This window comes from Mobula hypostoma, chromosome 7 (assembly GCF_963921235.1).
Source record: "Mobula hypostoma chromosome 7, sMobHyp1.1, whole genome shotgun sequence".
Lineage (NCBI taxonomy): Eukaryota > Metazoa > Chordata > Chondrichthyes > Myliobatiformes > Myliobatidae > Mobula > Mobula hypostoma.
This window is the reverse complement of record NC_086103.1, coordinates 39,326,392-39,383,563: the sequence shown is the minus strand read 5'-3', so window position 1 is coordinate 39,383,563 and position 57,172 is coordinate 39,326,392. Positions and strand designations below refer to the sequence as shown.

At 42.6% G+C, this 57,172-nt stretch overlaps 1 long non-coding RNA gene across 2 annotated transcripts; it reads left to right on the top strand.

Annotated features, from left to right (window-relative positions):
• Positions 1-1,226: 1,226 nt before the first annotated feature.
• On the top strand, positions 1,227-53,135 carry LOC134349248 (uncharacterized). Of its 2 annotated transcripts, XR_010018618.1 has the most exons (4): positions 1,227-1,324; positions 1,423-1,485; positions 42,342-42,592; positions 52,422-53,135. It is a non-coding gene; the product is annotated as an uncharacterized LOC134349248 (long non-coding RNA). The 2 variants fall into 2 exon arrangements; XR_010018617.1 differs by lacking the exon at positions 42,342-42,592.
• The last annotated feature ends 4,037 nt before the right edge of the window (positions 53,136-57,172 follow it).

Genomic DNA, 57,172 nt, shown 5'->3' with positions numbered 1-57,172 from the left:
CAAGGTGATGTACTGCTGTCTCAAGTAGCCAGTCGATCCCTCCTCAAAGAACTGGAAACCAGCCACCTTGGTGATGAATGCAGCTTTGTGGCTGTGTGTGAAGTGAACCATCGTCCTCCTCTTTCCTGCATGAGATGACTAATTGAAAGCCAGTCAAATCTAAATTGCTGTAAGTTTTGATCTACATTCCCACTTTGAACTAAACTGCAACTGGCTAAGCTCATTTCACACAAAGTAATTAATATAACTACTCCTCTGAAACCTATTTCATCACTTTTAGCTGGATTCAAAATACTGTCCTGATTTGGACATTGAGAGTTCAAAGGGAAATGCAATACAAGACCATAAGATCATAAGACTTCGGAGCAGAATTAGGCCATTCAGCCCATCAAGTCTACTCCTCCATTTGATCATAGCCAATTTATTTTCCCTCTCAACCCCATTCTCCTGCCTTCTCCCCATAACCTTTGATGTCCTACCAACCTCCACTTTAAACAATGACTTGGCCTCCACAGCTGTTTGTGGCAAAGAATTCCACAGATTTGCCACTGTGTGACTAAAGAAATTCCTCCACATCTCTGTTTTAAAGTGACATCCTTCTATCATGAGGATATGCCCTCTGGTCCAAGACCCTATCACTGTTGGAATCATCCACTTCCTGCCTAGGCCTTTTGCTATTCAGTAGATTTTAATGAAAATCTCCTCATTCTTCTAAACTCCAGCAAGTACAGGCCCAGAGCCATCAATGCTCCTCATATGTTAACTCTTTCATTCCCAGAATCATTCCAGTAAACCCCCTCTGGACCCTCTCATTATCTTTTCTTCCAAATTCAAAATCAGGTCAAAACTGCTCACAGTATGGATGGCAGAAGTTGAGTGATATCCTTTCTGTGCTATTGTTATCAGGGAACTCCCAGTCAGAGTTATAAGCTGCAGATGTTTAGGTAAAACAAAACAAAATGTGTTACTAGCTAGATTTTTTCCTCAGAGTTCGACAGAAAACAATTTTGCACGACAAATGAATGAAAATGTGGTAAGTTAATGCACAACGAAGTCCGGGGAGATCCTGGGTCCTTGGTGAAGAACAGAAGCAATTGAACTTAGGTAACCGGGTGACCGTCGTATCTTATTCATTATCATTAAAAGTGTACTTAGACATCCAACCGGGTAATGCTAGAATAGTTGTCTGTGCCTTTAAGTGGAGACGGTGATGTCATTACACACACACGGGATAGTGGGGAGACTATTTTTGTTTTCTGCAGAAGAAGCTGGTGGGGCTTTGGGATTAAGTTCCTCCCAGAGATACTGGGCATGGTGAGGAAAGGTGAGTGTTAATTGACGGTATCCATGTGAATTCGTTTATGCTTGTTGGTGAATCGAGAATATCGGTAATTTGACATATTTTACATGTGGATGCTTTAGATTTTCACGAGTGAAGGCATCGGCGCTGGATAGCGTGGCTTGTGCAAAGTTCCTTACCGGCAAGTACGTCAGTCTTCCTGTAATTTAACTACCAGGCAATATCTTGTAAAAGTTGTGCCAAAGTGTACCTTTTCTGTCCGCCAGAGAAAGCAGGATCTCCCAGTGGCCACACATTTTAATTCCACATCCCATTCCCATTCTGATATGTCTATCCACGGCCTCCTCTACTGTAAAGATGAAGCTACACTCAGGTTGGAGGAACAACACCTTATATTCTATTTGGGTAGCCTCCAACCTGATGGCATGAACATTGACTTCTCTAACTTCCGCTAATGCCCCTCCTCCCCCTCGTACCCCATCCGTTATTTATTGATATACACACATTCTTTCTCTCTCCCTCCTTTTTCTCCCTCTGTCCCTCTGACTATACCCCTTGCCCATCCTCTGGGTTTTTCCCCCCTCCGCTTTTTCCTTCTCTGTGGGCCTCCTGTCCCATGATCCTCTCGTATCCCTTTTGCCAATCACCTGTCCAGTTCTTGGCTCCATCCCTCCCCCTCCTGTCTTCTCCTATCATTTTGGATCTCCCCCTCCCCCTCCAACTTTCAAACCCCTTACTCACTCTTCCTTCAGTTAGTCCTGACGAAGGGTCTCGGCCTGAAATGTCGACTGTACCTCTTCCTAGAGATGCTGCCTGGCCTGCTGCATTCACCAGCAACTTTGATGTGTGTTGCTTGTACCTTTTGTCTAACTTTATTGTATCATGACTGATTGTAACAGCGTAACGTGAATGTTTAGTCTCTGTTTGGAAGTTAAGCACATGTATACTAAAAGGGAGTAGACATCTTAGATGAGATGTATTCGCTTACATTTTTGCTGCTATGTATAAGATACAGGGTTGGTGTAATTCTAATGTTGTTTGTATTATGTTCCTTCAGAATTGCCACTACTGTATTAGTTTTGTATTAGATTTGTGAGGTTTATTTGTATACTGCATATGCAATTCGTCGATACACAACGGTGTGGGTCAAAAGTTAAACTGAGATTGTAATGGCAGGAACTGGTTGTAAATTCGTTCGTTTTGTTTTGAGACCCTCTTCCGGCATGAAAACATTTAAAACAGATAAAGGAATTAAAACCTGAAAAAGTATTTGTTGTCTTGAGTGTGTACTTTTCCCCAGGCTACACTTAAGAATAGAGGACTGTCAGAAGGGAAAACAACCAGATGGTTTACGACAAAAATTCAGCAGTGAGAGAGTCGCGATGAAGGGTCATGGCCTGTAACGTTGACTGTTTATTCCCCTCCACAGATGCTGCTGGAATTGCAGTGTTCCTTCAGCTTTCTGTGTGGCTTGCTCAGTTTCTGGGCCAATGGTGAAGCTGTTTTATCAAGCCTAATTGTGGAAAATTGCAAATTGTCCAGTGATTTCTGGTAATTTGTAATCATTGTAATTATCCTTCTTACCTCAAATTTCAGGGTTAATTACACACTACTAATAACCGCACGTTATAAACAGAAGTGATTCTGCAGATGCTGGAAATCCAGAGCAACACACAAAAAATGCTGGAGGAGCCCTGAAGGTCAAAGAGCAGGGTCAAATAAACAGTTGACCTTTGGGACCAAGACCCTTCATCAGGACTGGAAAGGAAGGGTGAAGATGCCAGAATGTGGGAGGAGGGGAAGGAGGACAAGCTAGGTGTGGTCTAAATGGAGCTTTATACAACTGCAGCTTTACCTCGCGACTCTTCAGCTCAGTCCCCCGACTAATGAAGGCCAACGCACCATATGACTTCTTAGCCCCTTGATCAACTCGTGCAGCAACATTGCTGGATTAAAATCTCAAAACTCAAAAGCACCAAAGAGCACACACGATGAGTGCATCAATTTATGAGGTATACTTCCATCTTCGAGCTTCCATCAAGGTTCACAAGGAGGATTCCAGTAATGAAGGGGTTAACCTATGAGGAGTGTTTGGCAGCTTTGGGTTTATACTCACTGGAATTGAGAATAATGCGGGGGGCGGGGGGGATCTCATTGAAACGTACCGAATGTTGAAAGGACTAATTAGGGTGGATGTGGAGAGGATGTTTCCTATGGTGGGGGTATCCAGAACTTGAGGGCACAGCCTCAAAGTTGAGGGGCAACCCTTTAGAACAGAGGTAAGGAGGAATTTTTCTAGCTAGAGAGTAGTGAATCTGTGGAATACTCTGCCCCAGACTGCGGTGGAGGGTGATGTGGTCGGCAAGTTTTTTTTTAGATTACGAGGACAGTCAGTCCTCGTTTATTGTCATTTAGAAATGCATGCATTAAAAATGATACAATGTTCCTCCAGAATGATATCACAAGAAAACACAGGACAAACCAAGACTAAAACTGACAAAACCACATAATTATAACATATAGTTACAACAGTGCAAAGCAATACCGTAATTTGATAAAGAGCAGACCATGGGCATGGTAAAAAAAAGTCTCAAAGTCCCGATAGCCTCATAATCTCACGCAGGCGGCAGAAGGGAGAAATTCTCTCTGCCATGAACCTCCAAGCGCCGCCAACTTGCCGATGCAGCACCATTGGAAGCACCCGACCGCAGCGGACTCTGAGTCCGTCCGAAAACTTTGAGCCTCCGACCAGCCCCTCCGACACAGCCTCTCTGAGCACCATCCTCTGCTGAGCGCTTCGACCCCGCCCCAGCAGCTGAAACTAGCAAAGCCGAGGACTCGGGGCCTTCTCCTCCAGAGATTCTGGACCACACAGTAGCAGCAGCAGTGAAGCAGGCATTTCAGAAGTTTCATCAGATGTTCCTCCGTGCTCTCATGTCTGTCTCCATCAAATCAGGATTGTGCACGGCACCCTACTTGACAAAGAATAGACATCACCACCGGAGTGGCCGCTGCGAGCTGATAGTTTCCTGATCGATCAGGGCATCAAAGGTAATCTTTTGTTGGATTTTCCACTCAAAGGCATTGGTGAACCCGTACCAGGCCATGAGGCAGCCAGTCAGCACACTTTCCACCACATACCTATAGAGGTATGCCAAGGTTTTCGATGACATGCTGACCTTCCACAGACACCTGAGGAAGTAGAGGTGCTGTTGTGCTTTCTTCACAATTATGTTTATATGCTGGGTCCAGGACAAGTCCTCTGAAATAGTGACACCCAGGAATTTAAAGTTACTGACCCTCTCCACCTCTGATCCTCCGATGACCACCGGCTTATGGATCCCTGGTTTCCCTCTCCTGAAGTCTACTATCAGTCCATTGGTCTTATTGACATTGAGTGAGAGGTTGTTATTACACAACATTGATCACCTCTCCCCCCCACCGGCAAAAAGAAAGCGTTGGTACCCACCACTGAACACTCAAGCGAGAGCAAAGACACAGAATTGCAGTACTCCAAAGACTACTCGTTCACCCGATATTCAACATACCACAGGCTCTGTCTCTCTCCCTAATGAGGGAAAAGGAGATATCTCCACTTCACAGCGAGAGGGGAGACATAACAAATAACTCGCTGGTTTACGATGTTAAAAGTCCGCTGTGTCTTTTTTTCCGAGCTTTGTCCCCAAAGATCTCAGGTCTCTGGGCACACAGCCTTAGATCTTCCATTTCCCACGACACACCGATCTCCTGCCTGGACACTGACCTCCGATCCCCCCGTCTCCAGAGCCACGAAATCTTGAACCTCCAAAGGCGAGCGAAGCTCTTAGGCCACGCCCTTGGCATGCCAAATAATGGCCAGCCATGAAACCCCAAGATTGGGCCCATTCCTGCAAAGAACCGTAGTCAGCGTGTAACTCCAGGTCAGGATCTTCAAAAGAACCCTGAAAGGGAAAAATAGAGATATTGTAGATGGAAATAGAACTGTTTCTGAAGATGCAAACAAGAGAGTCGCTGTTAGACGCCATTGTCTCCTCCTACGCTCCTCCCCCTCTTGAATAAATAAATAAAACTATCTATGATACCAATGTAGCATCATTAGTGGATATTCATTGTCTACCAATGAACAAATGAGTAATTAACAAATTAAGTGCACCAAGTTCCTGGGAGTTCACATCACGGGTGACCGCACTCGGTCCCCGAGTATCACCTCCCTGAACAAGAGGGCAGAGCAGTGCCTCCACTTCCTAATAAGACTGAGGCAAGCAAGGTTCCCACCTCCCAACTTAACTGTATTTTACAGGAGCACCACTGAGAGCGTCCTGACAAAGTTGCATCTCCATCTGGTATGGGAGCAGCCGAGCGCTGGACTGGAAGTCCCCACAAAGGACTGAGAGAACAGTCGAGAGGATCATAGGGCTCTCCCTACCATCCATCAGGGACATTTATCAGGAGTGCTGCACTTACAAGGCCCTCAGTATTATTTAGGGTCCCACCCACCCATCCAGCATCCTCTTTGACTTTCTGCCATCAGGCAGGAGACTCTGATGCATAAAAGCAGGATGGGAAACAGTTTCTTCCCTCAGGCCATTAGGCTTCTGAACTCCTGGCCGCATCGTATTCAAAGTGTCGCTGGTTAATCTGTTCCGTACTTTACAATATTTAATATTAATGCACTTTAGTTTGTTATTTATGTGTGATTCATCTGTAGATTTTATCTGTACCTTCGCAAGTTACTGTGTGCTATGTGTACTACTGTGTTTGAAGAAACATCTTGTTTCTGTATATATTATATACTTGTATATTGCTAAATGACAGTAAACATGGCTTGACTTGGCTTGATGGATGACTGGAACTTGGTGAAAGTTAGAATACAGGTAGCAGGTGAACACAAAATTAATCGGGAGAAGGGTGAACAACAGAATATTAAGCAAGTATAGGAAGAGTACTGTATATCTGCAATTTGGTTACTAATATCCTTTCAGATATTAGTTGAAGTAAAGGGACATAACTTCAGGTTGACTAGAGAAAAAATGTAGATTCGGTTCTCTTCCAATTCTTCGCTGCTGATTGCTCTTTGTTGGCCTACAATGCTTTCATCTGCTTCTCATCCACTTAAGTTCTATTATTCAGAGAGCAAAGCATGTTATATCTTGTGAGGTTCTGCAATATAATCTGATATACTGCAGGGATGTTGTCAGACCGCATTCTCCTGTGAGTCTTTTGCAGCACTCCCTTGTAGGTCACCACTGTAGACAAATTTCAACTCTGTATGACGAACACCTGCGTGAAGCTGTACAGTTCTCAGGAAACTGCCAGTCGTAATTCAGATCATTAAATCAACAAATCATGTCAGAGACCTGATGTAATCTGTAGTGCTAAATTAGTTTACTGCATGACATCCCATCCAGTAAACTCAAACTGTAAATGTCGGATAGGAAAACATAAAAACTCAAGAACGTGAGAGATAGAAGTAAGAATGGGTCCTTCAGCTCCTTAGGGCTGCTTTACCATTCATTAAGATCATACTGAATTTTTAATACATTAGCCCCATAATCATTGATTCCCTTAATATTTACAAATCTCTCAATTTCCTTTTTGAATATAGTAAAAAACCAAAGCGCCTAAAGCCCCCTGGTATCGGAAATTCCATAGATTATTGACTTCTGAGTGAAGAAATTTGTTCTCATCCTGTCCGAAATGGCCCAGCTCTAATTTTGAGTCTGCATGTCTGGTTCTAGACATACCAGTCTGGGAAATATCAATTCTAAGAGTCAAAGGTTTGTATGTTTTAATTAAGTCATCTCATACTTCTGAAGGTCAACAGAGTACAGGCCCAGTCTGCTTAATTAAAGCAGAAATTGAAATGAAGGACCGTGGGGGTAGGGACCTCTGGATTACTCACAGCGTCATGTGTTAGAGAGTTCCACGAATAGAAAGATAGGCCAGATGAATGTGTGGCTCACGAGCTGGTGCAAGGGGCAGGGATTCAGGTTCTTGGAGAAACACCAGAGATTCACAGAGCAATACACAAAATGCTGGAGGAGCTCAGCAGGTCGGGTAGCATCAATGGAAGTTAATAAGCAGTCGACGTTTCATGCCGAGACCCTTCAGTAGGGCTCATGATGAAGGGTCTCGGCCCAAAACCTTCCTGATGAAGGGTCTCAGCTCGAAATGTCGACTATTTATTGACAGGTTCTTGGGTCACTGGAACCTCTTCTAGAGCAGGGGTGACCTGTACAAGAGGGACAGGTTGCACCTTAACTGGAGGGGAACCAATATCGGGCTAGGAGGTTCGCTAGCGTTACTTGGGAGAGTTCAGATAAGAAGCCCTTGTAAATGTACGTGCTTTGTCATTAGAAACTTGTCAAGTTCCAGAAGATTGGAGGGTGGCTAAAGCTGTTTCATTGTTCAAGAAGGGTAGAAAGGGCAGGCCAGCAAACCGACTTCAGTTGTAGGGAAGTTACAGGAGGTAATTCCGAGGGACAGGGTCTGTTAGGAATAGACAGCATGGTTGTGTGCCTAGAAGGTCATATCGGATGCATATTTTGAAGTTTTTGGAAGAGATAACGAAGGGGGTAGATGAAGGTAGGGCAGTGGATGTTGTCCACGTGGACTTTAGTCTGGCCTTTGACAAGGTTCGGTCACATGAGATTCAGAGAGGGCTAGAGAGCTGGATTCAGAATTGGGTCAATGATAGGAAGTAGAGGGTGATCGTTAAATTCAGTTCTCTGACTGGAAGCCTGTGACTAGAGGGGATGGCCCAAGGGTCAGTGTTGGAACTTCTGTTATCCATTGTGTATGTACCTGATTTGGATATCAATGTACATGGCACAATTAGCTAGCTTGCTGATGGTAGGAGTCTATAAAATCATGAGGACTATGGAAAGTCTTTTCCCTAGGTTTGGGGAGTCCAAAGCTAGTCACAGGTACAAGGTAAGTCGGGGGGAGTGACATAAAAGAGACCCAAGAAGTAACTTCTTTTCACAAAGGGCAGCGACTACCTGAAATGAGCAGCTGGAGGAAGTGGTCGAGACTGGTACAATTGCCACATTTAAGAGGCTTTTGGATAGGAACACGGAGAGGAGTGGCTCGAAGGGTTATGGGCCTAACATTGGTAACTGAGACTAGCAGGGAGGGTGCTGTGGTTGGCATGAACACAATGTGCTGAAGGGCCTGTTTTCTGTGCTCTACTAATATCAACCCATATAACAAATATCCAGTTTAGCGGTCAATCCAGTAACCGATTGCCGCACACTCTCTAACACAACTGTATTCCAAATGCAGTTTCACAAATTCTCAGTGTAATTGGAAACAAGATGTCTCAGCCCTTCTACTGGAGTCCTCTAGCAATAAAGGTTAAGGTTTCATTAGCCCTCACAATTTCTAGTGGAACCTGTATGTGAACTCATGTATTTCAAAGTTCAAAGTAAAATGTAATATCAGAGTACATACAGCTCACCACATACAACCCTGAGATTCTTCTTCTGTGGGCATACTTAACAAATCTGTAGAACAGTAACTGTAAACTGTAAACAAACTGTGCAAATGTAGATATAAATAATTAGCAATAAATAACAAACATGAAATAACAACATAACAGAGTCCTTAAATGATTGTAGCTATCCCCTTCTGTCCAAGAGCCTGGTGGTTGAGGGGTAGCAACTGTTCCTGAACCTGGTGGTGCGAGTCCTGAAGCACTTGTACCTTCTTCCTGATGGCAGCAGTGAGAAGAGAGCATGGCCTGGGTGGTGAGGATTTCTGATGATGGATGCTGCTTTTCTATGGCAATGTTTCATGTAGATGCACTCAATGATTGGGAGGGTTTTAACCACGATATAGTGGGCCAATGTCCTGGGTGTGACTCTAAACTGCAACCAGTGATGAGGCTCTGACTGGGGACTTTCAGAGCTTACCCTTAGTCATTCATTGCTCCCAGGACCGCTCTGACCTGGAACGGTAGCACCTGCAAGGGTCCCTGCTCGGGATACGAGCAAAGGCCAACGGCAGACCCGACAGGTTCAGTAACTGAACTTATGACGGAGAAGGTGGATGAGCTAGGACCTCAAATGACAACGGCTATAGTACAGGCGGATGAACATTTGGGAAGAGAAATGGCGATTTCTTTTAGTTTGCCCAATGGTAGGCAATAGCAAACCACCATTGCTAGATACTAGATTTCCTAGAATCTATTTGCTAAGAAAACCATGGTCAAAATCACAAAATGTATCACACAACATCCGTGTCAAGAGGATCTTCAAGACAATTCTGAAGATGCTTCGCTCGGTAGGGTTGGTTCTGTTCAGCAGGGGATCCCTGACTGTCATCACGCTACTGCTCAAAGTTCATTGGACAGGTGCTGGAACATGTCAGAATAGAAATAAAACACTAATGTATTCTTGTGAAACATCTCATACTAATGGAGTAGGAATTCTTATGGGTGAAAACATGGCAAAAAGTGTTTTAGGACATTGGGCAATGTTAGAAAGAGTGCTCCTTGTTAGATTCAGAGGACAACCATTTGATTTAGCAATTATACAGGTATATGCACCAACAACAGATGGAACAAATGAGGATATAGATCAATTCTATGAAGAGCTTGAACAAGCAAAGAATGGATGCAAATCTCAAGATATTGTTATTGTCATGGGAGATCTAAATGCTAAAGTAGTACAAGGTGCTGATGGAAATACCATAGGAAAATTTGGACTTTGGAAAGAAATGAAAGAGGTGAGAAATGGGTAGAATGGTGCAAGATGAATAATCAGGTCATTATGAATACCTACTTTAAAAACCATCCAAGTCGCTTGTGGACCTGGAAAAGTCCAGGTGATAACACTAGAAATCAAATTGACTTTATTACTATAAACCAAAGATTTAGAAACTCAGTGACTCAATGCAAAACATATCCAGGTGCAGACTGTAATAGTGACCATAACCCAGTAATATGTCATGTAAAAGTAAAACTTAAAAAACTAAAGAAGCGAAAACCTGAACAATCCCTTGACTACTTGCAATTAATTAAAAAAGAAAACCTCAGACAAAAATTTACAATTGAAGTAAGGAATAGATTTCAAAGTCTAGAAATAGAATCTGTTGAAGATTATAGCAATCATGTAGAAATGAAATTTAACTCTCCAAAGGATGCCTTGGTAGAATCAGCAAAGTCAGTGATTCCTAAAAAAGAAAAAGGCACAAAGGATGACAGATGAAATCAAAAATCTAATGGAAGAAAGGAGATAGAAGAAAGCAAATCCTATAGAATATAAGTCCTTAGATAAAAAAGTTAAAAGCTTATGTCAAAAAGCCAAAGAAGAATAGTTAAACCAGGAATGTGAGCAAATAGAAAGAATCCCTATTACTGATCCAAAAAGGTTACATCGACAAATCAAGAATATTACTGGTAAAAAGCTCCTCTGTTCTTCAGGTGGATGTTTGAAAGCAAAGGATGGTACCATTATCATGGAAAAAGATGACATTATGAACAGATGGACTGAGCGTATTCAGGAATTATTTGAAGACGATTCAGGCGAAAAACTAGAAATTAAGAAAAACATTGAAGGTCCAAGTATTTTTAAATCTGAAGGTGAAGTTTGTAATGCAGTAAATAAGATGAAGAAAGGAAGGGCAGCAGGTCCTAATGAATTAGTGATAGAACAAATTATCGCCCTTGAAGATTATGGAATTGAAAAACTTACTGATTTAATCAATGACATTTATGAGACTTGAATAATACCAGAAGAGATGAAAAAATCAGTATTTAACACTCTTCCTAAGAAACCTGGAGCAATAGAATGTCAATTACATAGGACCATAAGTTTAATAAGTCATATCACTAAGATACTTCTAAGAATTTTGATGACAAGAGCTAAAAGTAAGATACAAGCTGAGATAGGTACAGAACAATGTGGTTTTGTGAAAGACAAAGGTACAAGAAACACAATATTGATGTTAAGGATACTATCAGAATGAGCTAGTCAAGTGCAAAAAGATTTGTTTGTTTGTTTTATCGACTAGACAAAAGCATTTGATAACGTGAAACACAATAAGTTATTTGAAATATTACAGGAAACTCTAGATCTAGATTCGAAAGACCTCTGCCTCATCAGAAATCTGTACTGGGAACAAACTGCTGCTGTAAGAATAGATGGAGAAGTGAGTCAGTTTATGAAAATCAAGAGAGGCGTTAGACACGGGTGTGTTTTCTCCCCTGATTTATTTAATGTGTACAGTGAAACAATATTACAAAAAGTAAGAGACATCTTGGGAATCAAAGTTGATGGTGAAAACATCAATAATTTCAGATATGCGGATGACACTGTGTTAATTGCAATTACGGAGGAAGAACTACAAAACTTAATTGATATAATTGTTGAAGAAAGTGCAAAAATGGGTCTATCTTTCAGTTGCAAAACGACAGAATATACGGTGATATCCAAAAAAGGAGTATCCTATCTGCAGGCTGAGAATAAGCGGGGAAAATATAAAACCAAGTACAGAAATTTTGCTACTTAGGAAGCTGGGTGGCATCAGATGGCAGGTGCAACATGGACATCAAAAGAAGAATAGGGATGGAAAAAGACACCTTTACGAGAATGAAGAGTATACTGACCAATACTAAACTAGGCATGACAACCCACTTCAGAGTACTGAAATATTATGTTTATCCAGTTATGTTATATGGATCAGAATGTTGGACAATATCTAGTAACATGAGTAAATGAATTGAAGTAGCAGAGATGTGGTTTTTGAGGAGGATGCAAAGAATATCATGGATGAAACGAATATCTAACGAGGATGTCATGAACAGAGCAAGCACAAAAAGAGAAATAATGTATGAGATCATGAAAAGGCAACGTAACTTCATTGGACATGTGATTAGGAAAGAGGGGTTAGAATGCACGGTAATTATGGGAAAGATTGAAGGGAAGAAAGCAAGAGGAAGACAAAGACAAATGATGATGGAGACAGCAGCCAGAGAACTGGAAATGAATACCAATGAATTGATCCACTTGACCCGAAACAGGAGTGTGTGGGCCATGGCAGTCAAAGCTCAAACTGGGCATGGCACCTGATGATGATGATAGTGGGCCAATTCCATCACCTTTTGCAGGATTAGCCACTCAAAAGCATTAGTGTTCCCATACCAGGCCCTCTTCACCCGGTCAGCACTTTACACCACACATCCGTAGAAGCTTGCCAAGATTTTTGATGACATGCCGAACCTTCGCAGGCTCCTGAGGAAGTAGAGGTGCTGTTGTGCTTTATTCACAATTATATTTATATGCTGGGTCCAGGACAGGTCCTCTGAGATTGTGACAGCCAAGAATTTAAAGCCACTGACACTCTTCACTCTCCACCTCTGATCCTCCAGTGATTACTGGCTCGCGGACCTCTGGTTTCCCTCCCCTGAAGTCTACAATCAGTTCCTTGGTCTTCCTGACGTCGAGTGAGAGGTTGATGTTATCACACCACTCGGCCAAGTTTTCAATCTCCCCCCTGCATGCTGATTCATCAGCCCCTTTGAAACAGCCCAAAACATCAGCAAACTTGTATCTGGTGTTGGATCTGTACTTAGCCACACAGTCATAGGTGTAACACAAGTAGAGCTGGGGGGGTGGGGGGGGGTGGGTGCTAGGTACACATCCCAGCAGTGCTCCTGTGCTGATGGAGATTTGGAAATTATATTAAAAAAACCTCTCCACTTATTTATTTATTTATTTATTAGGATGTATGTGTTGCTGGCAAAACCAGCATTTATCGACTATCCCTCACTGTCCCAGAACAACAGCCATCCAGAGGACTTCACTGAAGAGCTGACCACATTGCTGTGGGTGCAGAGTCACAGGTGGGCCTGTTTCTTGGTGGTTAAGAATGACAGGATAAGTTTCCTGAACGGTGTCTGTCTTCGTCAAAATGTGGCTCCCGAGATGTGGGGAATGGTCCATGCTATCCAGGGTCTTGCCGAGGTAGTATGATGCAGCACTGGCTAATTGATAGAAGACCTTTGCTTTGTAGACGTTGAGTTTAAGCTCTTCCTTGTGTATGTTTCAGTGAACGAGATTAAGGTTTTTGTTTGGGCTTCTGAGCCTGTGCAAATGCAAGTATTGCCTGCGTACTGCGGCTTGATTGTTGTGGTCTGAGTGCCCTGGATTCTGGAGTGCAGTTTCCATTCAGCTGATCAGTCTTCCATCAGTTCTTAAGATTAACTTCATTCTGCAGAAATCATGTTGCTGGTTGAACATAGTGACAAGTTGTATTGAGAAAATTGACGTCGATAATGCAGTCCTGTTTAACACCAGTTGAGATTGGTGCTTTTATGGACTCGATAATTAATATGAACAAAGTCACCGGAGAGATGCAGCTGGTAGATATGAAGTCGTCTTATTTGACAAAATGAGACACAGCGGGCGTCATAGTGAGACCCTTTCAGAGGAAGAGGCCTGTTTGATCCAACATTACATGACATTTTGTATGCTAAAGATCAAAGGACAATTCTATACTTACAATGTATCTGCAATGCTCTTCGAATTACATGTAATTTTCACACCTCTTTCTTCGCGCCCACACTAGACACCCAAAATGAATATCCAACAACATTATCCGGCTTTTAAATTGACTGTAGGAACCTATTGTCCAGAGCTGCATTTTAAATTTAAACTACACTCATGTTCAAGTCTAAGGATTGGTTGCTGGTTAATATTTTGCTATACACCCTAAATCCAGAATATGCTTCAGTAGCTTGTACAATTGGTATCATGGAGCAATCTTAAGATGGAGATGAACTTGAAGGGGATATTCCTCAGTCACTCTCCATTATTGGAGTCAAAGGCTTAAAGTGAGACTGAACAAGACCATGTATAGTAACTCGTACTGCTCCCTGCACTTTCCTTGGAACTGGTGTGCAGTGAAGACTATGCATCTTTGGATAGATGGGATCCTCACTTCAATTCAGGCAGCAGCTCTTCAGCAATTGGGAGGAGGTATCCAGAAAGAGACTGGCAGACAGCAAGGACACTAACCCCTCCCTTTCCAGTCCTGAAGAAGGGTCTTGGCCCAAAACATTGACTATTTCTCATTTCCATAGATACTTCCACATATATTTAAGTGAAAACACAATGTCAATGTTAGAAATAGATCATGTAGATCTAAGACAGATGAGACATTTGGCCCAGACCAGGTGACGACGTGGCAGATTTGAAAGACGTTAGTGAGTGGCATGGATTTTTATGACAACCTGAAAACGATGTGGTCATGGTTACCATCCATTTGTTGTATCCAGAGCTCCAGTGTGGCTTCCCCTCCATCAGAGACTCCCAATGCACCCTCGGGCATCGCACTGTCGAACACCTTTGCCCTTTCAGCTGTATCGGCAGGAAACTCTTGCTGGCCAGTTATTTTAATTCCTTTTCCCACTGCCACACCAACATGTCTGCCGCCTCCTCTACTGCCAAATTGATGCTAGAAGCAGATTAGAGGAGCAGCATCTCATATCCTGCCATAGTAGTCTCCAACTAGACGACATGAACATCAATTTCTCAAACTTCTGGTAAACATTCTCCTCTGTCATTCCCCTCCCCCCTTATCCCACCAATCATTATCACCCCATCGCTTCCCCATCCCTCATCTTCTCCATTTGTCCATCACTCTCACCTTCCTCCCTCTGGTTCTCCTCTCTAGTTCATGTTCCACTGCCCTCTCTTAGCAGGTTCCATCTTCTTCAGCCCTTTGCCACCTCCCAGCTTCCTACATTATTCCCACTCTCCCCTGTCTTCATCGACCTATCACTTAGATTCAACTATCACCCATTAGCTCTTATGCCACCCCCTTACCCCAGCCTGTTATACTAGCTTCTCTTCCTCTTCCTTTCCAGTCCTGATGAAGGATCTCAACCCAAGATGTGAAATGTCTACTTCCCTCCATAGATGCTGTCTGACACACTAAATTCCTCCAGCTAAATTGTGTGTGTGTGTGGTCTTTTTTGTTTTAATTCCAGATTGTTGTGAAATTAAATTCCACAGCTGTCAAAGGAAAATTTGTGCTCATTTCTCTGGTTTACTAGTCCAGTAAGTTAACCTGCTCCACCCTTTTTGTGACAGTTTTGTTCACAAAATACATCTTTTATTTACATGTAACAAACAATCTGATTCCTGACATAGGATTTTGAGTCAAAACGCCGAGAGATCCTAACTCTGCTCACTCCCCCCTTCACAGACGGTGCTCGAACTGCTGAGTCCTTCCAGCTGAGTGTTGGTTGCTCCGGAATCAGCATCTGCTGTCTTTGGTGTTTCCATTTAATTTATGTATCTTCGTATTGATTAACGAACCATTATGTGAAATGAATTAAAATAGTCACAAATCATAGAGGCAAGAAATTCTGCAGATGCTGGAAATCCAAAGCGACACACAGAAAATGCTAGAGGAATTCAGCAGGTTAGGCAGCATCTGTGGAAATGAATAAAAGGGTGGGTCCCCTCCTCCTTCCCTTTCTCCTATGGTCCATTCTCCTCTCCTCTCCAGCCCTTTACCTTTCCACCCTACCTGGCTTCACCTGTCACCTGCTAGCTATCCTCCATCCCCTTCCCACTCCACCTTTCTATTCTGGCGTCTCGCCCCTTTCTTTCCAGTGCTGAAGAAGGGTCTGGGCCCGAAATGTTTATTCATTTCCATCGACGCTGCCTGACCTGCTGAATTCCACCAGCATTTTGTGTGTGTTGTTCTCAATGTTCACAGCGCATCTGTAACATGATGCCGTTGCTAATTCACCAAAACCCTACTGATCCTGAGTTGATGTATATTTTATTCCCCATGATTCCTATTTCTAAATGGGCACTTCCTTCCTGTCCTCCCAGCTTTTTATTCTGACGTCTTTCCCCTTCCTTTCCAGTCCCGAAGAAGGTTCTTGGCCCAAACACCGACTGTTTATTCACTTCCATCGACACTTTCACATATACTTAAGTGAAACCACAGTATCAATGTTAGAAATAGATCGTGCAGGTCTAGAAGGCTTGGTTTCATAAGAAAATATCTCTGAGTTGTGACTGAAGATATAGTAAAAAAAAATTGTGAACCTTTGGTATTCTCTAACCAAGGTTTCTGTGAAGTGAATCATTAAGTATATTGAGGGCTGAGACAGATAACACCTTTTGGACATTAGTTAAGTCAACGGTTAACAGGGAACAGGGAAGTAGAATTCAAGTCGATTTGATCCACCGTGATTTAATTGAAAGGAATGGCCTACTTCAGTTCCTATTTCTTGTTAAGTATTGGTCAATAGTAATGCAGAAACTTGTTACTTGTTACATACACCTGTTAGGGTGCATTCTCCAGATACCTTATAAAGTAACCGTACCCTCCAGCCAGGAGCAGATGTCATCAGGTGGTTCCCAACCTTCATCAAGTGTTTCAACCCTTAACCCCAACACTCTCCAGTTGGTGGGCCGGCAGTGGTGGCTAAATCTCTGCCCATCTGCTCCTGGCTTCCAGCTCTCCTCTTCTCGCCTACTCCAAATCCAACAAGAAGCTCGTTCTGCCTCTTCCCCCATCCTACGAGCTGCTTGTTTTTTGCTCCTTTTGTCCAGGCCCAGATCTGACAACAACCGCTACGCTGATTTGGCTGGGAAACCTCTGCAGCCGATCTCCACAGGGAACAACCATGCCTGCCATCCCTTGTCTTTACACTCCTGCAGTAAGGGCTGGTACTTCAAGGCCTTTCTCTCGTGGGCCTCTTCCCATCCCTCCTCCCACGGCACAGTCAGCTCAATCAGAATTATATCCTTGTCTTCAGTTGACCACAGTACAATGCTGGCACGTAGGGTTGAGTGCACCACATCCGGGAACTGCAACCTCCTTCCCACACCGACCCTCATCTCCCAGGACCTGGCCGTTAGCAGCAGATTGGGCTTTGGTTGTTTGGTTACGAAAGGCCTGGCTCCCTCTCTGATGAAGGTGATGGCCTTCCTCAAATCTGTGCCAGCCGTCCTCTTCTTGCATCTCTCCCGCTCTAGTGTGTCAACAAGAGCCAGAAGCACCTTATCATGGTGCCACCTATACCGTCCTTGAGTTAGAGCTGTTTTACACCCAGACAGTATATGAGCCAGTGTCCCCTTTTGACCACAGAGCTTACAGTTCGGGTCCTCTCTCATCCCCCATGTGTACAGATGTAGTGGCAAAGGAAGGGTGTCATAAGCACTCAATCAGCAAATGCACTGATACCCTATGCATTTCCATGATTTGTCCTTGGTTCCTTTGAGGTAAACGTTTCTCGTATTTCTAGTGCTGTGAGGCTGATTTAAAAGATACATTAATGATATTACAATTTAATTTTCATAACAAGAGAAAAATAAATTTAATATTGATCTCATTATACATCCATTTTGGTTGGAATATTCCAACCCTGCCTGTTTCTTTCAGTTGGCTCCAAATATCAATGACTATCATTGATGCAAAGGCATATAAAGGATTTGAAGAGGATTTCCCAGCTTTTATTAAGCTCACAAGTTGCATTTTTGTATCGATGTGAGGAGAAGTGCATTAAGTGGTAGAGAAGTTGTTATATTTACATATACATTTGAATATTTTATACAAACAATATCCAATCATTATCACTGGTGAGAGAATCACCAATCCGAAGGAAACAAGACTACAGACAAATCCTGTACAGCAACTTCTACACTTACTAGAGCAGTCAGAGTTCTCTGTGGCAGCCAGCTTATCTCCCTTCTCCTGGTTCTGCACTGAAATTGTGCACTGAGTGTTGTTCACCTTTTCCAACGTTTCAGTGATGGTGCAAGAGGCATAGTCTTTTTCCCCGTTTATCTTGCAGTGATCTGTTATACTACCTTCAGGATCAGGAACGCTAGCTATGAAATCGGCTCTGCTGCCAGGTAAATCTGCTGAATTTGATTTGACTTGTAAGTTACAAGAAGGTATTTTCCTTTCAGTGGACAAACTCACTTCATTTGAAGGAGTAAGTTCAATATAGAAAAGTTTCGTATCCTCCACTTTCAGATTCACTTCAGATACCACTTTCACATTCTTGCAAGGTGACATGTTAATGCAATCCTTCACTTCTTAGATGCTTCTGTAGTTAATGCCTGAAGAAAGAAGAATATATATCAAAAAATTAGTTGAACTCCAACATATTTGATTGCAGCATCTGTTATGAACTGTAAAATACTTATTAGAACATAGAATATAGAAACCTACAGCACATTACAGGCCCTTCGGCCCACAATGTTGTGCCGACCATGTAACCTACTCTGGAAACTGCCTCGAATTTCCCTAGCGCATAGCCCTCTATTTTTCTAAGCTCCATGTATCTAAGAGTCTCTTAAAAGACCCTATTGTATCCACCTCTACCACTGTTGCTGGCAGTGCATTCCACACACCCACCTCTCTCTGTAAGAAGAACTTACCCCTGACATCCCCATTGTACCTACTTCCTCGCACATGAGTTAATTTTCCAATGAGAAAACTGACTTGGAATCCGTCCCTACGTACTGTCCAAATCGATTATTTCCACAGAGCAGGGTGATGTGGAATGTACATGTGCAGGGTCAGGATAATGAAATCCTTTTCTCAAAGTTAAACTGTTGAATTTGGTAGCTTTAATCATTTCTATTTCTTAATGTAATTTCATCATTCTCACAGTAAATTTAGTACTTGAAGGTCAACCTCTCACATGCTAAAAGATGAACCATATTCTGAATTCTGTTTTTCTAATTACTAACTCACCGTATGTATTTGTCTGGATGGCACACAAGCAAAAGCTTTCCATTGTATCTCGTGTACTACCAATGTGAATCAAGAACAGAGCCTGCAGGACCTCACCATTCTGCTACCAGTGGATGTTGTTCTGTATGAAATTGTAACCTTTTGATTACTCTGGGTGAATGGGCCAGTAACCCAGGTGACGTAGGGAAGAACAGAAGTTAGACACTGGGAAAATCAGTGGACCTGTTCAACTTGTGGTTATATGGATCTAGTGTTTCCGGGCGTATATGAAAAAATAAACTCCTCTCGGGCTTCAAGCAGGGTACAGGAATCGTGTTTAGTTTTATTTCAGTGGCCTCCTTCACTGGGTGGTCCCAAAAGCCATTTGGCGCAGCGCAGTAATTTTGTGCCATTAAAGTTAATCCTATGGCTGTTGTGAATGCAGTGTTCTGTTACCGCCGATTTCTCCAGGTAACCCAAACGGATACACCTCCTGTGCCCATGCATCCCATCTGGCCGATACACGCTGCTCTGTGTTCACAGGGAATCCTGTAAACACCAGCTGACCTGAGTCCCAGGGCATCATAAACCTGCGTTAGCTGTGACTTGAGGTTCCTTACACATTTGTGGATGGTATTAATCCGGTATTTCTTCAGGATCCTGGTGAATATTCCAGAAACTGTGGAAATATAGGAAAGACAGCCAGTAGCAACGGGCTCCTCCTCACTGTTGGGTTTCCTGGTTTTTCCATTGGCCTTTTAAAGAGCCCGATTGATTTCCTTCACCGTCTAGCCATTCTGTGGGAAAGTTGTGTGTAATAGTTTCACTTCCTCATGGAGACTCTCCGGGTTCCATGGTTTCTGGAAGGATCACCAGGAACCTGAAGAAATACCGGATTAATACCATCCACAAACCCGTGAGGAAATGAGTCACAGCTTATGTGGGTCAAAGGTGACCTGGGACTCAGGCCGGCTGGTGGTTACAGGATTCTCTGTGAATGTGTGTATCGGCCAGATAGGACGCACATTGGAAACCCACGTCAAGGAGCACAGGAGGTGTATCTGTTTGGGTTACCCGGAGAAATCGGTAGTAGCAAAACATTGCATTTGCTATGGTCATAGGATTGACTTCGATGGCACAAAACTACTGCACCAAGCCGATGGCTTTTGGGACCACCTGGTAAAAAAAGCCATTGAAATAAAACTAGGGACATTTTTTTAACAAAGACGAAGGTCTTGCTGTAAGTAATAACCAGAATTTGATTGTAAACAAGATGGGACAGCAGACACCTGATTGGATGGGGACAAACCAATCAGGAGGGACGGGCTACTGGGGTATAAATACCACCGGACTAGACAAACCTAGGCATCGTCCTTGATGAAGATGTCAGAGTCTGTCATTGAAATGTCGGTTAAAGTCGATACCTCTAGCCGGCTGGAAGCCCGAGATGGGTTCAGTTGTGATTATATGTTTGGAGGAATAAATCACAATCTTATTTGTGAGCTTGATATCAATTGAATTTAAACCAGAATGCCTTGACATATTGGCTTCCTCTATCCAATATTGCTCCAAAGGTGTCTGAAATGGGAGGATGAAGGAGAAGATGTGGGGAAAATATGACCCTGATTTATCGCACTATCTTTACTGAAAACTACCATGAAGTCAAAAACTGGCAATTCTTCATATCTCTCTGTTGTGTTCTTGGCTGGATCTAGATTACAATAATAATGAAGCTGAATCTGATGGATCCTAAAATGAGTCTCAGTAAGTAGCTTGTTGAGATTCAGTGTGGAGTAGGTCCTTCTGGCCCTTTGAGCCATGCTGCCCAGTGATCCCCCAATTTAACCCTAGCCTAATCACGGGACAATTTACAATGGCTAATTAACCTACTAACCAGTGCATCTTCGGACTGTGGGAGGAAACTGGAGCTCCCGGAGGAAATCGACGCGGTCACCGGAGAACGTACAAACTCCTTACAGGCAGCGGAGGGTACTAAACCGGGTCTCCTGTTCTGTAAAGTGCCGTGATAACCACTACACTGCCGTGCCACCCTAACAGATCAACAGATGTCACACAAACACAGTATAACAAGGGGTCCTTTACTTCATTCGCTCTTTAATGAGAGTGATAAATTAGAACAGCACAAGAAACTGCCATTGTTAGAAACACTGAAACAGAAACATAAAATGCTTGAAACACTTCTGAAGAGATAAACAGTTAACATTTCATGCTGATGAAGGGTCTCGGCCCAAAACGTCAGCTCTTTACTGCATTTCATAATTGCTGCCTTGCTTTCTGAGTTCCTCTAGCATTTTACGTGGTTAACATTCAGGTCATTTTTTAGCAGAAGCAAACGTACATACAGGGCAGTGCAAAAGTCATAGGCTCAGTTATACAGCTGTGGTGTCTAAGACTCTTGCACAGTTCTGTGGTAGTTTTATGTACTGCTGCTGCCATAAAAAAACAAATTTTCATGGTGTATGTGAGTGATGATAAACCTGATTCTGATATGGGTCTCTATTGTGGACTGAGAGTGGGAAGGGGGCAGGGAGAGGGGAATCATGGTTCGGAAAAGGAGAAGGGAGGGGGGAGGGGACAGGAAGCACTGGAGAGACATCCTGTAATGATCAATAAACCAATTATTTGGAACCAAATGACCATATACTGTGTGTGTGTGTATATATATATATGCCGAAGACTTTTTCACAGTACTGTACATGAAACATTTGTTTCAGGTTTTGCGGTGAGTTGAGGTCAGGCGTACTCAATTACCTTAGCCAAGTTTCCTGATGGTCACTGTGGTACCAGAAGGTGACGGCTGAAAGGTTATTTGGCCTTTACGGCAGTGATTCTGACCTGTTCCTACATGGAAACAATTCAGCAGAAGTTGTAGGACAAGAAAACTAAAGCAGGAATTCTGTTTTGCAGAAAAATAAATAATTCTTTAAAAAAAACTTTCCCGTCAAGCTTATTTTTAAAAACTCAGAGGAGTTAAGATGTAATGAATTGCTTAAGCATTGTTTCTTACCTGAATTGTATCAGCAGTTCAGAAATGTTTTCAGAAAGTGAACCTATCTGCTGCATTAAACACCTCAATGCTTACTGGGCTGTGCTGGGAGAAGTGAGAGATCATAAATGATTGAGATTCTCAACGATCTGCTGTTATGACACTTGCAAAACATTGTTTGATGACGTCTTTTCAAGCAGAATTTACATAAAGACCAAGCCTCTTCATGGTATCTGAACCATTCCTTCAACACTCTAGCTGAAGTAGTCCTTCCCACATTCCTCTTCGGTCCAGCTTGCTCCAGATAACCACCACTCCTGCAAGAAAAAAAATCCCTCCTATCTCCCTTAAAATTTGCCTCTCTCACTTCAAAAACTTGGGCTATTCTCTTTGGAGCGAAGGAGGATAAGAGGTGACCTGATAGTGGTGTACAAGATGATAAGAGGCATAGATAGAATCAACGGCCACTCTTATTTCCCTAGACAGAAATGGCTTATCTGAGGCAACAGAACTTACAAGGTGATTAGAGGGAAGTATAAAGGGTATATCAGGGCTAGGTTTCTTTACACAGAGATTGGAGAGTCTGTGGAACGTGCTGCCTGGGGTGCTGCCAGAGGGACGTTTGGGAGACATAGATATGCACAAGGATGAAGGAAAACTGGATGGTTATATGGGAGGGGAGTATTAGATTGACCTTAGAGTAAGTAAATTTGTCGGCAGAACATCAACAGCGGAAGGACCTGTACTGTGTTGTTCGATGTTCTATGTTCATCTTAACCTATTCTCTATATTTCTGGACTCTCTGCTCTGGGAAGAAACCGCTGTCTATTCAAAGTTCAAAGTAAATTTATCATCAAGGTGCCTATATGTCTCCATATACAATTGAGATTCATTTTCTTGAGGGCATACTCATTAAATTCACAATAGTACAAAAACCATAATAGAACCAATGAAAGGCCAACTGACTTGGGTATTCAACCAAAGTGCAAAAGACAACAAACTGCAAGTACACAATTAAGGAAATAATAGTGATATAAGCGATAAGCAATAAGTATTGAGAACATGAGATGAAGAGTCGATAGGTTGTGGGAACATTTCAATGATGGGGCAAGTGAAGATATTCCCTTTGGTTCAAGAACCTGATGGTTGAGGGGTAATAACTGTTTCTGAGCCTGGTAGTGTGAGTCCTGAGGGTCTTGTTCCATCTTCCTTAATACAGCAGTGAGAAGAGAGCATGTGCTGGGTAGAGGGGTCCCTGATGATAGATATTGCCTTTCTGCAACAGTATTTCATGTAGAAATGCTCAATGGTGGGGAGGCCTTTACCTGTGAAGGACTGGGCTATACCCACTACCCTTTGTAGGATTTTCTGTTCAAGGGCATTGGTGTTTCCATACCAGGCTGTGATGCAGCCAGTCAACATACTCTCCACCACACATTTATAGAAGTTTGTCAAAATTCTATCTGTCCTTAATAATTTTATATACCTCTATAAGATTACCTCTCAGCCTCTCTTGGTTTCAATGGGAATAAACTAAGTCTATCCAATCTCCCCTTATAATTCCTGTCCTCCATTCCAGGCAACACCTTGACGAATCTCTTCTGCACATTGTCTATTGATCCCACATCCTCCCAGTTGAGTGGCAAGCAGAAATGTACATAATATTCCAGATGCAGACTAACAAAATTTTGGTGTAACTACAAAATGACGTCCCAATCATTATACACACCTCTGCCTGTGAATGCAAAGCCTCTGTCACTACAATATCCACAACTTTCAGAGTGCTAAGGACTTGCAGGCCAAGGTACTTTTTTACAATAACACTCTTAAAGAACCTGCCATTTATTCTATATGTCCTACCAAAAGTCGACTCCCATTATCTCACATATGTCGGGATTAACTTGCATCTGCCTCTGCTCTGCCCAACTTTTCAGCTTATCAATGCCCTGTTGTATATTTGGGAAACCTCCTTTGCTTCCTTCAGCTTCACCAATTTTTTATAGTATCTGGAAACTTAACAGTCAGAGCACCTGCATTCGCATCCAAATTATTTACATATGTTACAAAGAACAAAGGTCCCAGCACCAATCCCTGTGATCGATAGATAGACACTTTATTGATCCTAATGGAAATTACAGTATCACAGTAGCATTACAAGTCCACTGACATACAAATTAGAAGTAGAAAGAATAAAAAATATGTTACCTCAAACAGTCTAACAGGAGAGGGTCATCACTTCCCCTGCTATAGATTGACTCATTATAGAGCCTGATGGCTGAGGGTAAGAATGACCTCATATAGCACTCTTTGGTGTAGCACAGACATCTTAGTCTATTACTAAATGTACTCCACCGTTCAGCCAAAGTGGCATGCAGAGGTGAGAAACATTGTCCAGAATTGCCAGGATTTTCCATAGAGTCCTTTGTTTTTCCACAGCCTCCAGTATGTCCAGTTTTACTCCTATAACAGAGCCAGCCTTTCCAGACATCCCACCCTGCAAAAACTCATTTCAGGGAGGTAGCACCATCAATTTGCGGGAGACTTCTGGGAGAGGTGGGATGTCTGCAATAGAGTAGCTCCTTAGCAGCTAGCCAGCTAGTTTAAATAACGTTAGCTATGCTAATGAACAAATGACACCTGTTAAACTCACCTCAACATGTCTTTTACAGTCTTAACCCACCATGGGCAATAGAAAAGTCACTGTTGCAAACAGTGCAGCGAGCAACACTGTCATTACTTTGACCCCTGTTAGGCTGGGGTACACTTTAGTGTAGTCTGGGGTGACTTACGTTTTTTTTTAGAACACTCTGCAATGGCACGCTCTCGCTTGCGCGCTCTCTCTCTCTCTCTCTGTCTCGTGGTCGCTCGCACGCTCTCAAGCGCTCTCGCTTGCCTTCTCTCTCGATCGCTCTCTCTCCCTCTCTCGCTTGCTTTCGAGCTGACCCACTCTCACTCGCTCTCTCTCTCACTCTCTCGCCCTCTGGCTCGCACGCTGGCTTGCTTTCGCTCTCGCACGCGCGCTCTCTCTCGTGGTCGCTCTCGCGCTCTCTCTTGCTTTTCTCTCGCTAGCTCCCATAAAGATTGGTTTCCGTGATATTGTATACAATTTGCGGGCAACAGGGAGCCACTATTAATATGCGGGAGACTCCAGGAAGTTCTGGGAGATGTGGGATGTCTGCCTTTCTAATCAGTTTATTAAGCCTGTTGGCATCACCCATGTTGATGCCATTGCCCCAGCACACCACCACATAGAAGATTGTACTGGTGACAACAGACTGGTGGAACATGTGAAGGAGAGGCCTGCATACTCCAAAGAACCTCAGTCTCCTCAGGAAGCAGAGGTGACTCTGGCCCTTCTTCTATACAGCCTCTGTGTACACACGAGTTAAAGTCTTCCATTCAGAATAGCATCTGTGCATCACTACTTTCTGTCTCCCACCGTCAAGTGACTTCTGGATTCATTTCGCAAGCATGCCTTGGATGCCATTTGCCATAACCTTCTAAACCAGTCTACCACACAGAACCTTGTCAGAAGTCTGACTTACATTACGCTCATCCCATTGAAAGAAACATTCTTCTGCACCGGGTCATATGGTAGAACTTCCAAATAAGACCAAGACCCATTCAGTTTGTTTTGTACCATCCAGGTCCAAACCAGGATGATATAATCATATGATGCAACCACAGGCTGTGTGTGGCTGATCATAACAATTGGCCTCCAATGAGTGATTAAACAGATCTAGACATGAACAAAGAAAAACTGCCAGTATTGGCAACCGCAGGACAAAAGTCATATCCTCTTTGAAAGCATTCTGCTGTAATCTCTAATCTTGAACGGGAGGAGAAAGAGCAGCGCGCCTGCACGTGCGCAGCCCCCCGGTGAAAAAGGATATCGTATCTGTTAAATAGAGGCCGTGGACAATTCTGATTTGATGGAGAATTGATGTGAAAGCACAGAGGAACATCTGGAGAAATTTCTGAAACACTTGTTCGCTGCTGTCGTTACTGCATGGTCGGGAATCTTTTGGAGGGTAGGCCTCAAAATCCCCGGCCTTGCCTGCTTTTGGTGACCGAGAAGGAGGTCGAATCATTTGGACAGAGATGACGCTCAGTGCTCGGTGTAGGAGAGCTGATCAGAGCTCGAAGTTTTCGGATGACTCAGAGTCAGATTGTGGTCAGCATGGCAGGGAGAGTTTTTCTTCCTTCTCCCGTCTGCGTGAGATGTGGGACTTTCGAGAAACTTTGAACTTTACTGTGCTCATGGACTTCTTCCTCAAGTTGTGAATTGTTGCACTGTTGTAACTATATGTATAATTATGTGGTTTTGTCAGTTTTTCCAGTCTTGGTCAGTCCTGTGTTTTGTGATATCACACCAGAGGAAATATTGTATCATTTCTTAATGCATGCATTACTAAATGACAATAAAAGAGGACAACGTGTCTTCATAATCTAATCTAACCTAATCTAATCTAATTTTAGACAAATCATATTCCACAGCTGAAGCGCACCTTCAATAACTCCAAAAGACTGAGGTTGGGTAAAATACTGAAAGGCTTTTATTCGCTGTACAATACGACCTCCATGCTGAGTGTCTGCCCCTGGACTGAGGGGGAGGGGCAAGGCGAAACACCTTTATACAGGACTCTGTGGGAGGAGCCACAGGGGCAGTCAGCAAAGGGGCGTGTCCAGACACTTAACCCAGTTAAAACATATATATGGTTTACCACAACAGCCCAAAAGAAAAAACTTGCACAATAATAAAACAGCATCAGCTCCAACCATAAGTCTTTTTCTATTTAACACAGTCACAAAACCATGTTTACAGATTAGTTTTAAACCCATCCATCCCCCATTAGAGAGACTTGTTCTGGAGCTGCTCCGGCCTATGGTCAGGCCACACTTAGATCCCCTCCAGTTTGCCTACCAGACCCGACTAGGAGTTGAGGATGCCATCGTCTACCTGCTGAACCGTGTCTATGCCCACCTGGACAAGCCAGCGAGCACTGTGAGGGTCATGTTTTCTGACTTCTCCAGTGCGTTCAACACCATCCGCCCTGCTCTGCTGGGGGAGAAGCTGACAGCGATGCAGGTGGATGCTTCCCTGGTATCATGGATTCTTGATTACCTGACTGGCAGACCACAGTACGTGTGCTTGCAACACTGTGTGTCCGACAGAGTGATCAGCAGCACTGGGGCTCCACAGGGGACTGTCTTGTCTCCCTTTCTCTTCACCATTTACACCTCGGACTTCAACTACTGCACAGAGTCTTGTCATCTTCAGAAGTTTTCGGATGACTCTGCCATAGTTGGATGCATCAGCAAGGGAGATGAGGCTGAGTACAGGGCTACGGTAGGAAACTTTGTCACACGGTGTGAGCAGAATTATCTGCAGCTTAATGTGAAAAAGACTAAGGAGCTGGTGGTGGACCTGAGGAGAGCTAAGGTACCGGTGACCCCTGTTTCCATCCAGGGGGTCAGTGTGGACATGCTGGAGGATTACAAATACCTGGGGATACGAATTGACAATAAACTGGACTGGTCAAAGAACACTGAGGCTGTCTACAAGAAGGGTCAGAGCCGTCTCTATTTCCTGAGGAGACTGAGGTCCTTTAACATCTGCCGGACGATGCTGAGGATGTTCTACGAGACTGTGGTGGCCAGTGCTATCATGTTTGCTGTTGTGTGCTGTGGCAGCAGGCTGAGGGTAGCAGACACCAACAGAATCAACAAACTCGTTCGTAAGGCCAGTGATGTTGTGGGGGTGGAACTGGACTCTCTCACGGTGGTGTCTGAAAAGAGGATGCTATCTAAGTTGCATGCCATCTTGGTCAATGTCTCCCATCCGCTACATAATATACTGGGTGGACACAGGAGTACATTCAGCCAGAGACTCATTCCACCGAGATGCAGCAAAGAGCATCATAGGAAGTCATTCCTGCCTGTGGCCGTCAAACTTTACAACTCCTCCCTTGGAGGGTCAGACACCCTGTGTCGACAGGCTGGTCCTGGACTTATTTCATAATTTACCGGCATAATTTACATATTACTATTTAACTATTTATGGTTTTATTACTATTTAATTTATGGTGCAATTGTAACGAAAACCAATTTCCCCCGGAATCAATAAAGTATGACTATGACTATGACTATTAAAATTATTTTGTTACTCTAATCACCTTTTGCCATTTATTCAAGCAATCATTACCAATAAGCAGAATTATTTACCGTAATGCAACCCTTCCATCACTTCAATCATTTCAGTTGATCTTTTGTATATTTTTAAAATTATAACACCATTTTTGTACAGCAGAAGGAAGAAATGTGCACAATATTCCAAGCACAAGTAAACTAATGATTTATAAAGAGATAAGACTACATTGCTGTATCAGCCTTTCCCATAACTTAAGCTTCAAAGGTTCTACTGAATATTCTATTACACCAGTATGCTCAATGTACCTAATAAACTACTCAAAATGCTGGAGGAGCTCAGCAGGCCAGGCAGCGACTATGGAAACCAGTCAGCATTTCAGGCAAGGCCCTTCTTCAGGATTGGAAAGGAAGGGAGCAAGCCAGAGTAAGAAGGTGGGGGAGAGGGGAGGGGAGGGGAGGGGAGGAAGAGGAACAAGGTGGCAGGTGACAGGTGAAACAGGTGAAGTAAAGAGCTGGGAAGTTGATTGGTGAAAGAGATACAGGGCTGGAGAAGGGGGAATCTGATAGGAGAGGACAGAAGACCATGGAAGAAAGGGAAGTGGGGAGGAGCACCACAGGGGAGTGATGGGCTGGTAAGGAGATAAGGCAGGAGAGGGAAACAGCAATGGGAAATGGTGAAAGGTGCTGGGGGCAATTACCGGAAGTTTGAGAAATTGATGTTCATGCCATCAGGTTGGAGGCTACCCAGACGGAATATAAGGTGTTGCTCCTCCAACCTGAGTGTGGCCTCATCACAGCAGTAGATGAGGCCATGGACTGACATGCTGGAATGAAAATAGGAAGTGGAATTGAAATGGGTGGCCATTGGGAATTCCCACTTCTTGTAAGTCCCCTCTCCCATTTTCTAACCCTTTCCTTTCCTTTCCAGTCCTGAAGAAGAGCCTTGGCCCAAAGCATCAATTGTTTACTTTCTTTCCACAGATGCTGCCTGGCCTGCAGAGTTTCTCCAGCATTTTGTCTGTGTTGCTTTGGATTTTCAGCATCTGCAGATTTCCTTGTGTTTGTGACACTATTCAATATATTGTTTCTTGGGTAACGATCAATTACATTCTTCCAGTCCCAGGTAACTCTATTCATTAATGATATCTAGAGAATATGCTTAATGCCCTTTATTAATTCCAGGACTTCCACGGGATATGAAATGGCTCCCTTAGATGGAGTGGTTTCAGTGGGAGTTGTAAACACGCTTCGTTCATTTGGACTCATTTTTGCTTATGGCACACAGCACACAATCTAGTTTTTAGAATGTCTTTCATTAAGGCGATTGCATTCCTAGAATCTTTATTTGTTGATAGTAAGTTACACCGATAAGTTATGAAAGCAGAATTACGTCAAGAATTAATTCTACTTTACACTTGTGGAATTTGGACACTGTTGTTAACGATACTATTTTTGGAGCTGGAACAAGTTCGGAACTATTTTAGCCACAATGGAATGTTTATATATAGCACTAAAACACTTTCAACATATTTCTCAAAAACTAGCTTCTTACCAGTTTAACAGGGTTCTGGCAGCAAAGAACGATCTGTAAACTCCTGTCAAGTTATAAGCCTGGAGGAAAGAATTGGAATGATAAGTGGTATAACAGCATTTGGCAAAACTTCTGCTTAATTAGTGTGGGGAGCTAAACCTGAAAATTTCCCTCCAAAGGAGCCAGTGATAAAGATATAAAGCAAAAGGAGAAAGGCTTCAATCATGTAAACTAAATTGAATTAATAGTGGGTAAGCCTGCTGATCAACTGTGTGTATACTTGAAGTAGATACAATCCAGAGCAAATGCACAGCTCAAAAATAAAAGTTATACATAGAAACTAAAAATAGTTTTGCATAAGTAGATCGAGAAGTGAAATTCAGTTGACTAGGGCACCCACAGAAAGCAGAAACGCAAATGAAGGAGCCAATGAGAGGTGCAAGAAAGAAATAGGAAAACAATGTTTGGAAGAGGAGCAAAACACCGGGAAGGAGTTGCACTATTGTTTGAGGGGACATGCTGGTCTTGTATGTAAGGGCTTGACCATTGATCGTGAGACTCGAGCTTGAATCTCATTGTAACAGTTAAATAGTAATAAGTAAACTGAAAATTAAAAGACAGGTTTAGTAATACTCTTAAACAAAAATTTTCCTGTCATAAACCATGTTGATTTTAATGAGTGATGTTATGTATTTCTAAGTACCATGTTACAGTGCACTTAATAATGGATTTCAGGATTTTGCCGCAACAGACGTCATGCTAAAAGGCCCATAGTTCCCTAGGTTTCCCATCTCCATATGTCCATAAGACGATAAGACATAGGAGCAGAATTAGGCCATCTGGCCCATCGACTCTGCTCCACCATTCAATCACGGCTGATCCTTTGTTATATCTCCTCCTCAACGCCAGTTCCCGGTCTTCTCCGCGTAACCTTTGATGCCATGTCCAATCAAGAACCTGTCAACCAGCAACATCACACTTATTACATTCCAATCTTATGGGATCATTCCAGGATCTGAGGAATTTTAGATGATGATCCTAAAATATTAATTAACCATACAACCATATAACAATTACAGCACGGAAACAGGCCATCTCGGCCCTTCTAGTCTGTGCCGAACTCTTACCCTCACCTAGTCCCATCGACCTGCACTCAGCCCATAACCCTTCATTCCTTTCCTGTCCATATAGCTGTCCAATTTAACTTTAAATGACAACATCAAACCTACCTCAACCACTTCTGCTGGAAGCTTGTTCCACACAGCTACCACTCTCTGAGTAAAGAAGCTCCCCCTCTCTTGTTCCCACAACCTATGACCTCACTTTCAAGGAGTCTTCGTCTCATTTTCTCAAAGTTTATTGCTTATTTATTTAACACTACTATTAATTTTTTTTTGGCACAGTTTGTGGTCTTTTACGTAAATTAGTCTGGTTTTTCATTGACTCTGTTACGGTTACTGTTACTATGCTATGAATATATTGAGTATGCCTGCAAGACGATGAATCTCAGGTTGCACATGATGACATATATGTACTTAGATAGTAAACTTACTTTGAACTTTGTACACGAGCAATCTGATAAAGTGCTCACTGAGTGTATATTCATTTTTACTACCCTTTTCCTTTCTACATGGTTGAAGAAGTTCTTACAATCATGTTTCCTACCAATTCTCAAATATCTTTGTCCTGTTTTCTAATTTTTTTTATAGTCATAGTCATAGTCATACTTTATTGATCCCGGGGGAAATTGGTTTTCGTTACAGTTGCACCATAAATAATTAAATAGTAATAAAATCATAAATAATTAAATAGTAAAATGTAATTTATGCCAGGAAATAAGTCCAGGACCAGCCTATCAGCACAGGGTGTCTAACCCTCCAAGGAAGGAGTTGTAATGTTTGATGGCCACAAGCAGGAATGACTTCCTATGACGCTCTGTGTTGCATCTCGGTTTTGATTATTTGTTGTTATTTCTGAAAGCCTCTCAATCTTTTGGCCTATTATTCACTTCAGCAGCAGTTTTCTGGCAATGTTGATTGGGACTTTGCATCGGATCCTACATGGAAAGTTTTGGTGGGGGTGGGAAAGAGGAGATTTTCAATGGACTGTCTGATCGGCATGAGCCAAATCAAGAAGATTTTTCCACAGCTCCTGGGTTGGAAAACTCATTCCAAGAAGTCATACAGTTTAAATTGCAGAATGCAAACACATCACATTAGTCCTTTGCCGAGAATGATTTGAAGATACGTTACGAAAATGGAAAAATTACTTTCCTATGGAATTGGCATTACCTCCTAGCTACATGGACATCTCAAAGTAAATCATGTCAGAAAAGAAAAATGGAGAAGACAGAAGCACAATTGGAGACAGAAGAGAGACAATGAGAGCAGGTTACAAAGAAAAATAGCCGCGTGTGTTTACACAAGGGATACACAAGAGACCTTTAAAGCAGTAGGTATACTCAGCTCATTTTTATTAATGGAATCTGAATTCTTATCTTGGAAGATATTTGTTTCCCTAACACTGAAAAATGATGTTCATAAGTTGTAAAATAATAGCTCTCATCTTTCTCTTTATTCTTCTTGCAAACACACAAAAATTATTCAGTCATGTATCATGCTGTAGACATTCTGACACTATTATTTTCAGAAATTGATGTGGAATATTTCTAAATCTTTTATATTCTGAACACATCCATTACATAACTATAATAAATAAAAAGCAGGTCATGTGCCTTGAGTTATTGAAAGGGAGAGAATACCTCAGTTACTATTTAAGAAAGTTTAAAGCAATTAAAAATGCTTGACTTTTTTTGTCCTTTAACAGACCAACACCTTTTTTCCTTCAGAAGGTTAAAGAAACTCGGCACGTCTCTGATGACCCTCATCAATTTTTACTGATGCACCACAGGAAGCCTCCTATATGGAAGTGTCATAGCTTGGGATGGCTACTGCTCTGCCCACGACTGCAAGAAATTGCAGAGAGTTGTGAAAGCTGCCTAGTCCATCGTGAGAACTAGCCTCCCCTCCACCAAATCTGTCTACACTTCCCACTGCCTCCCGAAAGCAGGCAGCATAATCAATGACCCCTCCCACCCCAGTTACTCTCTCTTCTCTCTCCCCCCACCCTTCCATCAATCAGAATATACGAAAGCTTGAGAGCACCAGGCTTTTACCCCGCTGGTGTGAGATTCTTGAATGGACTTCATCCTCACAGAGGGACCAGAAGTGAAGAGAGTGAGCAGTTTCAAGTTCCTGGTCAAGATCTCTGAGGATTTAACCTGGTCCCAACATATTGATGCAGTTATAAAGAAGGCAAGATAGCAACTATACTTCATTAGGAGTTTGAAGAAATTTGGTATGTCAACAAATACACTCAAAAACTGCTATAGATGTACTGTGGAGAGCATTCTGACAGGCTGCATCACTGTCTGGTATGGAGGTTACTGCACAGGACTGAAAGAAACTGCAGAAGGTCGTAAATAGGTAGTTGGCTGTATCTTGGGTACTAGTCTACCAAGCACCCAGGACATCTTTAGGGAGCGGTGTCTCAGAAAAGCAGCGTCCATTATCAAGGACCTCCAGCACCCAGGGCATGCCCTTTTCTCACTGTTACCATCAGGTAGGAGATACAGAAGCCTGAAGGCACACACTCAGCGATTCAGAAACAGCTTCTTCCCCTCTGCCATCCGATTCCTAAATGGACATTGAACCCATGATCACTACCTCACTTTTTTAATATATATTATTTCTGTTTTTGCACAATTTTTAATCTATTCAATATACATATACTGTATAAAGTATACTAAATAAGATTTATTTATTATTATTATTATTATTTTTATTTTATTATTTTTCTTCTTCTTTTATATTATGTATTGTATTGAACTGCTGCTGCTAATTTAACAAATTTCATGACACGTGGGTGATAATAAACTGGATTCTGATTCTCTTATATGATAAAATCAAACACTTGATCTCTCACTCTAGTATAAAGGCCTTGCATTTTATTATCTACCTGTACCTGTAATACTATATTCTGCATTCTGTTTTCTTCCTTCTGTACTATCTCCATGTGCTGTTGTTTGGCATGATCAGTCTGTATGGCAAACAAACAAAAGAATTTCACTGCATCTCATTAAAAAAACCATTACCTTAAGTCTAAGAAATGATATATATTACCTTCCAAGTCTATTGTGTGTGTGTGTGTGTGTGTGTGTGTTTGTGTTTGTGCGTGTGTGTGTATTTGTGTTTGTTTGTGTGTGTGTGTTTGTGTTTGTGTGTGTGTTTGTGTTTGTGTGTGTGTATTTGTGTTTGTGTGTGTGTGTGTTTGTGTGTGTGAGTGTGTGTGTGTGTGTTTGTGTGTGTCTGTGTGTGTGTGTGTTTGTGCATGTGTGGTGTGTGTGTGATTGTGTGTGTGTGTGTGTTTGTGTTTGTGTGTTTGTGTTTGTGTGTGTGTTTGTGTGTGTGAGTGTGTGTGAGTGTGTGTGTGTGTGAGTGTGTGTGAGTGTGCGTGTGTGTGTGTGTGTGTGTGTTTGTGTGTGTGTGAGTGTGTGTGTGTGTGTGTGTGTGTGTGTGTGTTTGTGTGTGTGCGGGGGGGGTAATCGGTATTTATTGCAAAGATATCTTAAAATTTTAAAGGTGAATGTTATCAAGGATAGTAATAAAGATCAGATTGTGGAGTTATAATTCCTGTAACGTCAATTACTTACAGAACCCAAGCCTCTACAAGCAATATTACAGTACAGTATGTGATTCCAGCTCTAGAACTTGCTCCCTCTAAATGGTACTTCACTCTCTGTGTACTGCCTTTGCTTACCTTCTCGTTCGGTATACAGTTCTCACCATTCTCTGCTTACAGCCTCATTCTGTTTGCAATTCCCACTATTGTTAGGGAAATGTTATTCAAATTCATCATTTCTCTTTCTTTCTTGTCCTTTCCTCATTCCCTGTTTGATTTTTAGCATAATGCCTCTGGATGCAGTTTTCCAAGGATGTGGACTGTGGTGAGGGAGTGATTTCAGTCAGGTGAGGGTGTAATATGGGGGAGTTGAGGCAATTGAAGGTACTTTGCCTCAGATTTGATAAACTGAAGTCCAAGCACTGAACGCTACAGTATATCAGGAAAGGCCCACGTGATCTAGATACCTTGTTCCAGGAGTCGGTCACACCCATAGGGAATGGATCAATAAAGAGGGACAGGAGTGTGTGACAATATGGGACAGGTATCGGGTCCCAGAAGATAACTGTATTGGAGCCTCAGCTTGTGAACTTGTCTCCTTGTGTCTCCAGTCCTGATGCAGAGTTTCGACTCAGAACGTTGACAGTTCCATTCCTCGCTCAGATGCCTCTCGATCTGCTGAGTTCCTCCAGCAGATTGTTGCTTTTGAACTTGTCTAAACAGGTAGAGGTTCTAGCAGTCTGCTGGATTGTGCTATGCGGGGCTGTTCAAGTTGGTAGAGTGAAGTGGGATGTGATGATAAATGGGAAGAGTATTGTTCGAGAGATAAACACCGTTTGCTCTCTATATTTGTGAACACGAGGCCTGGAGGCTGTTGCTTATCCATTTGCTGAGTTAAGGGCGGCATTAAGGCTGAAGAGGAATGCAGAATTGTTGGGAAGATCCAGTTGTCATTGGTCATCTGGAAATCAATATAACAAAGGAAAGGTTCTGTTGAAAGTTTGAGGCATTAGAGTATTGATTATAGGGGTTCAGACAAATTGCAGAACTGAGCATGTAGGATAAATATTGGTGTGGAAGAAATAGATATCATTTCAGGGACACTGCTAGCTGTACTGAGGGAAAGGGGATGTTCTGTTCAATGAAGCCCACTAGGATGGGTTTTATTTCAATCAGTCTGGGTGCAGTGTCCCAGCAAATTGAACAGACTTTTAACACCATAAATTGGTGAGTTGTTTTGTTATGTGAAACAGGGACACCTCTTTTTCCCTTATAATGGAGAGAGACCCTGTGGTATGTTGAATTATCGGGTGAACGAGTAGTCTTTGGGGTACTGCAAGTCTGTGTCTTTATTGATGCTTTGTTGCACGCTTGTGTGCTCGGTGGAGGGTGGGGAGCTGGGGGGGTGTTTGGGTTCTAACATTTAACTGTCATTCATTCTTTGGGGCATTCCTCTGTTTTCATGGATGTTTGCGAAGAAAGAGAATTTCAGGATGTATATTGTATACATTTATCTGACATTAAATGTACCTATTGAAACTTAACTAACACTGTAGTTAAGGCTTTGAAATAAACAGATAAGTGAGGAGGAAGGAGGTTCCAGGTTAAGGGAACCTTAGAAAGTTAAGAGAAAGGACAAAATGATAATGGATGTAGGAGAATGGGTAATGATAACCAAAGATGCCAGGAAGGGTCAAGAGCAGACAAACCTGAGAAGATATGGGTGGCACTGGGCCTCAGTGGTAATGCAGACCATAGTATAAATTAGGGGATTAGATGTGTATGTACAAGGGTAATCATGGCAGACTTTACATATAAACTGAGCAAAACAATAGTAGAGCTACTAGGACTTGATGTTTCAATCCTTATGGTAAGTCGGCACTCTCGATGTTGGTAGTGGGCTTGCAGTGGTGACAAGGAGGGAGGCTAGGTACGTCATTAGGGTCATCAGGTGGGCACATTCCTTCTTTGATGTTTCGTTGATAAGCCCACGACGTCTCCAGAGGGCTCAACGGTGCTACCTGGTGTCCCAGATACACCCCCCTCAGTTCCATACCCTCCTGTCTTCATCTTGCAGCCCAGTTGTTGTCTTTCCTTTAATCCAAATCCAATTGCTGCTTTCTTCTGCTGCGTTTGACGAGGACTTGATTGCTTGTTGGAGGGAGTGACCCCTCACCCCCTTCTTCTTCAATAGACTGGTCGTAGATGTAGCAACGAATCCCCAGCATCCCACTTCTACAGGGAAAATCTTGGTCTTCCAGCCATTCTGGGCAGCTTCAGTTGCCAGTTCAGAGTACTCAGTCTTTTTCCTCTCATAAGCTTCTTCGACACCATCTTCCCCTGGTACTGTCAATTCCACAACATATGCCAGTTTGGCTGTTGTGGACCACAGGACCATGTCTGGCCGGAGTTTTGTAGCCGCAATGTCTGGGGGAAACACAAGCTTTTTTTCCAAGTCCACGTCCACTCCCTTTAGGATCTTAGAACAGCAATCAAATCACCTCTAGCCATTTTTTCCCCGGAAAGAATATTCCAACTCTGCATAATAGTTTATCATCAAGTAATCCCGCCCTCATCGTCTCATTCTAGTTGAACTTATGTAAAGCTTCGGTTAAAAAAACATTTTTGTACTTCAGAAATAAGAAATATACACCATATTCCCAAGGGCAATGCAGAACAATCATTCATAAAGTGATAGGATTATTGTGATATCAGACTTTCAATATATCTCAAAATCTGTTTTGATTTATTCATTCCTAATAGACGTCGATGCAACAGTTTAAATGTATTTTTAATTTATACTTTGTATTTCTCTCCATTAAATCTTATCTGGTGACAACATGTTCAAACAACCTTACAGCTTATGCTTCTGTTTATTTACTATTACTTTCATTATGAAGCACAAATTTAGACACTGCCTGTGATTCTTAGTTCCAGATCATTTATGAAGTCATTAAAAATTCCCCTGAAGTAGATCATTCTGTGATGCAGAGTGCAAATGTGGTGCCACATGCTGATTTGGTCATCGTACAACCAGCTCATCAGAATTATATTTATTACCACTGACTTAACTGACATGGTTTCTGCAGCAACAGTATAGTGCAAAGATATAAACCATTATATAAATTACAAGAATAAGCAAAAGTTAAATGTTATTAGTGGGTCAAACACCATTCAGAAATCTGATGGCTGAGAGGAAGAGGTTGTTTCTGAATCATTGGGTGTGAGTCGTCAAGCTCCTGTGCCTGGTCCCCAGTGGTAATAACAAAAAGGGGGAGAGCCCCAGGTGGTGAGAGCCCTTAGTAATGGATACCACCCTCCTGAGGAGCCGCCTTTTGAAGATGTCCTTGGTGGTGCGAAAGACTGCGCCCACGATGCAGCTGGTTGAGTCTACAGCTGTCTGTGCATCGGGGCCTCTATACTAGGCTGTGGTGCAGCCAATCAGAATACTCCATCATATATCTATAGAAATCTGTCTTTAGTGATCAATCAACTTAAAACATCTGTAAAATATTTCCAATCATTCCTGCTTTCTTAATTTTCAGTACTGATTGTTCCAGAAGAATTATTATCAAAATACCTTATTAAAATCTAAATAAATCACTTCCCCAGTCTTAACCTTGTCGAGTTATTTGTCACTCCCTCAAAGTAAAATACACTCGAATGAGACAAAATACACCTGAAGGAGACTTCTTTTAATCACTTTCTGACTGGTCAGCAACTGTCAGCAGGCTGGATGGAGAGCGAGGTGTCTCCCAGTGGAGGTTGGTTGTAGGGGATTCGTAGCCCGTTCTTTAGTTAGAGCCTTCAGCAATTTGGGCATTGAGGGAGAGAGGAAGAGGAGAGCCATCCGCTGTACCACCGATGCGGCAGAGAGGGTCTCAAGATGGCTGTGGCTCAAAAGAGGGGAGCCATGGAGTCATAAGTAGCTAGCCATCTGGACACAAGCTGGGGTCTGATCAGCCCCGGCTGGGTCACCTGGAGGAGGTTGTATGATGTTGAAAGACCCGAAACACCCGATGATTCCAGGAACATCATTGAAGATGTGTCCAGAAGCATCAGTAGATGTATGTACACAGCTTATCGTCTTATTTCATAGAAACATAGAAAATAGGTGCAGGAGTAGGCCATTCGGCCCTTTGAGCCTGCACCGCCATTCAGTATGATCATGGCTGATCATCCAACTCAGAACCCTGTACCAGCCTTCCCTCCATAAACCCCTGATCCCTTTAGCCGCAAGGGCCACATCTAACTCCCTCTTAAATATTGCCAATGAACTGGCCTCAACTGTTTCCTGTGGCAGAGAATTCCACAGATTCACCAGTCTCTGTGTGAAGAAGGTTTTCCTCATCTCGGTCCTAAAAGGCTTCCCCTTTATCGTCAAACTGTGACCCGTCGTTCTGGACTTCCCCAAAATTGGGAACAATCTTCCTGCATCTAGCCTGTCCAATCCCTTTAGGATTTTCTACGTTTCAATAAGATCCCCCCTCAATCTTCTAAATTCCAACGAGTATAAGCCTAGTCGATCCAGTCTTTCATCATATGAAAGTCCTGCCATCCCAGGAATCAATCTGGTGAACCTTCTTTGCACTCCCTCTATGGCAAGGATCCTTTCTATGCTTTTTTTCTTTCTTTAATGAAGTTTCCATAACTTAACCTTGAATGACCAAACTCTTGGGTAACAGTCAAATATCTTCTTCCGATCCCAGATAAATTACTAGTTAGTGATATCTTAAGAATATGCACTAGATGTCCTGTAATTTCTTTCATCAGTTCTAAGTCCTCCACAGAATAAATGAAGTGATGCAGAGTATCAAGTGTCTCCTTTGATGGACTGTTTACAGTGGGAGCTGTAAACTTATAGATATAAACCCTCTTCATTCGTTTTGATTTAATAAACAGATTTGCTTCTGACAGTGCAGCCTGGAATGTAGTTTTAGAATGCTTCCACCCAGGTATCCTCTTCCTCAGATGAATGGATAAGATTAAATTATACAAGGCAAGTTTCCAAAGCCAAATTACATCAAGAATTACTTTACACTTGTGGAATTTGTACACTGTTGATAATGATTCTATCTTTGGATTTGGAACAAGTCTGAAACTATTTTAGCTACAATGAAATATCCTATATATAGCGCTAAAACACATTCATGACATACAGGAACTAGCATGGATAGAGCATTGGCTAATTGGCACAAGGCAAAGAGTGGGAATGAAGGGAGCCTTTTCTGGTTGGCTAGTGGTGTCCCACAGAGGTCTGTGTTGGGACCATTTCTTTTTATGCTCTATGTCAATGACTTTGTTGAAGGAGTTGATGGTTTTGTTGCCAAGTTTGCAGACGATACGAAGATAAGTGGTAGTTCTGAGGAAACATGGAGGCTACAGAAAGTCTTAGATGGAGTAGGGGAATGGGCAAAGAAGTGACAGATGGAATACAGTGTCAGCAAGTGTATGCTCATGCACTTTGGTAGAAGAAATAAAAGCGTTGACTATTTTCTGATTGGAGAGAAAACTCAAAAATCTGTGCTGTAAAGTGACTTGGGAGTCACTAAATAGGTCATTAAGAAGGTACTGATGGAATATGAAAATAAGCTAGCCAATAATAATATTAAAGAGGATACCAAAAGTTTCCTCAGATACATAAGGTGTAGAAGAGAGGCAAGTGTGGTTATCAGACAGTTGGAAAACGATGCTGGAGACGTAGTAAGGGGGACAACGAAATGGTGGATGAACTGAATAAGTATTTTGCATCAATTTTCACTGTGGAAGACAGGAGCAGTATGGTGGAAGTTCCAGGTGTCAGGGGTCATGAATTGTGCAAAGTTACCATAGCTAGAGAGAAGGATCTTGGGAAATTGAAAGGTCTGAAAGTAGATAAGTCACTTGGATCAGATGGTGTACACGCCAAAGTTCTGAAAGAGGTGGTTGAAGAGATTGTGGAGGCATTATTAATGATCTTTCAAAAATCACTAGATTCTGAATGGTTCCAGAAGACTGGAAAATTGCAAACGTCACTCCATTCTTCAAGAAGGGAGAGAGGCAGAAGAAAAGGAACAATAGACCTGTTAGTCTCACCTCAGTGGTTGGGAAGATGTTGGAGTCGATTATTCAGGATGAGGTCTCAGGGTATTTGGAGGCACATAATAAAATAGCATGGGCTCCTCGATATGGGGAGAAGGTAAGAGATTGGAGCTGAGAGGAAAATTGGATCAGCCAAGATGAAATGGCGGAGCAGACTCGATTGGGTCAATGTCTTAATTCTGCTTCTGTATCTTATGGTTTTATGGGAATCCTCATGCAGAATTCTCTAAAGATTTATTTGTAGGTTGAGTCTGTGGTGAGGAAAGCAAATGCAATGTTAGTTTTCATTTTGAGAGGACTCAAAAATAAGAGCAAAGATGTAATGTTGAGGCTGTATAACGCACTGCTGAGGCCTCACTTGGAGTATTGTGAGCAGTTTTGGGCTCCTTATCTAAGCAAAGGATGTGCTGACATTGGAGAGGGTTCAAAGGAGGTTCGTGGAAATGATTCCAGGATTGAAAGGCTTATCATACGAGGAGTGTTTGATGGCTCTGGGCCTGTACTCACTGGAATTCAGAAGAACAAGGGTGAATCTCATTGAAGCCTATTGAATGTTGAAAAGCCTCGACAGAGTGGATGTGGAGAGGATGTTTCCTATGATGAGTGAGTCTAATACCAGAGGACACAGCCTCAGAATAGAGGGACATCCATTTAGAATGGAGATGAGAGGAATTTCATATGCCAGAGAGTGGTAAATCTGTGGAATTCTTTGCCACAGATTGCTGTGGAGGCTGTCATTGGGTATATTTAAGGCAGAAGTTGACGCTTGATTAATCAGGAGTGAAGCGACATGGGGAAAAGGCTGGAGATTGGGTCTGGGAGGGAAAATAGATCAGCCATGATGAAATGGTGTAGCCGACTCCACTGGCCTAATTCTGCTCCAAAATCTTATGGTCTTATAACAAGCTGAAGAGAAAGGACAAAATTATAATGCAGTTAACACTAATGATAACCAAAGACGTCAGGAGAGGATAGAACTTACAGACCCGACTACACTGGTGACAATGGACCTCAGTGGTAAAATAGTCAACTGTATAAACTTAGAAAATGAGATTTTAAGTAACATGGAGGAATTTACATATTGCCTGGGGACACCAAACTTGCAATAATAGTGTAGAAGACAAATCCATGGAGTGTGAAAGAGATCATTTTCTAGTTTGGGAAGTTGTGGAACCAACATGGATATAGGCTTACTTTTTAGAGTTTTAGTAATGTACTATGAGAACAGATCACTTGATGATTTGGACATAAGAACAGTGATCATGATATGAAAGAATTTCGTAAAAGAACTGCAAGTGAAAATGACTTCAATCTGAAACTAACATCTTAAACCCGAGTAAAAGAAATTGCCCAGACGTGATCATGAATTGGCTATGGGAGGGGAAATCTATTAAAAAGAATGACAGCGCAAACATGGATAACTTTTAAAATAAATACTGTACATAATTTACAAGTAGTAAATGTTCTATTAAGGCAACAGGAGTCCAGCAGGAAAATGGACAAGCCAAAAGTACCTGGAGAATTTAAGGATTTCATCAAAGTGAAAGGCCAAATGATGCAGTAAGCCTCAGGACTTGGAAAGTTTCTGACTTCTCAAAGGAGGATTAGGAAGGGGAGGCAAATCTGAAAGCAGATGGTTTGAGTTTTTTAGATGTATAAAAAGCAATAGATTAGCAAAGCTAAAAACGTAGAGTTTACAGACTGAGGAGAAATTATATCGGGGAATAAAGAACTGAGAGATAAACTAAAGGCATATTTTCACATCGTTTCACAGAGGAAACATGGAAAACCTACCATAAGTCTTGAATAAATCAGGATTTGAAGTAACTTTGTAGTCATAATAACTGAAATGACTGAAATAACTTGTCGTCTCACTACAGGAAGGATGTGGAAGCCATAGAAAGGGTGCAGAGGAGATTTACAAGGTTGTTTCCTGGATTGGAGAGCATGCCTTATGAAAACAGGTTGAGTGAACTTGGACTTTTCTCCTTGGAGCGACGGAGGATGAAAGGTGACCTGATAGAGGTGCATAAGATGATGAGAGGCATTGACTGTGTGGAGAGTCAGAGGCTTTTTCCCAGGGCTGAAATGGTTGCCACAAGAGGACGCAGGTACAGAGGAGATGTCAGGGGTAAGTTTTTTACTCAGAGAGTGGTGAGTGCATGGAATGGGCTGCCGGCAACGATGGTGGAGGCGGATACAATAGGGTCTTTTAAGAGACTTTTAGATAGGTACATGGAGCTTAGAAAAATAGAGGGCTATGGGGAAGTCTAGTAATTTCTAAGGTAGGGACATGTTCGGCACAACTTTGTGGGCCAAAGGGCCTGTATTGTGCTGTAGGTTTTCTATGTTTCATACAAACATGAACATAGGAAAAATTGAGTGGGAGCATCCCGGGATTTTGAAAGAGGTTAATATGGAGATACAGGAATATTCAGAATTCTTAGGCACATGTTAAAATTTCTGTAAAGCCAAGATGCTTTCAAAAATAATGAAATTAAAAGTTTCTAAATATCAAAAACATTTCCAGAACAAGCAGTAAACAGTAAAAAACTAAAACAAAACAATACTTGGTGTGACCACCCTTCGCCTCTAAGACCGCATCAATTCACCGTCACGCACATTTGTAAGAAAATTGGCTGGTGGGCTGTTCCAAGCATCTTGGAGAACTTGACACAGTCCTTCTGCAGACATAGGCTGTCTCACTTGCTTCTGTCACTCCAGGTAATCCCAGACAGCCTCAGTGATGCTGATACCAGGGCTCCATGAGGCCATACCATCTGTTGCAAAACTCCTTGTTCTTCTTTTCACTGAGATAGTTCTTTAGGACTTTGGCCATGTGTTTGGGATCATTGTCCTGCTGCAGAATTGTGGGGAATTGGACACTTCCCTGATGGCATTGTGTGATGGATGAGAACCTTTTCATTTTTCACTGCTTTGAGGATTCCATTAATTCAGACCAGATCACCAGCCTCATTTGCAGAAGTACAGCTCCAAACATGCAGGGAACTTCTGCCGTGCTTCACTGTTGACTGCACTCATCAATGTAGTACTGTCCAGATCTTTTACGGACAAACTGCCTCCTGTATGAACCAAAAATGTCAAATTGCTGAAACTGTTCAGCATCCCAGTCCTTTATGTGTAGGCGAGTCTCTTGGCTTTGTTTCCACTTCGGAGGAATGGCTTTTTGGCAGCAACTCTTCCATGAAGACCTCTTCTGACAAGACTTCTTCTCCAGATTGTAGTGGGGTGTATTTGGGTCCTGGTGGTTTCTGAGAGTTCAGAGCTGACAACAGTGCTGGACTTCTTCCAGTTTAGAAGGGACGCCAGTCTGATGTATCTCTCGTCTGCTACACTCAGTTTCCATGGCCAACCACGGCGTTTCTGGTCCTCAGCCTTGCTCATTTCCTTCTGCTTCTTCAGAAGAGCTTGAACAGCACATATTAAAACTCCTGTCTGATGCAAAATTTCTGCTTGGGAGAAACCTGGCTGATGCAGGATGACCACCTTGTGTCTTCTTGCTATGCTCACTCTTTCCCTGGTGTAAGATGTGATGATATGAAGGTTAAAATGTCATATCTGCCACATCCTCGCCTTTTAGTTTGGCTGTCCTTCACCCACTTCTGTTTCAGTTAATCAGTTTAGTTCATTCAACTCAAGTTGTTACTGATCATTAGCACCTGTTGGTTATCGTTGTTTAATAATGCATTTAATGGTACCTACAAAGTAATCAAATTTTTTATTTGAAACATGGTCTACGACTTAATGTGTTACTTCCTTTAATGAAATACAGACATTTCTCTGTAACATTTAACTTTTTGGAAAATGAATGCTTTTTTTCTACTGACACATTAATGCAGAAGACAAAAAATAAACATCAAAAACAAACTTTTTATAAAAAATCTCGGGTGCCTAAGACTTTTGTACACTTCCATAGTGGCTGCATTGGTTGTTATCTTCCAAAATTCCGCCAAATCCAGAGAGGTGCCCAAAGGTTAGATGCTAGCAAATGTAGCAGCACAGAGTTAACAGAGAACTATAGATCAGATAGATAGACTAGTATCAGTAATAGTGGAATCCATTTTTTAAGTACTGGTAACAAGATAGTTGGAAAATAGTAATTTGATTGGCCATTACTGAACATGAAGTTATGAAAGGACGATCATGTCTTCTTGCTGGAACCTTTTGAGGTTGTAACTACCAGAAAATATAAGAGGAAGTTTTGATAAGGTACCACACAAGAAATTATACAATAAAATTAGCATGCAAATTATTGGGCTTATTTACTGGCATAGATTGAGGACTGGTTAATTGACAGAAAACAGTTGGGAAAAATGGGTCATTTTTGGATTGGATGGCTGTGATTAGTGGAATGTGGCCAGGATCAGTGAGATCCCCAGATGTTCACAAATGTATCAATGATTTGGATGTTACATGTCCACGTGTGCTGATGATACGAAGCTAGGTGGCAGTGTGGACTGTGAGGAGGATGCTAAGCAGCTTTAACGGTTTGAACAGGATAAGTGACACAGGCCAGTTAGAATATAATGTCAAAAAAATATAAGGTCATCCATTTTGGTAGAAAAAAATAATAAGACATAATGACGAGAGATTGAATACTGTTTTTGCTTTGAGGGACTCAGTTTCTTTGTACACCCTGTGCTAAAAGTATTAATCAGCGAGTAAACAGAGAGTATGTTGGTTTTATTGTAGAACTATTTCAGTAGAAGTCTCATGCTCTGAGCATATGGATTTATTGTGTGGCTGCACTGAGAATATTTTGTATGGATCTCACCACCACGCCTGAGGAAGTTTAGACTTCTAGTACAGCAAGTACTGAAGAGGTTCATCAGAATAATTTCTGGGATGGTAGGTTTGTTGTATGACCAGAGTTCACACAGACCTGAAATACTGCTGAGTTTTGAAACATGGAAGATGATCTGCTCAGTGGTCACTTTATTAGGTACCTCTTGTACCTAGTAGAGTAGATACTGAGTGCACGTTTGTGGTCTTCTGCTGCTGTAGTCCATCTACTCAAGGTTCAATGTGTTGTGCATTCAGAGATGTGGACCTGAATTACTGTCGCCTTCCTGAACCAGTCTGGCCATTCTCCTCTGACCTCTTGCATTCGCAAGGTGTTTTTGCCCACAGAGCTGCCGCTCACTGGATTTTATCTTTTGTTTTTCACATTGTTCTCCATAAAGTCTAGAGGAGCTTGTGTGTTAAAGTCCCAGGAAATCAGCAGTTTCTGAGATACTCAAACCACTCCATCTGGCACCAAAAATTATTCCACTGTCAAAGTCACTTAGATCACATTTCTTCTTCACCCTGATGTTTGGTCTGAACAACAACTGAACCATGTTTGCCTGATTTTATGTATTGAGTTGCTGCCTCATGATTGGCTGATTAGATATTTGCATTAATGCTCACACACACACACACACACACACACACACACACACACACAAAATGCTTGAGGAACTCGGCAGGTCAGGCAGCATCTATGGAAAAGAGCAAGTAGCTGGCATTTTGGGCCAAGACCCTTCTTCAGGACGGAGTGTATTAATGAGCAGGTGTGCTGGTGTACCAAATAAAGTGGCCTCTGAGTGTATGTTACTTGTCCAACATTTAGACAGGCTGGAAGACAAGATGCAAGGAGATTGGTTGTCTTGGATGTACATCCAAGTCACTGGAGATGTTCATCGGTTGGTCCACAATGAGGGGGCACAGTCTTAAAATACAGGGTATGGCTACAGAAGGACTTAAACAGATTAGAAGAATGAGCAAAAGAAGTGGGCGATGGAAGACAGTGTTGGGAAGGGTCTGGTCATGCACTTTGGTAGAAGAAATAAAAATGTAGACTATTTTCTAAATGGGGAGGAAATTCAAAAATCAGTGGTGCAAAGGGACTTGGGAGTCCTTGTGCTGGATTCCCTAAAGGTTAATTAGCAAGTTGAGTCGGTGGTGAGGAAGGCAAATGCGATGTTAGCATTCATTTCAAGAGGACTAGAATATAAAAGCAAGTAATATTGAGGCTTTGTGAAGCACTGGTGAGGCCTCACAGAGTATTCTGAGCAGTTTTGGGCCCTTATCTAAGAAAGGATGTACTGACATTGGAGAGAGTGCAAAGGAGTTTCACGAAAATAATTCTAGGATTGAAAGGCTTATCATATGAGAAGCATTGGATGGCCCTAGGATTGTGCTCACTAGAATTCAGAGGAATGAGGAGGGATCTCATTGAAACTTGTCAAATGTTAAAAGGCCTCAAAAGAGTAGATTTGGAGAGGATGTTTTCTATGGTGGGGAGGCTCAGATCAGTAGACACAGCCTCAGAATTGAGGGGCGTCCTTTTGGAATGGAAGTGAGAAGTAATTTCTTTAGCCGGTGAGTGGTGAATCTGTGGATTCATTGCCACGTGCAGCTGTTAAGGCAGAGGTTGATAGATTCTTAATTAGTAGGGGCATGAAGCGATATGGGGAGAATGCAGGAGATTGGGACTGAGAGGGAAATGGATCAGCCTTGATGAAATGGCAGAACAGACTCGATGGGCCAAATGGCCTAATTCTGCTCCTATATCTTATGGGCTTATATAGAACTGAGATGAGGAGAATTTTTTTCACTCAATTGAAGAACCTGGTGGAATTCACTACCACATGGGGATGTGGGGGATTACTTGTTGAATATGTTTTAGAAAGAGATAGTTAAATGTCTAGAATCAAAAGGTATCTACAACTGTGGGAAGTGAGAAGAAATATTGTATTGAAACAGATGATCTCTTTCAATTGTAGAGCAAGTGAGAAAAGATAAATAACCTGGTCTACTCCATTTTAATATGTTTCTCTTCTCCCAAGGACAATCTGACCACTTCAGATTGACACTGAGTAGTATTACTGTTGTGTTATAACCCACCATAAGCACGGTGATCAACATTTACCAGGTACCTCCTGCTACAAGAGCAGGCTAGAGCTGTTCTCTTATCCTGCAGTGAGTCAGGATAAGATTTCCTATTGATTTCCCCAACCTTTACAGCAAGGAATATAATGGAATTGGTCTGCTCTCACAAAACTCATCCTAAGCAAAAGACGACTGCAAGGAACTGCAGAGGATTGTGGACACAATGGAACCAGCCTCCATTCCATACAGTCTCTCTGCTCTTCTCACGGCCTCAATAAAGCAGCCAGAATAATCGCAGATCCCACTCACATTGAATACTCTGCCTTCTCCCATCTCACATTGGGTAGGGGATACAAAAGACTGCAAGCACATCCCAGTTAGACTGAAGAGCACCATTACAAGACTATTGAATGGTTCCCTGGTACAACAAGATGGACTCTTGACCTCACTATCTACTTCATTTTGACCTTTCACCTTACTGTATACCTGCACTACACTTCCATTGTAACTGTAACACTTCATTCTGCTATTGTTTTACCTCATGCTACCTTAATGCACTCGTGATGAATTGATCTGCATGGAAGACAAGTGTTTCACTGTACTTGAGGACAGAACAACAATAAATCAAGTTACCAATTCACCTTACAGCTTACGTCACTGTCACTTCATCCACCACCCCAAACATTGCTTCCCTTCACCGCCAGAAATCCATGGCTACAGGGTGTATCATCATGAAAGATGTACTTCCATTTTCATCTAGGCTTCAACAGCATGTATTGAACCTGCAACCAAAGAAGTACAAGGAGATAAGCAGATGGTTTTGAATAGCATTGCTTGCAAGTTCCTTTCTACTGTAGGCCAGAGATGAATGTAACTGAATTGTCAAAATATCTTTACACAAAAGGTCCATTGAATCTATACTGACTTTTTACAGAGCAAACTTGTCAGTCCAATTCACCTCTTCTTTTCCTGAAGAACTGCAATTATTCTTCCTCAAGTCCCTACTCAATTCTCTTTTGAAGACACAAAGTAATAATATTTCAGCAAATTCCAAACCATAACTCTTCCTTCAATAAAGAAAGCTCTTCACACCCTTGTATCTTTTTCACAAAAATGTTAGAACTGCTTCCTCCTGTCTATGAACCATTTGTCAATGGGAACATCTCTGCTTACTCAAACTAAATGAATCTTTTTCACCTCAATCAAACCTCTCACACCCGACCTACTTTGGAATGAGAAAATACTCCAGTTGTGGTGTATTGTACAGGATAAACATAACTTCGTCCCTTTAGAACAGAGAATGAGGAGGAATTTTCTTCTGCCAGATGGTGGTGATTCTGTGCAATTCATTGCTATGGACAGCTGTGGAGGCCAAGTCATTGAGTATATTTAAAGTGGAGGTTGATGGGTTCTAGATTAGTAAGGGTGTCAAGGGTTATGGGGAGAAGACAAGGGAATGGGGTTGAGCAAATAATAAGTCAGCTATGATGGAATGGTGGGGCAGAATGAGCTAATTCTACTCCTATGTTTTATTGTTTTATCATCTGACTTCTCACCTTCCTGACTTCACGGTTGCTCTTATTTCACAACACACACTGAGGCTGTCCTTGGACACAGAGCCTCTGCTTCTCCCCAGTAACCTTTCCAACAGCACCTCTGATATCCCTTTTCTGGATGGTTTCCAGAATGCAAAACTCCTTCATTGTGGTTCTTAACCAGTCTTGATGCACCTTGGCAACAGTGCACAAGACTGACATTAAACCTGAGGTAGGTGTACATCTGGGATCTTCATTGTCCTTAAGTCTCTTTTACATGGCAACGTGATTCCCTGTTGAGGTACCCAACTCAAACTGAGCCTGGTTAAGGCTGCTTAGCCTCTCCACAAGAAGCAAAAGCATTGTCAAAGCCACCCCTTTTTTCAACAGCTGCCCAATCTCTTCCACCAGAGTGGTTTCATCCAGGCTGCCTTGAATGTACGTAGTCCAATGTTCTGCGAGTTTCCATTACTCCAGTGCATTCTGGGAGAGGTAAAGCACTGTCTTATTGCACCAAGGACTCAGCTGCCTCATATGACCCAAATGAATCCAAGTCCACTTGCGAAACTGTCAAACATGAGCAAGTGGGTAAATGTGTACAATCAATGCCATCATTTTCAGTAAATGATTCATTGAGTTATCATAGCTTTATTAAAAATCTACCATATGACTAAGATCTCTTAAGCATCTTAAACAAAGGAAGATTTGGTGGGCAGAGGCTTTTTCCCTCAGGGCTCCTTTCCGGAGTACAAGCTGCAACATATCCTCCTGGGTAGATTAACAATGGCTCATCATGAATAATTCCCTGCTGGCCTCAGGTTGACCTAGGCCCTCTTTTACAGCTGATGGTGGTCTTCAGAAAGGGGAAGCTGGGAGAACACACCCCAGTCCCCAGTGAGGTGTCAGTGTAGCAGCTTCAAGTTCCTGAGCCTCAGCATCTCAGAGGGTCTATCTTAGCCCCAGAACATTGCAATCATGAAGGAGGCACACCAGCTGCTCTAATGTATTAGGAGCTTGAGGAGATCTGGTGTATCACCAGAGGTTCCTACAGATTTCTATAGATGTACCATGGAGAGCATTCTGACTGGTTGCATCACCGTCTGGTAGGGAGGCTGCAGAGGGTTGCAGTCTGAGCCAGTTCCATCAGGGGACAACCCGCCCTGCGATCAAGGGCATCTTCAAGAGGTGGTTTGCCTCAGGAAGGCGGCATCTATTGTTAAAGACCCTCCCCACCTGGAACATGCCCTCTTTGCATTGCTACCAGCTGGGAGAAGGTACAGAAATTTCTGAATAGTTCATGATCGGAGATGGAGGCAGAGTTAAGATGGCGCTAAATGGACACTCCTTTGCTTGCATTTCGGAAACAGCTCTATTTCCACTTTTAATATCTTTATTTTTCCCTTTCAGGGTTCTTTTGAAGACCCTGACCTGGAGTTACACGCAGACTTCAGTTCTTTACGGGACTGGGACCCGTTCTCGGGGTTTCTGGACTGGCTGTTGTTCAGCACGCCAAGGGGTAGGCCTGAGAGGCGGCCTAGTGTTTGGAAGCCTAAGACCTTGGGGCTCTGGAAACGGGCGGATCGAGGGTCGGAGTCACGGCAGGAGACTCGTGAGTCATCAGGGAGGCCAGAAAATCTTTCACTGAGGGCCCAAAGACCCGAGATCTTTGCGATCTTTGGGCACAGAGCTTGTAAAAAGCGATGAAACAGATTTTTTAACATCATAAACCAGCGGGTTGTTGTTATGTATCCCGCTCACTGTGAAAATGGGGGACACCTCCCTCTCCCTTGCCAGGCAGAGAGAAAACCTGTAGGTTGCCGAATGCCGGATGAATTGCGATAGTCTTTGGGGTAACTGCAAGGTCTGTGTCTTTGCTATTGCTTAGGTCACGCTTGTGCTCGGTAGCGGGAGCGCTTTTTGTTTTGCCGGTGCGAGGGAGGAGGGATCGTTGCTTGCCACTGCCTATGCGCGAGAGTGGGGACTTTGGGGTTCTCACATTTAACTGTCATTCATTCTTGGGGCACTTCTCTATTTTCGTGGATGTTTGCGGAGAAAAAGCATTTCAGGATGTATATTGTATACATTTCTCTGACATTAAGTGAAACCTCTGAACCTTCAAACCCACAAACACTATCTCATTCCTGAAGAAGGGCCTTGGCCCGAAACATTCACTCTTTGCTCTTTTCCATGGGTGCTGTCTGACCTGCAGCGTTCATCCAGAATTTTCCGCGAGTTGCTTTGGACTTCCAGTGCCTGCAGATTTTCTCATGATTGTCAGACACTATCTCATTATCCACCTTTTACACTATTTATTTTTGTAATTTATAGTAATTCTTACGTCCTGCACTGCACTGCTGCTGCTAAACAACAAATTTTACCCCATGCGTCAGTGAGAATAAACCTGATTCTTGCTCTGATCCTAGTTTCTTCACCACATTCCAGGTGACGAGATGAATGGGCTAACCACCAGATACTTTGTCAAATTACCTTGGATATTTGATTAGAGTAAAGTTCATTTAGGTGTGTTGGTCGATCGGACTCAGATAATTGAGACTCAAATGACAGTATCACATTACTCCCTCCTTTGTACCAGTGATTTTCCAATAATCATGTGCAAAGAAACACCACATTAGCAAAACCGCCCAGCATTTTCAACACATTTCCATGGCACTGCTGACCTGAATCATTAAAATTGATTTAAAAAGTCAAGATTGCTTTGCTCAGTGTGCAGCTAACAAGGTGCAAATGGTCTTGGACCAAAGATCAGTTGATAAGATGTCCTGGTAACAGGTTTAAGGCAATTTGGATTGGCTGTAATAAACTGGTGATTCATCTACTGAAACCAAGTTGAGAACGGCTGTGGCTTTAGCAGGAAGTGCAATCACTCGGTTTGAGCAGCCGAGGCAGTAAAGGAACAAGATTGTTTTAAAGAGAAAGTCCCAGCAAAAACGTACAGCACAGATAGAGTTGAAGTTTGAGGAATTTGAAGTTAATTGTATATACTCAGGCTAAGGAAAAGAAAAGTTGATGGGAAAGAGGGCAAATCTGAAAGTGGAATTATGATAAGAAAGAATTACTTCTCACTTATCTCAAAAACAGAAACCATGAGTGGTTATTGATCTACAATGTTATCTCTACTCTCTCTGCTGACAGTGCCTGTTTGACACTTCCGGCATTTTCTGTTTTGATTCACACTTCCCCTGAGGTGTTCTCCAAAGATGCTTCTTCATCACTTATTGGCCCAAATGATTCTCTTCCTCAGAAAATACTGGAAAAAATCAGCAGGTCAGGTGGCATCCTTGGGAAGAGAAACCAAGTTATTGCTTCAGGTCACAGGTCTTTCATATTTTTTCTGAAGAATCTTTGACCTGAAATGTTTCACTTTCCACAGGTGCCACGTGACCCGCTGGATGTTTCCAGCATTTTCTCTTTTAATTTCAGATTTTCAGCACGTGTAGTTTCTGTTTTTAATTTTCTTCCAGCAGTTCTTCATCTATCCTTACACTGACTGGAGCCTTTCTCAACCCACAGTATTGCAGGTTCCTAAAACGCCCAGATGGAAATCCCACTGCTCCTTGCCGTCCACCGGTTTGTGATTGAAAGACAGAAGATTTCTTCCAGCAAAGATCAAGAAAGACAAGTGCAACAAGATGATGGTTGCAAAAGCTGGATATGACCAGAGCCACACATCTAGGCAAAAGAAATAAGGTGCTATCTCACCTGAGCTCTTTTATCTGCATCAGACTGGTTCAAAGTGTGTTGTTAGTTGTTTGTGCTGATGAATAGTTCCATTTGAATTAGACTGAGTTGACAGGTTTGCCTTTGAAAGGCAATTCCTCACCAGTGCAATCACATTCTTCCTTCTGGTGTGGTGACCAGAATTGTACACCGTGTTCCATTAGTTACCCGTAATTCCCTTGCTCTCATAAGGTTATACCCTAGCACCATGATGCTAAGAATTGTGTATGCCTTCTTAACCAGCGTATCAATCTGTGCTGCTGTCTTAAGAGATCCTTCAATATGTACTCACTTTGACTCACTGCGGACATACTTCCATGAATTTCAGTTCTGAAAGTGATTTGTTTGCTTTTATTGTTTGCATGATTTTTTTCCCCAGCACATTGGGTGTTTGATGGTCTTGTTTAAATGGTTTCTAATGTGTTTCTTTGCTTTGTGGCTGCCTGTAAGGGGACAAATCTCAAGGTTGTATATAGTATACATACCTTGATAATAAATGCACTTTGAACTTTGAACTCTAAAGTCCCTCTGTTCCTCAGTATTTTATGGAGCCCTTCCATTCATTGTGTGTATCACAGCCTTACAATTCTTTCCAAAGTCATTTTACAGGATTGAATTCCATCTTTCATTTCTCTTTCCATGTTAATGATACATCAATATTGGTCTTTACCCAAAGACTACACTCCATATTACTAACAACACTTCAATTTCTGCATCATCTGTGAACCTTCCAATTACACTTTCTACTTTCACATCCAGATCCTTAACATATATACAAGAAGATCTGCAGATGCTGGAAATCCAAAGCAACACACACAGAATGCTGGAGGAACTCAGCAGGTCAGGCAGTATCTGTGGAAAAGAGTACACATTGACATTTCAGACTTAGACCCTTCACCAGGGCTGGTTAAAAAGATGAGAAGTTAGAGCAAGGAGGTGGATGAAGTACAAGGTGGCAGGTGATAGGTGAGACCAGGAAGGGGGAGGGGTAAATTAAAGAGCTGGGAAGCTGATTGATGGAAGAGATAAAGGGCAGGAGAAGGGGGTATCGGATAGGAGAGGACAGAAGGCCATGGAAGAAGGGGAAGGGGAGGGGCATCAGAGGGGGTAATGGACAGGTAAGTAAATGAGGTGAGAGAGGGGAAAGGGAAAGGGGAATGGTGAAGGTGTGGGGGGGGGGGAATCACAGGGTGTTTGAGAAATCCATGTACATGCCATCAGGTTGGAGGCTGCCCAGATGGAACATATGATGTTGCTCCTCCAACCTGAGTGTGGCCTCATTGTGGCAATAGAGGAGGCCATGGACATGTTGGAATGGGAAGGGGAATTAGAATTGAAGTAGGGAGCCATCAGTAGATATTGTGTCCGGTGCTCCAGGTATGGGCTCCTGTATATCGGTGAGACCCGACTTAGATTGGGAGACCGTTTCACCAAGTAGCTATGCCCCATCCACCAGAAAAAGTGGGATCTCCCAGTGGCCACCCTTTTCAATTCTACTTCCTGTTCCCATTCCAACATGTCTGTCCACGGCCTCCTCTAATGCCAAAATGAGGCCACACTCAGGTTGGAGGAGCAACACCTTATATTCTGTCTGGGTAGCCTCCAACCTGATGGCAGGAACATCGATTTCTCGAACTTCTGGGAACACCACTCCCCCCTCTCTTCACCATTCCCATTTCTCTCTTTCACCTCATCTCCTTACCTGCTCATAACCTCCCTCTGGTGCTCCTCCCTCTCCTTTTCTTCCATTGCCTTTTATCCTCTCCTATCCGATTCCCCCTTCTCCAGCCCTTTATCTCTTTCACCAATCAGCTTCCCAGCTCTCTACTTCACCCCACCCCTCTCCTGGTTTCAGCTATCACCTACCACCTTGTACCTCTTCCTCCCTCCCTCCACTTTCTTTCTCTAACTTCGCATCTTTTTTCTCCAGTCCTGCTGAAGGTTCTTGGCCCGAAACGTCGACTGTTAACTCTTCTCCATAGATACTGCCTGCCCTGCTGAGTTCCTCCAGCGTTGTGTTTGTGTACCTGAACAGTTAAATAACCTAAATGTAGAAGCCCAAAGTTTGGTGAGTCCTGAGGACAACACCTAGAGGTGACCGGGTCCGGAGAAACCTCTAGGTCAGCGAATCCAAAGGCTGGAAGTCCAGTGTCTGTGAGTCAGGAACTGGAGGTCAGAGGCCCAGTGGCAGCCTCTGAGTGAGGGTGGGAAAGGGGCTTGTTTTGTTGCTGTTGTTGATTGTTGCGTGTGGTTCTGCTGACCATTGTGGTCGTCTACGTTGGTGCTGGGATGTGTGCTGACAGTTGAGGGCTGCCCCAGCACATCCTCAGGTTGTGTTAATTGTCAATACAAATGACGCATGGTCCGATGCGCGTGTAATAACCAAATCCAATCAAAATCTAAATTTAATCTAAATCTAAACAGCTGGAGCTTCAACATCAATTCCTGTGGTGCATCACTTCCTGCTTCCTATCGCCAGGCTAATCTATCAAATTGTCCCGGATCCCATGGGTGTTTACCTCTCAGACCAGTCAGCAGGAAACTGTCAAAAGCAAGGTTATGTAGACTACATCAACCAATCCCTTACACAACAGTGAGAGGTGAGGAGGTAGTCACAATCAAATTATTCAGTCATAATCTTTCCTTTTACTACCCTTAGTGAATCCTTGCCTCTCCAAGTGTAGATGAATCTGCTCGCCAAGATATTTTTCCAATAATTTCCCTACCACAGATGTTAGACTCATTAGCATGTAATTTGTTTACAAGTGTAAAAAATTTGCATAAGATATTTTGCTTCGACTATATATCTTTCAAATGAACCAGTTAAGTGACAAAACAAAACAGTCAAGCTGGGGAACATATTATAGAGCAAGTGATATTATTATCTGCTCCAGCTGTTCAAACAGAGAAAGGTGCAGAGGATTCAGGAAATGAGAAATGCAGTGGGAAAATACTTCAGGCAACATGGCACTGAGTGACTGGAATTGTCCTAGTTTTGACTCTTGAGTTAACCAGGCTAACAAACCAGGTTCAGCATCCCTAGACAAGGAAGACCCGTAGAGTGAAGTTAACCGAAAGCTGCGCTAGGCACAGTTGAAGATCTGACACTTATTCAGACTTTGCGATTAGATCACTATAGCTAATTTTTTCCACATTCTTGAATACCCCATTGCAGCTGTCTTGGAAACTGGTCATGCATGGACTGTCTGAGAGATGAATTCATATGGGGCACTGTCCTAATATGTATTCTTTATAAACCATGCCATTCCTAGAGTCATGGAGAAGTACAGCACAGAAAAGGCCCTTTGGCCCATCTAATCTATACCAAAACTATTTAAACTGCCTTCTCTCATCGCCCTGCACTGGGACCATAACCCTCCATACCCCCTCTATCTATGTACCTATCTAAACTTCTTTTAAACATTGAAAGCAAACTCACTTATGCTGGCAGCTCATTCCACACTCTCATTCACTCTCTCTGAGTGAAGAAGTTTCCCCTCATGTTCCCCTTAAACTTCTCAACTTTCACCCTTAAGCCATCGCCTCTGGTTGTTGTCCCACCCAACCTCAGTGGAAAAAGCCTGCTTACCTTTGCCCTCTCTATATCCCTCACAATTTTGTATACCTCTATCAAATCTCCCCTCAATTTTCTACGTTCCAACGTATAAAGTCCAAACCTATTCAATCTTTCCTTATAACTCAAGTCCTCCAGACCCAGCAACATCCTTGTAAGTTTTTTCTGGACTCTTTCAAAATTGTTTACATCTTTCCTGTAGATAGGTGACCAAAACTGCACAAAATACTCCAAATTAGGCCTTATCAATGTCTTCTACAACTTCAACATAACATCCCATCTCCTGTATTCAACATACTGATTTATGAAGGCCAACTTGTGAAAGTCCTACTTATGTCTGTCAATTAAGATCAGTTTTCTATGGCAATGTTTCTCTGTACAGTTTTTGACAAAATTACATATACTACATGATTTTGTGTGCTGGGATGTCCGCAGAATGCAAGACTGCAGAAGATGACCGACCCCAAAGACGCTCAGCACGAGAACTAGCTTGGCTGGACATTGATATCACTGCTAGAAGCGAAGTATGTTTTGCAGATCAAGGATCTTTGATAGAGCACGGTGCAGACTACACTCTCTTCTGGTCAGGCAGAAGTAGCGACGAGAACAGACTGTCAGAGGTGGGCTTCACGATCAAAAACACCATTGTCAGTAAACTTCAATGCCTACTGGTCGCACACTCAGATAGACGTATGCCCCTGCAACCCTGCTGCAAGACAACCAATTCGTCACCCTTGTAAGCGACTATGCCCCCACACTGCAAGCTGACACTGCTATCAATGAGGCATTCTAGGGGAGCTGAAATTCCTCCTACTGAAAACATATAAGACAGACAAGATCATCGTCCTAGGTGACTTCAGTGCCAGGGTAGGTAGAGAAGTCAAGGTATGGCTGGGAGACTTGGGTCATCATGGTGTTGGAAACTGCAATGACAATGGGAGGACACTCCTGGAGCTCTGCAGAGAATTAG